General features: G+C 37.2%; 4 protein-coding genes across 9 annotated transcripts; 1 reads left to right on the top strand and 3 right to left on the bottom strand.

Annotated features, from left to right (window-relative positions):
* Nucleotides 1-24,949: 24,949 nt before the first annotated feature.
* On the top strand, nt 24,950-35,451 carry LOC107758944 (transmembrane E3 ubiquitin-protein ligase FLY1). 4 transcript variants are annotated; one of them, XM_075223272.1, is made up of 15 exons: nt 24,950-25,416; nt 28,081-28,153; nt 29,358-29,485; nt 30,448-30,557; nt 31,122-31,182; nt 31,754-31,820; nt 31,901-31,978; nt 32,085-32,242; nt 32,324-32,383; nt 32,494-32,587; nt 32,904-33,071; nt 34,007-34,335; nt 34,556-34,684; nt 34,775-34,939; nt 35,188-35,451. In XM_075223272.1, the coding sequence occupies exons 1-14, from the start codon at nt 25,291-25,293 to the stop codon at nt 34,874-34,876; spliced, it is 1,683 nt and encodes a 560-aa protein (XP_075079373.1). In that variant the 5' UTR covers nt 24,950-25,290; the 3' UTR covers nt 34,877-34,939; nt 35,188-35,451. The 4 variants fall into 4 exon arrangements, with proteins under 4 accessions (XP_075079373.1, XP_016432278.1, XP_016432277.1 ...); XM_016576792.2 differs by having other exon boundaries at nt 24,972-25,416; nt 34,556-34,672; XM_016576791.2 differs by having other exon boundaries at nt 25,001-25,416; nt 28,078-28,153; nt 34,556-34,672.
* Nucleotides 35,452-51,166: 15,715 nt separating this feature from the next.
* LOC107758946 (leucine-rich repeat extensin-like protein 4) lies at nt 51,167-52,829 on the bottom strand. The gene has a single exon (XM_016576793.2). It carries the CDS (start codon nt 52,610-52,612, stop codon nt 51,455-51,457), a length of 1,158 nt encoding a protein of 385 aa, XP_016432279.1. The 5' UTR covers nt 52,613-52,829; the 3' UTR covers nt 51,167-51,454.
* An 800-nt stretch (nt 52,830-53,629) lies between these two features.
* On the bottom strand, nt 53,630-57,443 carry LOC107758943 (ADP,ATP carrier protein 1, mitochondrial-like). Of its 3 annotated transcripts, none has more exons than XM_075223268.1 (4): nt 57,130-57,443; nt 55,794-56,298; nt 54,638-55,009; nt 53,630-54,204 (listed from the first exon to the last, which is right to left on the bottom strand). In XM_075223268.1, the coding sequence occupies exons 2-4, from the start codon at nt 56,274-56,276 to the stop codon at nt 53,905-53,907; spliced, it is 1,155 nt and encodes a 384-aa protein (XP_075079369.1). In that variant the 5' UTR covers nt 56,277-56,298; nt 57,130-57,443; the 3' UTR covers nt 53,630-53,904. The 3 variants fall into 3 exon arrangements, with proteins under 3 accessions (XP_075079369.1, XP_075079370.1, XP_075079371.1); XM_075223269.1 differs by having other exon boundaries at nt 57,125-57,291; XM_075223270.1 differs by having other exon boundaries at nt 57,035-57,135.
* Nucleotides 57,444-58,105: 662 nt separating this feature from the next.
* On the bottom strand, nt 58,106-65,926 carry LOC107758942 (mitotic checkpoint serine/threonine-protein kinase BUB1-like). Its single transcript, XM_016576788.2, has 14 exons — nt 65,759-65,926; nt 65,531-65,681; nt 64,756-64,913; nt 64,550-64,640; nt 62,922-63,026; nt 62,752-62,839; nt 61,819-61,922; nt 61,655-61,726; nt 61,095-61,184; nt 60,839-60,996; nt 59,333-59,393; nt 59,127-59,261; nt 58,913-59,034; nt 58,106-58,681 (listed from the first exon to the last, which is right to left on the bottom strand). Exons 1-14 carry the CDS (start codon nt 65,836-65,838, stop codon nt 58,492-58,494), a joined length of 1,605 nt encoding a protein of 534 aa, XP_016432274.2. The 5' UTR covers nt 65,839-65,926; the 3' UTR covers nt 58,106-58,491.
* Between the last annotated feature and the right edge of the window lie 6,163 nt (nt 65,927-72,089).

The raw sequence follows: 72,089 nt of genomic DNA, 5'->3' as shown, positions 1-72,089 counted from the left end.
CGATAGTTGAGACTTGAATTTTGTTCGTGGCATCGAGGTAAGTGTTTGGTCTAAACTTAGCTTGAAGGATTAGGAGTTGTGTCATAATTGTTATGTGTTATTTGTTGAGTACGACGTATAGGCATGGTGACAAGTATCTATACGTTGGTGTCAAAAATGCCCGTGAGTCTTATACTATGATTAATGTGACTTCGTTTGTATTGTCCATGCCTTACGTGATAATTTCTATTTTTGAGCAAAGCTTGTGGAAGTAATAGTGGTATTTGAATATTGAAGAGCGTTGGCTCAAGTTGTATAATGAATTGTGGAAGTATAATTGGCAATTGAACCTTACAGAGTATTGGCTTAAGTTGTGAGGTAAATATGACAAAGAGAAGAGGATTATTATATTGTCTTCCTTGCCGGGATGTTGTTGTTTTTAATGTTATCTCCCTTGTCGGGATGTTGATGCTTTTGATATTGTTCCCTTACCGGGATTTGATTGTTGAACTATTATTCCCTTGCCGAAAATTTATTGTGATTTTATTTATTTCCTTGCCCTTATTGCTTGTGATTATTGTTTGGATGAGGAAGAGTGTTAAAGCACGAAGGGTGATACCGTGCATTGTTTTGGTGAGAGATTGTTAAAGCACGAAGGGTGATGCTGTGTATGATTTTGTGAGGAAGAGTGTAAAAGCACGAAGGGTGATGCTATGCCGCACGATGTACAATTCCGTGTCGATTATATTAATTTTATTGTGAGGACGAGAGTAAAAACATGAAGGGTGATGTCGTGCACTTGTTTGATTTCTGATTCCTGTTGAAAATTGAGTTTGGTGTTCCTTGTATTTACCTGTTGTCCTTCTGTTATCATTTGATACTTCCCCGCAGCATGTTTTCCCCTCCCACCCTTAACTATACATTCCTGTTTTTATTTTTTGTTGTATATGATTAAACTGCATAAGTTATTTGGTAGTCTGATCCTAGCCTCATCACAAGGTTAGGCTAGGTATTTACCAGTACATTGGGTCGGTTGTGCTGATACTACACTCTGTACTGTGTGCCAATCCCGGTACTGGAGCATACGGATCGTAGCTTTGGGTTGCTGCCTTCAGTCCAGTCAGAGATTCTGAGGTAGTCCGCAGGCCTTGGCGTCTTCTCCTATCCTTTTATTTTGTTTCCTTTGTATATTTCAGAGACAGTATTGTAATAAACCTTTTGGACCTTTATTTGTATTAATTCTGGACAGTTTGTGAAGTTGTGACACCAGTCTTGAGTAGTTAATGTATGGATTGATATTGGCATCTTTATTAATATGATACGTTTTAGTCTTCCGCTTTTAATTTTCGTTGTTTATATAATGTTGGCTCTTAATTGTTAAAGGATTAAAAAAAATGGGAAAAGGTAGATAATTCAAACGGTTGGCTTGCCTAGCTTTCACTAGTAGGCACCGTCACGACTCCCGAGGGTGGGAAATCCGGGTCATAACAAGTTGGTATCAGAGCTCTAGGTTACATAGGTCTCACAATTCATAGACAAGCTTGGTAGAGTCTGAGGTATCGGTACAGAGACACCTGTATTTATCCCTAGAGGCTACAGAGTTAGGAAAAAGCTTCACATCTATTCTTTCCTGTCGTGCGGTTTGGTTTCTCAATGCTAATCAAATTTCTACTTTGTTCTTTCGCAGATGGAGAGAACATGTGCTTCCTCATCCACTGATCAGCAGCTCGAGCCCCCAGCAGCAGCTCCCACGAGGGGTAGAGGGCAAGGCCGAGGCCGTGCTAGAGGCTAAGGCAAAGGCATAGCTCAGCCCAGAGCAGCACCAGCGGCGGAGCCTCAGGTTGAGTTTAATGATGATGTTCCGGCCCAGGTAGTTCTGGTGGGCCCAGCTCAGGTCCTAGAGGGGTTCATTACTACCCCAGTACTCCAGGATGCTCTGGTCCATCTAGTGGGCCTTATGGAGAGTGTCACCCGGGCATGTTTACATCCTGTAGCACCAGCTGTCTCTCAGGCTGGAGGAGGAGCCCATACTCCTACTACTCGCACTCCGGAGTAGATGGCTCCCCAGTTTCAGACTCCAGCAGCTCAGCCAGTTGGAGCAGTTCAACCGGGTGTGGTAGCGCAGACCGGTTATGAAGCAGCTATGTTTGTTGATGCCTTGTGGAGATTGGACAGGTTTACCAAGCTCTTCACTACCACTTTCAGCAGTGCATCTTCTGAGGATCCCCAGGATTATTTAGACAACTATCATGAGGTTCTCAGGAATATGGGGATAATGGAGACCAATGGGGTAGACTTTGCTACTTTTCGCTTGTCTGAATCCGCCAAGACTTGGTGGAGAGATTATTGTTTAGCTAGACCAGTCGGGTCACCAGCTTTGACTTGGAAGTAGTTTTCTCAGCTATTTCTGGAGAAGTTTCTCCCTATCACTCAGAGAGAAATCTATCGGAGGCAGTTTGAGCGTCTCCAGCAGGGTTCCATGACTGTTACTCAGTATGACACTAGGTTTATTGATTTGGCCCGTCATGCTATTATTATACTTCCCACCTATAGAGAGAGAGAGAGAGAGTGAGGAGGTTCATTGATGGACTTATCCAGCCTATTTGACTTCAGATGGCTAAGGAGACGGGGAGTGATATTTCTTTTCAGGAGCCGGCCAATATGGCCAGGAGAGTTGAGATGGTTCTATCGCAGAGAGGTGGTCAAGGGTCTAATAAGAGGCCTCGTCGTTCAGGCAAATTCAGCGGTGCCTCGTCAAGAGGCAGGGATACGTATGGTAGAGGCCATCCTCCTAGGCCTTTTCAGTCAACACTTCAGGTTTCTTACGGTGCTTCAGGTGGCCGTGGTTCTCACATGCAGTATTTTGATCAGCAGTCCTACAGTGCACCACCAGCTCCTATCAGTGCATCGCCACTCTAGAGTTTTCGAGGTGGCCATTCAGGTCGTTAGGGTTAGCAATCTCAGCAGCCGAGGGCTTGTTATACTTGTGGCGATATGGGGCATATTGCTAGATTTTGCCCTCGGGCATCGAGCAGTTCTCAGCATCAGGGTTCTCGTGCCATGGTTCAGGCACCGAGTGTTCCACAGCCCGCTCAGCCATCTAGAGGTGGAGGTATAGGTATTAGAGAGTAAAGAAAATTCCCTATGGGTCCTTTGTCTACATGAGGTCCTGTGGCTGTGTACCTGGATCACCTGGCTCGAGATCTTGTGGCTGGCCTGAAGCACCTCCCTTGGGGTCCTCCAACTGAATCTCCACATCATCAACCTGGAGCATCACTCTCCTCCTCCTAGGCTCTCCCTCAGTCTCCTTCTCCTAAACCTGCTCTGCCTGAGCTACTGGCACTGGATCCTCCAATAATAGCTCCAATGATAAGTCGCCAGCTGACTTCATCTTCTCCACCTCTCCCCTTAATTGCTTTACCGACTCCTTTGAGGCCCGAGTCTTTTTCAGCTTCTTTGTCTGCTTGCTCAGCTCCTTAATTATTTTTCTTTGAACTGCAAGGGCATCCATGATAAGCTTTTGGTTGTCCAGGAGCTTCTTCTGGTTGTCCAGAAGCTCCTTGAGAGACTCCTCTACTGAAGCTTGCACCTGGGGCTGTGCGGGAACTGACTGGGCTGCCACTGAACTGGATAGTATGGACAGCTTACAATTTGCTGCCTGCATCCAGTTATTGATGCTGGAGAGTGTTTAGTTGAACCTATGAGAAGTCAACAGGTATGCTGATGAGGAGGGCACTGAGGAAGGCATGAAGTAAATGGTCCGGGGGCAGGATCCGGTATGGCAGTGGGAGGTTGTGAAGTATTGACTACCACTGTTGGCTCTTCAGACTGGCCAGTAGAAGTAGTAGCTTTACCCTTGGATTTGGGGTTGCCGGGACCCTGAAGGTTGTACCATGAGAAGGGCTTCTTGGGCTTCACCTTGATATCGTAATCTTTTTTCTCTACCTCCTGATCTTCCAAGTACATGGTGAGGAAGTTCGGAAAGGGGTAAGATTTATCACCCTCGTTGACCACTCCGATGATCACTCTAGACATGATATTCCTGATATTAATCGGGAATTCCGCCATGATAGCCGCCACTACAATCGCCCGGGAAACCGGCATGTCACTGTCGTGAGTAGTGGGGTATAGTCTGATGCACACAAATGTCTCCCAACCTTTTGCCTCGAAGTTCAGGGTGTTCCTGTAGATAGGAACCCCCACTACCAGCCAAGCTGGAGTAGTATCTGGGAGAGCCAGTAGTGATGCCAACCATGGGCGGGCTGCCTCATCCATAGCCACTTTCTCTAAGTACAGCGACTCATCTTCATCATTGAATCCGAGATAATCATTCAGAGTCTTCCCACCAAACCTGGCTTTCAGGTTCCGCACCTTTGTAACAAATGTGCCCTTTTTGATGTGGGAGGCATTGGCGTATAAGTCCTTGATTAGGTGCTCATTAGCATCCGGCACCTTGCTAGTGAATTATTCCCACCCCACTCTTTCATTTAAGTGTTTCTTCACATTGGAGTTGTGGGGAAGAAGATCTCGCTCTATGAACTGACGCTCATGTATAAAAAACTTTTGAGGCCACCACTCTCTGAATTTGTGATATGCCAGCTCACTGAAAAACCTTTGTTGCCACACCTCCGGGTTTCTTGTCCTTTCTATACCTCCGGTCTGGGTATCACACCCTCTCCCATCATTCGGTACCTCAGCATCTACATCTATGGGATCCTGTCCAAGTGACGAAGTTGTAGGTGAGGCTGAAGCTGAGGACTCACTACTCTCGATTGAGCCATCAGACGACTCAGAAGAAACATGAGTAGTAGGAAATGCTGGGGGTGTAGGCACGTCTATCAATCTAAATCTCCCCGGAAACTCTGGTACATGTGTGGGCACCGAGTCACCCTCTGAGGCCTCTCGGGCGGGGACATAGTCACTTCCCTCTTAGTAGTATGTAACTTTGTTTGCAGCTCTAATGTTTTTCCTCATTTGCCCAATTGATTTCTGTATTGCTGGGGTTAATTTAATTTGTCCTCGTCCCCCACCCTAGGAGGACTCTGCTTTCCCCTTTTGTTTCTCACCGCCACCTCTAGGTTTAACCATTGTCTGCAAACATAAACAATGGAAAATTGTTAGTACTGGTGCTATAATAAGCAGTGAAGAAAAGCAAAAGAACATTTGATAGTGCTTGAAAAAGTTGCAAACTGCCAGCGGAAAAAGGAATGCGGCCGCGGCATGAGCACCGCTGACCGCGGAAAATACAGCGCGCTCGTGGAGGTATGGGGATCAGACTACCCACCCTCTGATTCTATGGTACCGCTGAGTGCGAAAAATTGGGCGCGGCCGCGGAGGTTGCACCGCTGTCCGCGGAAAATCAACCATGGTCGCGGACCCATATTATTTGCTTCTCTGAACATGAGTACCTCTGACTATGAGAAATGAAGCGCAGTTGCGGAGGTTGGGTCGATGTCAGCGTAATTTGCCACCACTGACCGCGGTCATCAATATTTCCACACTCAGATTTAACTCATAAGCGCTGACCGTAGAAAAATATCTACGGCCGCAAAATTCAAAAACAGCCTGAGTAATCCAATGGTTTCTATTTATCATGCATTTAGCGGATAATACCTACATTGTTAACCCCACTAGGTATTAATTAATCCATCCTAACTATTTAAGCCTAATTTAATTAACACTAATGAACCTTAGGTCAAAATTAAAAGAAAAAAAAGAAGAAGAAGTAAAAACTGACAATTAAAACAACAAGTAGAAATTAAAGAATGATAAAGGAGTAAAATTACCAGTTGTGTAATGAGTGAAGAAAGTGGACTTTAATTTTGAGTTCGTGCAGACTAGGGCTCAGATGAACAATGAAAATTTTTTCTTTGAGAGAGAAAAGATCGAAAAGGGTAAAAATCCTCATGATCTCTTATTTATAAAAAACACTCGGGGACCAACAACACTTACCTGGCGCGGCCGCGGAAAATCACCGCGGTCTGCGCTGTTGACGAACAGAAGAGCAGCATGTTTGAAACCTCTGCTGAGAGCGAAAAATGGAATGCGGCCGCGGAAAGGCACCGTTGACCGTGAGAAATGCATCGCGAACGCGGATGAAACTTCAGAGAAGTCTCATTTTGGACTTTTCAATCTCGCGTCCGCCATTAAATTACGCCTCTGCGATATGGCCACCGCTGACCGCGAAAAATGGAGCGCTGTTAGTGGGCCAACTTCAGACTGTTGCAAAAATTTTCCAGCTTAGTCCTGCACTGCATCAAACATTCCTACACACATCTCACAATCAGTTAGTTCAAAACAAATCCTACACTAAGAAGAAAATCAAAAAGAAGAAAAACACATGGGTTTCCTCCCAAGAAGCGTCTAGTTTAACATCGTGGCACGATACAGGTTACCATAAATCATTTGAGATAGATCATTGCCACCACGTGACTGTTATCAAACTTGCCAAGATAGTGCTTCACTTTGTGCCCATTAACTCTGAATATTTCACCATTTTTGGTTTTCAAATCAAGAGCACCAAACGGAGTTACAAGCACCACCTCAAATGGTCCACTCCATTTTGACTTGAGCTTTCCCGGGAACAATCATAACCGGGAGTTGAATAATAGAACCAAGTCACCTTCCTTGAATTCCTTGCTACGGGCATTAATATAAGGACGAGCTGAAATAGGCATGAAACCGGAACTCATCAAGCTCATTGAGTTGCTCTACCCGGAGATTTGCTTCAACATCCCATTCAAGATTTAACTTTCTCAAAGCCCACATGACCTTGTGCTCTAACTCAACCGGGAGATGGAAAGATTTCCCAAATACTAACCGGTACGTAGACATACCAATCGGAGTCTTGTAAGCAGTCCTGTAAGCCCACAAAGCATCATCCAGTTTCTTTGACCAGTCAGTCCTATTTGCATTGACAGTCTTTGACAATATGCTCTTAATCTCTTTGTTGGAGACCTCAACTTGCCCACTAGACTAAGGATGGTAAGGGGTTGAAACCTTGTGATTGACACCATACTTTGCAAGCAAAGTGTCAAATGCCTTATTGCAGAAATGAGAACCCCCATCACTGATGATTGCTCTAGGAGTGCCAAACCGAGTAAAGATATTCTTCTTGAGAAAAGCCACCACACTCCGGGCCTCGTTGTTGGGTAAATCCACGGCCTCAACCCATTTGGAAACATAATCAACGGCCACTAGAATGTATGTGTTGCCACATGAACTCACAAAGGTTCCCATGAAGTCAATTCCCCACACGTCAAATATGTCAACATCAAGAATAGTGGTGAGAGGCATCTCATCCTTCTTTGAAATTCCACCTGCTCTCTGACACTCATCACATCTATTCACAAGCTCACCCACATCCTTGTATAATGTAGGCCAATAAAAACTACAACTAAGCACCTTTGAAGTTGTCCTCGTCCCACCATGATGATCACCGTAGGGAGAAAAATGGCAAGCATCAAGAATACTCATTTGCTCCTCTTGCGGAACACATCTCCGGATCACACTATCATTGCAAATTTTGAACAAATAAGGCTCATCCCAGTAGTAATCCAATCTATCCCATTTAAGCTTCTTCCTTTGGTTAGAAGAGAGCTCACACAGAACAATACCGATCACAAGAAAGTCGGCAACATTTGCGAACCAAGGCATGATATTCACAGATACAGAGAGGAGTTGCTCATCAGGGAATGAATCATTAATTTCGAGGCCATCACGGGGCCTCCCCTCCTCCTCCAAGCGGGACAAGTGGTCTGCCACTAGGTTTTCACTCCCTTTTCGATCCATAATCTCCAGGTCAAACTCTTGAAGCAATAGAACCCATCTCATTAACCGAGCCTTAGAATCCTTTTTTATCATCAAGTAGCAGAGTGTTGCATGGTCAATATGAACTATCACCTTGACACCTATGAGATAAGGCCTAAACTTCTCCATTGCAAACACAATTTCTAGTAACTCTTTTTCCGTCACCGTGTAACTAACCTGAGCATCATTCATTGTTTTACTTGCATAATACACCGGGTGAAACATCTTGTTGACTCTTTGACCCAAGACCGCTCCTACCGCGATATCACTTGCATCACACATGAGCTCAAAAGGTAAGCTCCAATTGGGTGCGGTAATAATGGGAATGGTTGTCAATTTGTACTTCAGAAGTTCAAAAGCTTTCATGCATTCCTCATTAAATACGAACTTTGCATCCTTTTCCAATAATTTGCACAAAGGATTTACTACCTTAGAAAAGTCTTTGATGAATCTTCGGTAGAACCCCGCATGCCCAAGAAAACTCCTAACCCCCTTAACTGAAGTAGGAGGAGGAAGCTTTGAAATCACTTCAATTTTCTCCTTGTCCACCTCTATTCCGTTCTTTGAGATCTTATGGCTGAGGACAATGCCCTCCTCAACCATAAAGTGGCATTTCTCCCAGTTAAGCACTAGATTTGTCTCCTCACACAGGGCTAACACTTTGTCAAGATTCTTCAAACACTCATCAAAGGAGTCACCCACAACACTGAAATCATCCATGAACACTTCCAAGAAGTCCTCCACCATGTCGGTAAATATAGTCATCATACACAGTTGAAAGGAAGCCGGTGCATTACACAAACCAAATGGCATCCTAAAAAATGCAAAGGTGCCATATGGACATGTGAAGGTGGTTTTCTCCCGATCTTTTGAAGCAATCAAAATATTGTTGTAACCTGAGTACCCATCCAAAAAGTAGTAGAAGGCATGCCCAACAAGTCTATCCAGCATCTGGTCAAGAAATGGCAATGAAAAATGATATTTGCGGGTCACTTTATTCAGCTTACGATAGTCCATGCACACCCTCCATCCAGTGACAGTCCTGGTGGGAATCAGCTCATTTTATTCATTGGTGACCACAGTCATAGCACCCTTCTTCGGCACACATTGCACCGGAGAAGTCCAAGAACTATCCGAGATGGGGAACATAACCCCTACATCTAACCACTTGATCACCTTCTTTTTGACAACCTCTTGCATAGCCTCATTCAACCTCCTTTGATGTTCCACGGAGGGCTTGGCATCATCTTCAAGTATAATCTTGTGCATGTAAAAGGCAGGGCTTATTCCCTAAATATCAGCTAAAGTCCATCCAATTGCCTTCTTTCTTCTTTGGAGCACCTCCAGTGTAGCATCTACCTGCACGTTAGTAAGACAAGAAGAAAGAATAACAGGTAAAGTTGAACTATGGCCCAAGAATTCATACCTGAGGTATGAAGGCAAAGGCTTTAACTCCAAAATGAGAGGTTCCTCAATTGAGGGCTTTGTTGGCGGAGTCTTTCTGTTCTCAAGATCCAAAGAATGCTTACGGGGCTCATAAGAATAAGAACTCATTCCTTGCTAAGCATTGGCACACCCCATCCTACCTTCATCCTCATTCACATCAAGATTCAACAATACTGCTTCTAAAGGATCCTCCACATTGATAATGGCACTAGTATCATCAACTATCACCTCCGTGGCAAGATCTACAAAAGAGCACACTTTAGTACTATTCGTCTGCCTCATTGATTTGCACACATGAACGACAACTTTTTCGTTACCCACCCGGAAGGTGAGCTCCCCTACTTTCACATCAACCAATGCCTTCCCAGTTGCTAGGAAAGGTCATCCCAATATTATAGGCACCTCATAGTTGACTTTGTAGTCAAGAATCATAAAATCAGCAGGCAAAATAAACTTGTCCACCCGGACAAAAACATCATCAATAATACCAAGCGGCCTCTTCATTGTTCTATCCGCCATTTGCAATCTCATTGAAGTAGGTCTCGGTTGACCAATACCCAAAGTTTTGAACATGGAGTAAGGCATCAAATTGATGCTTGCTCCCAAATCACACAATGCCTTTGCAAAATCCGCTCCCACTAGTACATGGGATGGTAAAAGCATCGAGATCTTCAAGCTTTGGAGCCATCGAGTGCACAATTGCACTTACTTGATGAGTCATTTTGATGGTGTCACAATCCATAAATCTCTTTTTAGTCACGAAGTCTTTCATAAACTTGGCGTAACCCAGCATTTGCTTAAGAGCTTCCACCAAAGAAACATTGATCAACAAGCTTTTCATCATCTCAATAAACTTCTTAAATTGGTTTTCATTCTTTTGCTTCGCAAGTCTTTGAGGGTAAGATGGAGGGGGCCTTGGCAAAGGAGCCTTAGCCTTGGGCACTACCGTTTCCGGCATGTCTATCACGTATTCCCTAGACGGGTTCATGTCATTTTGAGTCTCTACCTCATTATCATGAATATCAATTCTCACTTCCGCATTTAAATTCTCTACACTCACTTGCTCATCAACTATAGGAACATCATCATATTGTACTTTAACCTCATCACTCACTACTTCCTTTTGCTTGGAGGTATTCACTTCACCACCTCTACCGCTTCTTGTGATCATCGTCATTGCATGACCGGTATTGTTCCCACCCTTCGGGTTTACTACCGTATCACTAGTTAAAGCCCCCTTAGGGCGAGTATTCAAAGATTAAGAAATTTGGCCAAGTTGAACCTCCAAGTTTCGAATTGAAGTATTATGGGATGCCAACTGAGCATCAGAGTCGACATTCTTTTTTATCATTTGTTCAAACATCATCTTGATCCTTCTTATCTCATTGTTTAACGAGCTAGGACCTTGGGACAGAAATAAAGGCGGGTTGTTTGATTGTTGATACATTGGAGGTCTTTGAAAGCCTTGCCTCTGATTCCCTTGATTGCCATTATTCCAACCCCTTTGGTTGTTGTTTCATCTTCAATTGTTGTTGTTGTCGATGCCCTGGTTGTTCTGGTTGCCCCAATTTTGATTGTTGTTCCCCTAGTTGCTATTTTCCTGTTGGTTTTGATTCCCCTAGTTTCCTTGGGATCTCTACTGTTGTTGTTTGTTAGGAGCATTACTCTTTGTCCTTGGTAATTGTTCACGTACTAGACTTATTCACTTTGCTCATCATACCCATCATCTTGGTTGAAACTACTGCTACCTTGCTCATATTGATCCAGATTTCCTTGACTTTGTTGACCTCTTTGTCGCCTCTTGTTGACCAACATGTTTACACCTTTCATAGCATTTACTTGTCTCAGCACTTGAACTTGTTGCAATTGAGCTTTAGCCAACTGGTTCATTATTGTAGTTAACTCTGCTATTGCCTGGCCATGGTCATGGAGCTCTTTAAGCAGGTAAATGATAGTGGGATTACCCTATGGCACATTAGCTCGACTTTGCCAAGCTGAGGAAGTATCAGTCATCTCATCAAGAATATCACAAGCCTCAGCATAAGGCAGCTTCATAAAATTACCCCCTGCTAACTGGTTTACCACACATTCATTGGTTGTGTTTATATCCCAATAAAATATATGTTGAATCATTGCTTCAGTCGTATCATTGTTGGGGCATTCCATGATCATAGTTCTATATCTATCCCAGATTTCATGAAGGGGCTCATTTGGTTCCTGTTTAAATGCTAAAATTTCATCACTCAATGCAACCATATGTCCCAGTGAGAAAAACTTGGATATAAAATTATCGGTCAACTCATCCCACATAGTGATGGAATGATTGGGGAGTCTTTCGAGCCAGTCCAAAGCTTTCCCTCTAAGTGAGAAAGGGAACAATCTCAATCTCAATGCATCCTCCGACACATTAGTTTGTTTGCTTCCCCAGCAGGTATCCACAAAGTCCTTTAGATGTTTATATGCATTCTGATGGGGAGCACATGTGAAGTACCCTCACTGCTCCAATAAGTCAACATCACATTTTTAATTTGAAAATTGCCCGCCCGGATCCGGGGTAGGACAATTGCACTTGCGTATCCTTCATTTGGAAGCATCCGAGGAGTGACTCTTGGAGGAACTGGGGGAGGATCTGGAATGTTTCATTGGTCTGGCGGCCTCTTCTTCGTCCTTGAGGTACTAGAGGCACCTCATCTTCGCCATTATCATCTACCTCTTCCTCCGGGAGAACATTTCCAAGAGGATCATTCTTTGCCATGTTGTACCTGAATCAATTGACTCACACAAATTAGTAAAACAGAATGAAAGAAAAACAAGACACAAAACTAGTCAGATAGATAGCCAAAACCATTTAGCTCCCCGGCAACGGCACCAAAAAGTGGTCGGGTCCAACCCTATACCACTATAGAATGGCAAGAGTGGTCAATGCAGCTTTTACCCAAAAGGTCGGGATCGAATATAGAGAGCTAATATTGGTTTGGAATTGGGTTTCTATCTAATCTAATTAGATGCGATGTTCTTAATTGCACTTCCAATCATGCTTTGTTTTGGTTGCTATTCTACTTTTACTACTAATGAAGAATGAAATTAAACTAAGTATGATATTTTTGTAAGGGTTTTCTTAAACGATAAAAAGGCACCAGAGAAGTGACTTACACCTAGGTGGGTATCTAACAGGGTCTAAAACTTAGGGCAAACTTGTTATAATTGGGATAATGATATAACCATTGCACATAATTATTCACTCTATACCTCTCGGTAGTTTGAATGGCTTTGCCCTAATTGGCTTTCTCAAGCCCAATTGGGTGTTTAAACAATGCGAGCAAAATTGGTTTAAGTCGGGTATTACTATCTCTAGGATTAACCCTTTAATTGGGGCTATCAATCTCTTGAATGTACCCCAATTCCTTGTTAGCTTGACTTTCCTAGGCTCAGTCTCTCTTTCTCAAGAAGAGCTTAAGTCAAAAAGGCACAAATCAGTGTTTGTAACCACCAATTCAACAATTAAAGCATGAATCAGGCTAAATATCATTGACCCATAAATATTTAAGCCCTAAAATTGAAGACCCATTAAATACCCACACTAGGGTTGGGCCACAACTCTAGCTAATGAGTTTAGTTACTCATAATCAAAGAAGAAATTAAAGATGGAGATGAAATATAAGCCATAAAAAGTAATTACAAGAGTAAAATCTATGATTAATTGCTAAAGATGTTTTAAAATTACTCTAAAAAGCAAAAAGAGGCTGTTCACATGCTCTACTAAACAACAGATGACCTTTATCTAAAAAAGAACTATTTATTCACAACTAAATTTTTCGGACAAAATTGCCCATATGGAGATTCCGCTGACAGCGAAAAATGGATCGCATCAGCGCTTAGACTTCCGCGTCCGCGCAAAAGCAAGCGCGGACCGCAATTCTTCTCTTGTTGGTTGGTTCTGAACTTGAGGCCACTGGGAGTGGAAAAACTATTGCCTCAACGCTCCTCCAACCGCGGTCGCGAAATATGAGCGCGGACCGCGGTTTTCAATTTGAGCTCCACACTTATGTTCTCTGATTCTTCATTCCGTTGAGGGTGACATTTGGACAGCGGCCGCGTTAGAGACACCGCTGCCACGCAATTTCACCGCGAGCAACGGTAATTTGTTAAGCCCAAAATACGACTCTCTGAACCTTGCCACCGCTGAGAGCGTAATCAAGACCGCCTTAGCGGTGGACCCTCCACGTCTGTTTCTTCGCTGTCAGTGCTCTTTGACTCAGCTTTGAACTTGTGCAGGTTTCACTCCTTTTTGAGTTGGTTATGACTTACTTGTCTCTTTTTTTTCAAACAAGCACAATAAGTTAGCTTTGGGGAATACTTGTACACACTTTTAATCCAAAACCTAAGCAAAAAGGAGCATAAAATAGGCTAGAATCCCTAGTTATCATCTATCTTTGATCGAATTGTTCTAGCATGTTATTCTAATGACAAATCATTTCATAATGAGTCTGATTTTTAGCTTGTTTTATACAACTTTTGATATTAAGAGTTGACTAAGCTTAAAGCATGACATTAAAATCAACTAAGCTTGTATGATTCTGGAATTACTCAGAGGTTCTGTGATTCAACAATAATAGGTTTATGCCTTGTGATTGTGAATTAAGAATCAGCTTGAGAAGGAAAGGTATACTTGAACAAGTTATAGAGCAAGTATCTCATTGAGGGAATTTGAAGAAATGGAATGGAAAGTTTGAGCTCTGATTTCAATATTAGTGTAAGGGAGTTGGCTATTAGTGTAAAATGTTCATACTGTATCGAATAATCCTAGATTAGTTTGAATATGTAAATTGAATTTAAATGCAATTTTGCATTCTTTTCGCGTCGAGTTTCATGGCAATTGTATTAAAAATTTACCATATGGTATCTGATTTTGTTAGCTGTGTTATTAAGTGGCCAAAGTGAATTTGGGCAAGATTGATAAAGTGGCCCAGTTGAGGTTGTTTAAACAAGCTTGGACACTCTATGTCATTGGGCCTTAGAGTTAACCCATTGAAATTTGCTTGAATGAATTGGGGGCATTTGCATCTATACCCGCTTTTTGTGTCACATTTTAACTTGTGCCTAATTTGCAAAAAAATGCAAGTGTACCCGCTTTTTCGCATAACTTCAGCACACGGGGATGAAATAACAAAGGCAATCACGCAAAACTTCAGCATTCTAGTAGCCGGGCCTGAAGCTCAGCTGTAGAGCTGAAGTTTTTGTGTTATAAGTGGGAAACTTCAGCTCTAGAGCTGAAGTTTTTATGTTGTAACTGGGAAACTTCAGTTCTAGAGCTGAAGTTATTTAGTTCTCTTTTCTTTCCAGTGCTTGTGTGTTCCAGTCTTTTTCTTTCTTCTTCAGCTTCTGCTTATTTGTCTTTCGTTTTGTTATTTTAAACTCCATCTAAAAAAAATTACAGGCTAAAAGCGGACGTAGTAAAATCTTTGAGTGCAAAACATGCAAAAAACATTTTGATTCGTTTCAAGCACTGGGTGGACACAGAGCAAGTCATAAAAATACAGCTATTAAACTCATGTTGATGACTACTTTTCCTAACGAGTTACCTACTGTTAAACCTAAGAAACATGAATGTTCGTTTTGTGGTGAAGAGTTTGTTGTCGGCCAAGCTTTAGGTGGACATATGAGAAAACATCGCGACGAGTTGAATAAATTAAATCAATAGTAGCAATACCAGTATTAGAAGGAGGGGGAAAGGGGAAGGAGGAGGAGAAAGGGGCTGAAGTTATTTAAAAAGTGGGTACAAGTTAAAAGTTTAAAAAAAAATAGGTATAGGTTAAATGGGGGCGACCAAATAGGGCGCCCCGTGCAATTTTTACAATGAATTGATTGACAGTCCAACATTATATTCTGTTACTTGTGTGAAAGTATGAATCACTCGGACCCATCTAGACTTATCGAAATTTTTGGGAATAAATATTTTATACCGTGTTGCTTCATCTCATTAGCCTAATTAAAACATTGCCCAAAATATGTAGTCTCTAACGTGATAATGAACCAGTATATGGGAACAAGTGCGAGCAATTGTTTGAATCAAATGTGCTACTCCCTCTGTTCTAATTTATGTGAACCCTTTTGACTGGGCACGAAATTTAAGAAAAAATGAAGACTTTTGGAATTTGTGGTCCTAAACACTCAAAAAGGGGCCCAAAGTATTTGTGTGTCTATAAAAGCTTCTCATTAAGGATAGAATTGTAAGTTTAAGCTAAATTGTTACCAAATTTAGAAAGGGATCATTCTTTTTGGAACAGACCAAAAAGAAAATAGGTTCACATAAACTGAAAAGAGGGAGTAATTCTTTGACTATTCATAATGATCAGTTCTTTATTTAACAACTATTAATTTCCATAAACTCTTGGCCTTACAATAACCTCAAATTAGCTTTAGAAAAATAATCATGAACATCGTAGTTTGCTTTAGGCGCATTCAATATTAAATCATCGTGACTATGAGTGTGGTTCTCGTGGCATAATCATGATACATAATTCCCAACTCGAGTGTGCGTTTCACGTGACTCGACTCTAACTTCAAACAATAATAAAAATCGATATGTTATAGATGCAGGTGCATTTCACGTGGCGATTCGCAATGTGTACAAAAATAAACGAGTGCGCGATATTGCGGCTTGTTCAAACAAATCCCATAAATACTAAAAGCGATCAAAAGTAAAAATGCACAATAGGTTCAAATATGTATTAAATTAGATAATTAGGCCAATTATTAATAGTTGAACGACCGTGCTAAAATCACAAAACTCGGGAATGCCTCACACCTTCTCCCGGATTAACAGAATTCCTTATCCGGTCTTCTGATTTCGCGGACTTTAGAACAGAGTCAAAATTTTCTTGATTTGGGATTTAAAATAAACCGGTAACTTGAGACACCAAAATAATATCTCAAGTGGTGACTCTAAACTAAATAAATAATCTCATTTCGAATAATGTCACTTTAATTGAAAAAAACTCCCTATCCCTCGGGAAAAAGGAGGTGTGACAAAATTGTTTCACGTTGAAGCTAAAACTTCATGCCAATGTAGCATAAAATGGTTTCATGTTGAAGCTAAAACTTCATGCTAATATAGCATGAAGTTATTTCACATTGAAGCTAAAACTTCATGCTAATGCAAGTTGAAGTTATTTATCCTGCAATCTACAGTTTTGTCATGAGTTTTATCCGAAACTTCAGTCTAAACATGCTGAAGTTATTTAGTAGTTCATTTGCTAAAACTCCAGACTAAACATGCTGAAGTTAATTAGTTCATTTGCTAAAACTTCGGACTAAATGTGCTTAAGTTTTTTAGTTCATTCGCTAAAACTTCAGACTAAATGTGCTTAAGTTTTTTAGTTCATTTGCTAAAACTTCAAACTAAATATGCTTAAGTTTTTTAGTTCATTTGCTAAAACTTCAGAGTAAACATGCTTAAGTTTTTTAGTTCATTTTCTAAAACTTCAGACTAAACATGTTTGCAGCATGTCATTTTCTAATGAGTTCTTGCTAATGCATGCTGAAGTTATTTAGTTCATTTGCTAAAACTTCAGACAAAACATACTGAAGTTACTTAGTTCATTTGCTAAAAATTCAGACTAAACATGCTTAAATTTTTTAGTTCATTTGCTAAAATTTCAGATTAAACATGCTTAAATTTTTGTTTTACAGTATGTAATTTTCTAAAGAGTTTTTGCAAATGCATGCTGAAGTTATTTAGTTTATTTGTTAAAACTTTATACCAGGTTTTGCTGAAGTTTTGTAACGCAGTCTACAGTTTTGTCCTGCGTTTTATCCGAAACTTCAGTCTAAACAAGCTGAAGCTTTTTAGTTCATTTGCTAAAACTTCAACTTAAATATGCTTAAGTTTTTGTTCTCTAGTTTGTCAATAGTCTTTTATTAAAGAAGGGCAAAATCATCTTTTTAAAATGATTTTAACAAAAAAATGAATACGGATGCAAACGGAAAAGCAAAACGGGTATAAATTAAAAAGAGGCGACCAAGTAAGGCGCCCCATGCAAAATTTTACGTATATTTTTGGTACTATATCCTGAAAAATACACAAACTAAACTTCTAGAGTCAAAAGTATATTTTGGTAAAATGTCCTAAAATATATACTCCCTCTGTTTTATTTTATTTGTTTGTTTAATAAGGAATATTTTTTAAAAGTGCTTTTCAAAAAAATATTTTTGGTAAGAAACAATTAATATTTAGCCAAACTTTTAAAAAGTGTTCTAAGTTTATTTTTTCAAAAGTATTTTTTTAAAAAGTGCTTTTGGAAAAATTTCATTTTTTTTTGGGTTTCAAAAACGGTTCCTACTTCTATTCAAAAATACTTTTTTTTTCCTTCTAAAGCTGGGCCAAACACCTTATCTTTAGGGAGAAACACTTTTAGTCAAAATAATAATAATAATAATAATAATAATAATAATAATTTATTTTAGGCAAAAAAAAAGAAGTTTTAAATTTTAATCAAACAATCTATTATTCTGCTCTGCACGTTCTGCTCCCACAGAAAGGTTCTCATATTATACTGCCTTTTTATAAATAGATAAAAAAATCAGAACACGGGGGAAAATGTAAGAAGGAAAAATAAAAAAATAATTTATGACCATCGACGTGGGTAGTAGTTTGAGGCATCCAAATAAAATGGCCTAAATATACAACTAGGTTCTTTTTTTTTTTTTTTGGTTCAAACAACTAGGTTCATTCGAAAGGTAGAGCTGTCAACTTGTCCAGAAGTACAAAAAGAGATATAGAGACAGACTTCAATCATATTCCTTATATTATATGACAGCTCAATTATAATTCATCTAAAGTCAACGTTATCTATTGTCAATGGAAAATTAAATTTAACTACACCAATGTTTACGTCGTACTAATATTAATAGGTGTTTGGGTAATATTTGATTTACGTAGGGAAAATTTTTAAAAAAAATGGCAGCCGATGCACCGAGTATTCTGTATTCATGAGCGGTACCAGGAGAGGACCGCATCCCAAAGAGTGCTATGTGGACAGCCTACTCGAATAAAAGTATTAGTGGCTATTTTTACGAGTCAAACCTATAACTATATGTCACATGGAGACAACTTTACAAGTTTAAAAATATAGGTGTTGAAAAGATAATATATATTTAAGTAAAAAGAGAGTATTTCCAAGTTTAAGTTGTATTTTACATGAACTTTATTTGAACAAAAAGAAAATTTATCTTTTTGGGGATAAAATTCATCATTTATTTGAAATAGTTTTAAATTTTTTCAATATTTCACCGGTATTTACATATATTGGAATTAACTAGTACTAAATATATGGCTAACTGAAATTATATAATCTACAACAATATAAGGAGTAGATAAATTTTGAGCCTGTTTGGACATAAGAAATTTTTTCTTTTTTTCCAAAAAAAATTTCACTATTTTCCGAAATCAGTATTTGTTCATAAAATTTTCAATTTTCATTTGAATATGCATTTTGAAAATTTTCGAAAATTTGAAAAACTCTAAAAAACTATTTTTTTAAAATTTCACAAAACACTCATAAAACTTCAAAAACAACCCAAAATTATATTCACGTACAAACACAATTTTAAATTTCAAATGTCATGTTCACTTAATTTTCGCCATATTTTGAAATTTTACCATTCTTATGTCCAAACACCCACTTAGTTACACAGTTTGTTGAATAGGCATGTCACTTACACCTCTTTCCTGACTAGACTTCCATTTTGCCTAGAAACTAGAAAGTAAGACAAACACTATTTTCAAATAGTATTTCTTTTGTTCCATTTCACGTGTTATCTATTTTTCTTTAATCTATTCTCAAAAAATGTAGTAACTTTTTTATATTTTAAAAAATAACAATTCTTAATAAATAAATTTATAATCACACAAATATTTATAATTTATTTAAAATTTTAATTTCAAAAGTAATTTTTCTCTAAAAATTTCATATCAAATCAAATATTGTCACATAAATTGAGTTTGAAGCAAAACCTGTTAGCTAATGGAGAAAAACACTCACTCCACCTCTTCATCACTCTCATCAATATATTCTGTGTATCTTGTATCTGTATAGCTGTTTAGAACCTACTTAACAAACAGAATATTATAATTAACTAGTATTAGTACCCGCGCGGATGCGCGGACACTAATCATGTCAAATATTTAAGTTATTTGGATTGTATGCAAATAATCTTAAAATTTACACTTTCTCAGTAAATATAGATAATCATTGGATATTAACTACATGAAAAAATTAACCATTTCTTCTATTTTTCTTTTTTGATATCATTCTTGCCGGTGTCATTGGATTCTAAAAATAGTCAGGAACCAAAATAATAACTCGTATTTATGGCAAAACAATCAAATGTTGAGACAATAAATGAATCTTTGGATAAGACTTAACTCTTTACTACTACTTGAACTCTTATTTGGTGTGTTGATATCTCTTAAAAAATATTTCTTCCTTAAAATTTCAGTTTCTAAAATATTATTTTTCAATAATAATTATTTTTATAATAATGTAATTGAAAATATTATTCTTAATTCAAAACTCATTTAGTTGACTATCTAAAAATATAAAAAATTCTTTAGCTAGTGAATGTTTTTACTCCATTTTGATATTTGACATTAACCATGTTAAATATCTGAGTTATTTGAATTATATGTAAATAACCTTAACATTTAAACCTTTAAAATAATTATAGATAATCGTCAGATATTAATTAAGAAACACTACATGAGAAAAGACTAATATTTTCTCAATTCTCGTAATGATAATTTTATTTTTGCACTATTCTCATAGGAGTAATTCGAACCTAAAAATAGTCACAAAGTGAAATAATAACTCATATTTATGGCAAAACACAAAGGTTGACACGATATAAACGGTTCTTTGATTACGACGTGACTCTTATACTACGACTTGAACTCTTATTGGCATGATTTTATCTTTCAAAAAATATTTCTATTTTGAAATTTCAATTGCTAAAACTTTATATATATTATAATAATTATTATCTTTTTAATGATGCAAGTGAAGATATTATTCTTAATTTAAAATTCACTTTAATCGACTATCTAAAAATTTAAATGATTCTTTGGCCGGATTTATTTCAGTATGACTTCACTTTAAGTTTATCGATATCTCTAGCCCCATAATTTAAAATTTTTAATACCCTATATATACAAAAAATTTGTTCTTTGAATCATTAAATGTTAAATTAGTTGATTATTATTATAAAACATTACATATATTGTCTTAAAATTGTCAAGTAGTTTATTTTTCGACACCATACTTGGCTTAACCTCAATGCAAACTACTTAAATTGCATTCCAATTCAAATTCGAATATCATATAAGTTTGCTAGTAATAGTAATTTTTTAAAAACGACAAATAATGTAAATTAAAAAAAATATTAGATATCCTTATCTTATAATCTATGTATTTGAGTTGAAAAAAATATATATTTGAAATTGATGAGATTAACTTTCAAATTTTTTATACTCAATAAAGATGAAACATAAGAAGAAATCATCTTTTATTTCTCGTGTTTAGATCTTTCCAACATTTTTTTCAATATTTATTTTCTTTTATCTTATTTTCATGTCATTATTTTTTTTCTTACAAAAAATTAATTTATTTCACTATAAAAGGATGAGTTTTAATAAAAATTGTCTACATATGAACTTTAATTATATTTTTAGTCTTTGGTTGAAATTATTTCATATTTTTCTTTTGGCTTTATCTAATCAGCCTAAATAGGTGCTCACCCAACCACTTAAATTAAAAAATTGAATGATGTGTAATTTATATATAATCCAATATAATATGTGTATAATCGTGTGTTGTCGGTATATCATCTTATTATATTAGCTATAAAAAGTAAACAATAAATATGGCCGATATTATGTAAATATTCCATAAGATTTCAGTTTTTTGAGTTTATCTATGATATAACTTCTATTATAATAATTTTAAAACTCTCTACTAATGTTCAAAAATATCTTATCTCATTGAATTAAAAAAAGTAAAGAGATTTTTTGAAATAATTTGTTTACATTTTAAAAAAAATATTTCACGTCATACCAATTTTTTCTTGACTACAGCTAAATGAAGGGGTTCCAGCTTATACCCTTCAATTCCTTGAATGTGCTAAATTGATTTTGTTATTTGTTTGATATCCATTTTATGCAAATTTACTCTTCAAACAAATATTCTTCAAGAAGAAAAAGAAACAACTTTTTTTTTTAAATATTTACTGATTTTGTGATTTTGTTTACGATTTTGTATGTTTACTTTATTATATATGTAAGTAAACTTTTATTTGATTTTGTAAACTCTTTTTTGTTATTTAGATAAACATAGATGTGTACCCTATATATTATATTTATTTTAAAAGAATTTTGTTTTATTCAAATCTAGCTACAATATTTCAAAGAACTATACTTGTAGGATTTTAAAAGTTCCTAACATGATTGCATATGATCATTAACCGAATTAAGTATGATAACATGATAAAAAAGATAAATTTTATTTTTAATTTAAATTCGAATTTTAAAACTTAATCTATAAATTCAAAATTATCTTTTAATTCAAATTCCGTATATATATATAATATTATATTATATTATATTATATTTGTATTTAACTAAAATAGTCAGATATAAAATAAAGTTGTCATATATTATTGACATTTATTAGTTTGTCACTTGGCTTAACCATAATGTCAATTATATATATGGTAACTTCCTTGCTTTAATATATACTAGTATTAGTACTCGCGCGGATGCGCGGACACTAATCATGTCAAATATTTAAGTTATTTGGATTGTATGTAAATAATCTTAAAATTTACACTTTCTTAGTAAATATAGATAATCATTGGATATTAACTACATGAAAAAATTAACCATTTTTTCTATTTTTCTTTTTTGATACCATTCTTGCCGGTGTCATTGGATCCTAAAAATAGTCAAGAAGCAAAATAATAACTCATATTTATGGCAAAACAATCAAATATTGAGACATTGAATGACTCTTTGGATAAGATTTAACTCTTTTACTACTACTTGAACTCTTATTTATTGTGTTGATATCTCTTGAAAAATATTTCTTTCTTAAAATTTCAGTTTCTAAAACATTATTTTTCAATAATAATTATTTTTATAATAATGTAATTAAAAATATTATTCTTAATTGAAAACTCATTTTAGTTGGCTATCTAAAAATATAAAAAATTCTTTAGCTAGTGAATTTGTTTTACTCCATTTTGATATTTGACATTAACCATGTTAAATATCTGAGTTATTTGAATTATATGTAAATAACCTTAACATTTAAACCTTCTAAATAATTATAGATAATCGTATATATTATTAAGAAACACTACATGAAAAAAAAACTAATATTTTCTCAATTCTCGTAGTGATAATTTTATTTTTGCACTACTCTCATAGGTGTCATTGGAACCTAAAATAGCTAAAAAGTAAAATAATAACTTATATTTATGACAAAGCACAAAAGTTGACACGATATAAACGATTCTTTGCGACTCTTATACTACGACTTGAACTCTTATTTGGTATGATTTTATCTTTCAAAAAATATTTCTATTTTGAAATCTCAATTTCTAAAATTATATATATATTATAACAATGATTATCTTTATACTGATGCAAGTTTAATCGGCTATCTAAAAATTTAAATGATTCTTTGGCCGGATTTATTTCAGTATGACTCCACTTTAAATTTATCGATATATCTAGCCCCATAATTTGAATTCTTAATACCCTATATATACAAAAAAAAAAAAAAAACTTTGAATCATTAAATGTTAATTAGTTGATTATTATTATAAAATATTACATATATTGTCTTAAAATTGTCAAGTAGTTTATTTTTCGACACCATACTTGGCTTAAACTCAATGCAAACTACTCAAATTGCATTCCTATTCAAATTCGAATATTATATTAGTTTGTTAGTAATAATGATTTTTAAAAAACGACACATAATGTAAATTAAAAAAAATATTATAAGATATCCTTATCCTATAATCCATGTATTTGAGTTGAAAAAAGAATATTTGAAATCGGTGAGATTAACTTTCAAATTTTTTATACTCAACAAAGATGAAACATAAGAAGAAATCATCTTTTATTTCTCGTTTTTAGATCTTTCCAACATTTTTTTCAATATTTATTTTCTTTTATCTTATTTTTATGTCATTATTTTTTTTCTTACAAAAAATTAATTTATTTCACTATAAAAGGATGACTTTTAATAAAAATTGTCTATATATGAACTTTCTTTATATTTTTAGTCTTTGGTTGAAATTATTTCATATTTTTCTTTTGTCTTTATCTAATCAACCTAAATAGGTGCTAACCCGACGATTTAAATTAAAAAATTGAATGATGTGTAATTTATATAATCCATATATAATATGTGTATAATCGTGTGTTGTCAGTTTATCATCTATATATATTAGCTATAAAAAGTAAATAATAAATATGACCGGATATTATGTAAATATTCCATAAGATTTCGATTTTTTGAGTTTATCCATGATATAACTTCTATTATAATAATTTTAAAACTCTTTACTAATGTTCAAAAATATCTTATCTTTTTATTATCTTTGAATTAAAAAAAGTAAAGAGTTTTTTCGAAATAATTTGTTTACATTTTTAAAAAAAATATTTCACGTCATACCAATTTTTTTTATATATACTCTTTGTTACATTTAAAAGTCGCTATAGAAACTATCAACTAGAAACCAATTTCTCTCTTGTTGAGTTTGAAAAAAAAAACCTTTTACATAATCTAATGATTCAAAACTAATATTCTTCAACGGAAAAAAAAATATTATACCCTTGTAATATTGGCTAGACTACAGCTAAATGAAGAGGTTTCAGCTTATACCCTTCAATTTCTTGAATGTGCTAAATAGAAATTAATGATACCAATTGTATAGCTAAAGTTTTGTTATTTGTTTGATGCCCATTTATGCAAATTAACTCTTCAAACAAATATTCTTCAAGAAAAAAGAAGATACAACCTTTTTTTAATATTGACTGATTTTGTGATGTTTCTTTCTCCAACATGTATGTTTACTTGATTATATATGTAAGTAAACTTTTATTTGGTTTTCTAAATTATTTTTTGTTAGTTAGATAAACATAGATGTGTACCCTATATATTACATTTATTTTAAAAGAATTTCATTTTATTCAAATCTAGCTACAGTGTTTCAAAGAACTATACTTATAGGATTTTAAATGTGAAAGAGTTTTATAATTATATGGAGTAGTTTTTTTTTTTTGCTAGAGGCGAAGTAGTATTTAAAAATTAGAAAAATAACAAAAGTTCCTAACATGATTGCATATGATCATTAACCGAATTAAGTATGATAACATGATAAAAAAAGATAAATTTTATTTTTAATTTAAATTCTAATTTTAAAAATTTATCTATAAATTCAAAATTATATTTTAATTCAAATTCCGTATATATCATATCATATCATATCATATCATCTATCATCTACTATACTAAAAGTAGGAACACCTCCAAGTCAAAAGTTGATTTACAATTTTACCCATTAAAAACTAATTGACCATTTTGCCCTTCAATCAAACATTACTTTAAAATATTTTTGTTTAAAAATGTAAATACACAATCAAATAATTAAGAAATTTAATTGAGAAAAACAGTACTATGTTGGGGTATTCTATTTTCTTGTTCGTGAATTGACCAGTGACGGTCCTTTTTGTTGTAACCAAAATAATCAACAAACAAATGATTCTATTTAGGTTGTAGATTAGCAGTTGAGCTCTCCTTTTCTTCTGAAAAATTGCTCGGTATCTTTGTGCTTGTTGTTGGGTCGTTAGTTTTCTTGATTTTTTTGACTTCACTTGAAGCAATCCACCTCTTCTTAAATTTCTCTTGTTTCAAACTGTAATGGGCTTCATTTCTTCATCTGGGTTTATCAAGAATTGCTTAAAGGACAATAATTGGAACTGATCTTGAAATGGGTGCCACAAAAAATTTGATCTTTTTAAGAATTCTGTTCTATTTATGGCTCTTCTTTGGAGGGTTTTGCTCAGTAAAGGGACTCAGGCCTCTTAGAGAAAGGTCTCATTCGTGGAGTGATGAGGTTAGTAGCTGGTACTTGTTTTGTATTTGTTGTTCTTTGTTCCCTCTTAGGATAATTTAAAAAAAAATGGAAACTTTACTCAATTAAGTGCTGCATAATTTATGAAGTCAAAAGCTCGGTGTTTGCTTAAATGGAAGAACTTTTAACCCTATGATTGTACTATGAAGTCCTTAAGTTATATGATTGTTCCTCTTTATCATGTATGTTTTTGACTTCTCTTGACTGATATTTATATAGTTATGGAAATTGATGTTCTCAGCTCTGTTGGAGAAAAGAAAAAAGAAGAAAGTGATTTTAGCTTTCCCGTGTGCTGCCTGAAACGAGAGCATTCTTGTGATGTTTGATATATTTGACTTGTGCAATTCGGGAATTTCAATTGAATTTGAGAAAAAGTTTTAATTTTTGTTGTTTGTGGTGGGTTTATGATAAATGTGATCTGGTCACATGTTTAGAACCTAGCTTAGCTTGAAGTCAAAGGGGTTCCTGGTGAGCTGATTGATAGGAAAGAGAGAATAGAGACTCCGGTCAGGTTTTACAGGCATGCAGTGTTTGTTTTAGTTTGCATAATATCATAATGGTCATCATATACCTGGGATGTAACTGATATAATGTGGTTTAAGCTCAAAGTTTCAATTTATTGAGGTAACTAATGAAAGTAAAGGATATTTACAGTTGATCTACTTTGATCCAAGCTCAGCAGGCATCATGGGTCATGGCACTTCTGCAGCCAAGATACGGATCAAAATTGATGAAAAAATTAACGATAAAGAAATGACGGGAAAATTAAAAAGGAAAAAGATGGCGATGCTACATCTTGTCATATTAATAGAAGGTCATTTCGGTGTATTGGAGGACAAGAGGGGTTGCTTTGATGGTAAGCAACCTCCGCTTCCAACCAAGAGATTGTGAGTTCGGGTCTCCCCAAGAGCAAGGTGGGAAGTTCTTGGAGGGAAGGATGCCGGGGGTCTATTTGGAAACAACCTCTCTATCCCAGGGTGGGGATAAGGTCTGCGTACACACTACCCTCCCCAGACCCCACTAAGTGGGATTATACTGGGTTGTTGTTGTATTTCGGTGTATTGGAGGTCAAAATAAATATTATCATGGGTTATCTATCTTTTGTATGATCATTTGGAGCTAATTTTACTCTTTTTTTCAGACTAATTTTACCAGACTTTTGGACTTATAAGTTATAGGGTGACACCATTTCCAGAAATCCGTGATCTATAGGTGGAAATTAGACTCTTGAATCTGTATCACTGTATTAGACCTAGGAGTCATATAGCAATAGGAGTTGGACTCGAACATTCTTGGCGAATCACATAATAATAAGAGGTGAAATGAGAAAGGACAAAATATCTCCTGTACTTTAGTTTAGTTGAGAAACATCTGATAATAGCACCGATGCATATATCTGGTGGTTGTTAATTTTCGAAGAATATAACAGTAGTCACTTCTTTAGTGCATGTCACAAGAATATAACATGTCTAGCTGCAGCCAAGGTGCCTCAAAAATTGGCTTGTGAGAGGAACTCAATCTGGAAGACTTGCAACATGTGAGTCTTGCTAATGTAAGCCATATCCCTCAGGTTAATATTTGAAGAATTTCACAAGGGGTTTATTTTGAAGCCGTAGTGATTTTCCAGCATTGAATACCATGAATTTTTGCCAAGGTTCTTTTTTAAGCAATATCTAGCAGATTCTGAGTTTAGTGGGCAGAGTTACCCAGTACTTGTGATAGTGGGAGGTAGCAGGTAGCCAGTGGAATAGTTGACATTGGCCCGGACACCACCTTCATAAGAAAAGGCTCTCCTAGAAGCAGCAATTGCTTGTTGGAGATCTTCCTAGGACTCTTACCATTTACTTGTCAAATATCCAAAAATACTGTTACTATTTACTTTCAACTTTAAAGCTCTCGCAAAAACTAATTTGTCCAACCCCTGTTGAAACCAAGTAATCGACATGGTATCCATGTTAAGACTATGACAAGATTCGAGGAGACAAAAGTTATGCGAGCTAAACAATAAACAATCTGCTCTTAGTATATATTTAAGAGTGAATCACCCCTACTAGATAAAAGAAAGGAATGTCTTGGCCTCTCACTGAAGGATGGAATGACCTGATCTATCTTGTTAATGAGTTATAAAGTAAGTAACTCTTGGTAATTAGGATGTCAAATAGAGTGGAAAAGTACAAATTGACATTATTAGCTGGCTATATTTAGCTTCCTTTACGATACAGGGTCAACTTGAAAATTCTATTCTCAATATAGGATCATTGGAGCTCATTTACAAATTACGCTTATTGAATCCTGGAGAGGATGTCTACTCATGCATAGGTAACATGAGGGTTCATGGCATTACTACTAAAACTGACTAGGACCGTAGTGCTTCAAGGTTTCTATTCAACGACAAAGATTGTATAACACAGGATATGTATAGGTGCACGTCACGAGTTCAAAACCTGGATGCTGAACCAAATCTAGTTTTAAATGAGGAAGGGTAAAGGGGTGGGCCTATTGTCCATTGAGTTTTGAAGCTGAAAGAATGGATTTCTCGGTCACCAAAATAATAAACAAAGAGAAAGACAGTGACTATGGCCATAGTATGGCTGCTTGTTTTTCCTGCCTAGTCTTTAATCAAATTCTTTTTGTTTTTGGTAGCAGTGGCTATTTGCAAAGAAGAATGACAATGAGTTGGGGCCATTTTCTGCTTGGAATATAACAGGAACATACAGAGGTTTGTAAACTGTAAACTTGCTTTCTGGCGCATGCTCATGTTGCATTTCTTGGGAGAATATTCTCCCTATGCTCTTCCTTTACGTATTCTGATGAGTAGTGTCTTGTGAAGATAGTGAAAGTACCTAATTTGTCTTGTCAAACAGACTAGGCTAAGACAGTGTTATAAATAGCGCTCGCCTCAGCACTAATAGCGTGAGGCGAGGCGATGCGAGCAGCCTGCGCTATTTTGCCTCTGTTGCGTTGCGATTGTAAAAGGCGAGCGCCTCTGCTTGTGTAGCGAGAGGCGCTGTGTAGCGAGAGGTGAGCTGTGGCGTCGCTTTTTGAAAAAAAGAACGAAAAAGGCACAGATTAGGGCTTAAAACATTAGGGCTTGCAGTGATTTCACGTTTCTTTCTTCTTCAACCTTCAAACAACAGAGCACCCAAGTCCACCCAGCCCAGGTAAGCTTCTCTTCTTCTTTCTCCTCTCTTTCTTTCTTCTTTTTCCTTCTTCTTCTCTTCTTCTTTCTATTTTTTTGCTCTGTTTTTTGCCGAGCAACAGTGCAGAACAGAGAGTCTGTCTGTTGCACTGTTTTTTTTTTCATTTTTCTTTTCTTCTGATCTTCTCTTCATCTTTCTAATTTTTTGCTCTGTTTGTTGTCGAGCAACAGTGCAGCAAAAAAAGGACAGAGAGTCTTTTTATTCTCTGTTTTTTTTTCGTTCTTCTTCTTTCTTCTTCTGGTCTTCTCTTCTTCTTTTTTTGTTGCTCTGTTTTTTATTGAGCAGCAGTACTGCACCCTGTTTTTGTAGAGGCAGAGGCAGAGAACTTCTTCAAAACTTCAAACCTGAAATTTCCTCCTTTTTCAGTTATAGAGTAAAATTAATGCATATTGTGAATTGATATATTTATTAATATATCATTGTTATTGAGTTTTTAGTTATATATATAATATTTTATTTTTTTGTATAAATTGTCGCTTCACATCAAAAAGGCGAGCGCTTCGCTGCGCGCCTCTCGCCTCAGTGAAGCGGGTCCTCGTCGCTATTTGTCGTCGCACGTTATCCAAAACACTGGGCTAAGAAGTTAAAAGTGATGCTATCAATCGAGCAGAACTCATTTCAAAGAAAATGAAGGAAGATAATCTTTCTTCCTTCAATAAATGAAATTCCCTTGCTACTATCATCTTGAATCTAAAATATTTTCTTCTGAAATTTGAGCTTCAGGATCTTGGAGGTTCCTACATTCAAAGAATAGCTCTTCTCGATTTCCTGATTTTCAGAAGTCCAATGGAAACTCTGTCCTGGAATTGATTAGTGCCCCAACAAAAATAACTGGTGTACATTATGTTCAGGTAGTCCTGCCATCATAAATACCAGTCTCTTTACAAAATATTGTGTTAACTCGGTGTCATTTTTCACAAAATTACTTGTCTCCTGAATCAAAAAGAAAGAAAAATGAAAAAAATGTTTGTATCTCTGTAGTTGCAAATCAGATGATGGTTACTGGACTATAACGTGTCGCTAAAAGGGAATAAATAGTTACTTGACTGAATTGGATGAAGTACAACACCTTCATTTGTCTTTTTATCTCAGAAAAGAAAGTCTTGTACAAGGAATTGCATGACATGATTGTTTATGTTGCATATTTTCTTGTCTGACAAAGAATGGGGCGTCCAAGCATAATGTGTCATTGATGCTGTAAGCCTGTAGCTTTGGAGTGTCTACTCCTTGTTAGTCTGGGCTTTGGAAATAACTGAAAATTCCCTTTATAGAAGATTGCTCGTTGTCATGATTCTCCTAGAGCCTATGTCATTTACTCCAAATCCAGTATTGTACTTCCGTTAGATATTAGATTTCAGCACAACATATTATTTATTAACATCCCTACTAAAATTACAAGCAGTGCATCTTCCGTTTTTATAATGCTACTGTTCATGGTCTTTAGTTGTGGTGGTTTTATGATGATATTTTTCTGACGTTGTTCGGTTGCCCTAGCATTCTGGTACTGTGTACCCTTCGAACATGCTGTTTTCTGAAGTCTAAAAAATAGTTTTGTTTGGCACTTGCGAATTTGTAAACCATGGAATTAGCTTATGTTGTAAGCTCGACAATCAGAACCTGATAGTGAATAGTCTGATGTGCTTATGTCTGGTTGCTATTTTTTGGGATGTATTATGTTTCCTTTGTTGAGCCTTCAAGAATCTCTGTTATAGTACTTGAAAAGTCATGTAACCTTAGCTGAATATACTTTTTTTGATGACATTACTTATTTCAATGACATTATCTTCCTATAATTTATTGTTGCCGACAACAGGGTGTCATAATTTTCCATGATGTTTTTGACAATGAACATGGGGGTGCTCAAATTAGAGTAGAAGGTGTATATGTATGGCCATTCAGACAACTTCGGATGGTAGCTTACAGGTACTAATTTTGTTACTTGGCCGAAAGGAAATTCTCTAAGTATGTTCAACCACCTATCTTGCTCCATGGAACAAATTGATGTAGGAAGGTCCTTATATTTATAGTAGAAAATTGAATGTGCACTTAACTAATATAATTAATTTAAAACTATGGTCACTTTCTTATTGAAAGATAACAATATTGAAAATGTCTTTATGAAGCTCATGACAGTTTATCTCACATAGGACAATAGATGATTACGACTTGGATTTGTAACGGTTGAGTTTGGTTATATTAGGTTATGGATACGCATGCAAGTAAAAGGTCCTCTTATTAGGTTTTAAGCATGGTGAAGGATTTAGGCCTCAAGTAGGCTTTATGAAGCATTGTCAAGAAAGATGTTAGACATTGCATATCTTAAGAATATTGTTGTAAAGAGAAGTAAAGTAAAAGGAATATAATTTTCTTTTTTAACTGTTTCTTAACAAAGTAACCTTAATTGCTTCAGTCTTCTCAATTCGCATAACAAGCCCGGAGATACTATTTGGAATGCTTCATTAACTGACATTTATGCATCTTTTGCAGTGGCAAAGGGGGTGAGCTTGGGCAGGAAGACGATTATCTGTTATCAAATCCATATCATTTGGTATTAATCATGACCATATTTTATGTCTTTGAGATGAATTTTTGAATAGTAGCTTTGATAGACAAACTTATGACGTCTGCACTTGTGAGTTTTACCCATGCTAATCAAGTGTTTTACTTCAAATTTCTCCGTTATCATTATGTATTTTCCTTTATATTTGAAGCTTGTAAGTTGTAATGCTTTGGCACCTGACAGTTTGAAGGTTTGCAGCCATGAATGACATGCTTTACTTGTATATAATATTGAGGCAATGGGATGCAAATTCAAAAATTTTATGGTGTTTACTTGTTTAGGAAACCGTTTCTCATATATCTATTTAAACAAATGAAACAACTCGTGTTATGAAAATTTTCCTTCTTAAAGTGGTGGTTCATAGAGGGAGCTTCTTGTATTATTCACATGTCCCCTCCCAGATAGGTTACCTTTACCCCTCTATATGTTGTTTTTTTTAGCTCAGGAACTATAAAAAAATTGATTTACATCCCATCCAAGTGAATTCTAAACTAATATTGAGTGTCTTAAAAATTTATGAAATGACAATTTCTTTCTTTATCTTACCTTTCCTGGACAGCTTGGACTTTTCTCATCTCAGGTCTTCCAGGAGTCTCCACGAGATAAGATTTGGAAGAGGAAACATTGTAATAATGCTTACTCAGCCTTGATCCAATTGAACCTTTTAAATTCCTATCTATAACTATGTATATCTCTGTTTGTGCAGCACCTATTTATGAAATGGAGAAACATTGTAATGTTGAAATTGCAGCACAAGTTTCTCGTGTGTCATCTTCCACTACTGGTATTTGATTTATCCTAAATAACTTTCTTTTTACCCAATTTCTCCCTGTAGTTTGAGCAAGTACCAGGAAGCAAGTGATTTATCTCGAGTTACTTGTCATTTCCAGATGTAGATCATGATCATTATCATCTAGAAGGATTGATGGAAAGCCCTTCAGTGGATGACGATGGAGACTGTTTCTCACCCATGCTATTAAATGCTACTTCTGTCAATATAGAGGTTTACTACAACAAAGCAGTTAACTATACGTTGATGGTCACCTTTGTATCCTACAAGAGTTGTCATTTCATTGAATTATTTTTTCTATGAACTTTGTGTGGATTCCTTAACTTATGGAAATCCTAGGTCTCTTTTCTTCAAGTGCTCCTCCTCATTCGGCAAATGGAATATAGCAACACTCAATCAGTAAGACTACCACTTTCTGTTACATCCAATGATACAAGTCTTCACTTTTTTTTGGGTTGCTATTTCAGTGTGTTAAATCAAATGAATGATGTCTGATGTTCCTTTTGTAGGGAGCTTCCAAAGTTTCAATTCTGATGATCGGACAACAGGGAATAATTGATTCTTATCTTTGTCTTTTACATCTGACTGCAGGCATACTTGTTGGTAAGTTAGATATCTAGGTCACTGTAATCAGCACGTTTAGCTGGTTTTATTATCTTAAAATTGTAGAGTGGTGGTAACAATGACGTAACCCTCTTAAGATAAACACTTCCTAGTTAGTAACTTGTTAACAAGTCATTACTATGTCATGCTTTTGCCTTCCTGTTACCTACTCTTAGAAGTTTGTATGGCTACTTCAAGTGAATTTTACGTTCCTAATGTGTTCATTACTTCTTTTAGACTCTTGTTGAAGATTTTCTATGAGAAACTCATGTTGTTTCTAGCTGCTGCACTCTGCTAATCTTTCGCTCTTTTACAGAATCCCTGTTCAATGCTTTTGCAACTGCTGCATTTTTCAAGTTTGTTGTGTTCTCAATATTTGAGATGAGATATCTTCTCGCTATATGGAAGGCAAATAGACCTATGAGTAGTGGAGAGGGCTGGGAAGCAATGAGGCGCGAGCTATCAATTCTGTACAGCCGTTTCTGTAAGTATCCCTTGCTGAAATGTGGACATGTGCGTATATAATAAACTGAGTCACCAACTATATATGCCTGTATCTTTAATTTGTCAAGCTGCAAGGTATGAATTCTACTGTAAGGGAAATTAGATGTTGAAGAGTAAATAACACATTTGGGTTTATCTGGGAAATCTTTCTTTGACATAATCCTACCTGCTTTCGTATAGCTCAATTCGTGAAATATTCCTGGTTCTATTCCATTTCTCTACCTAGTGAAGGAGGATGTAACCTCTGATTTGCAATAATTTATCCAATACACACTAGGCTTCAAAATTTGGTGACTTGTGATCTGGCATAACGGTTTTAAGAAAATGAAATCAGTGTCTAGGGTGAAAATATAAGCAATGAATGAACTTCACTGTTCAACATGGTTCATGGGTTGCTTCAGATAGGTGCCATGGGCCTAAAGAATTGAAATTTTGTCCCAAAAAAAAAACGCAATTCTCTCTTAGGGCAGAAGCTTTATGTCATTTTGTCATCCAAAAATCTCAAGAGAAAGAAGTCATGCAAATTTGGTAGAGAAACACTAAAGCAATTTCATTAAGCCTTTTCTCCACCCCCGCCCCCTGTCTCTCAGCTTGATCTGCTTCAACTGTCATGGACAACACACTCATTTCTCTATCTTTACAACAACAACAAAAAATCCAGTGATTTCCTACAAGTGGGGTTTGGGGAGGGTAAGATGTACTTAGCCTTACCCCTACCCTGGAAGGGCGGAGAGGCTGTTTCCGATAGACCCATGGCTGGAGAACGAATGAAAAAAGTAATGGCAACAAGTAGGAACAACAACAAGATAAAAATAAGACCGAAGCGAAGAAAATAGATAAACTCTAGGTAGTAATAGCAATCTATAATAAAATGATATCATTTCTCTATCTTTATTTTCCAAAATTGTTTTGCAGATGGGATCCTTTTAGGTGGCATTTTGGTCATGTACGAGTTCCATAAGTTTCTGCGGCCTCTTCTTCTCCTTTTACACTCTTTTTGGATACCTCAAGTTGTAACTAATGTTATTCGTGACTTGAGAAAACCATTGCATCCTCATTACATCTTGGGAATGACTATAACTCGGTTAGCAATCCCACTATATGTCTTTGGTTGTCCTCACAATTTTATGCGGATAGAGCCCGACAAAAATTGGTGCATCTGCTTGGGAATTTTCATGGCATTCCAAGCATCAATTCTTCTTTTGCAGCACTATCTTGGATCTCGGTGGTTCATTCCTCGTCAGGTATTATGCTGCTCTACCTGTTGATTTTCGATGAAACGATTATGCTATTAGAAGTAAGAAAACAACTGAGAAGAATAAGTTTTGCAATGACCGATCTGTTTTGATAAAGTATACAAAAGTAGATGCTCTAGACAAAAAAATGATTCTTAGGATAAAGCATCAATCATCTATTGAGTTTTGCAGTGACCTATCTTACGTAAGCTTTGTTGAGGTCTTGCAGATTTTACCGGAGAAGTATAGCTATTATAGAAGGTTTAACCAGGATGCAGTTCGTGTCTCTGACTGTGTCATTTGCATGACTGCTATTGATCTTACTCAACGTGCAAATCATTGGATGGTAATGCAACTTGTATGGAACTTTTCTCGCTATAATGTAGGATTCCTGTCAAAATGTGGTAAAGAAAATCCATATGGTTATAATGCGCCAATTGATTTGCAGGTGACGCCTTGTGATCATTTCTTTCATTCCGGTTGTTTACAAAGATGGATGGACATAAAGATGGAGTGCCCAACATGCCGACGTCCTCTTCCTCCCGCCTGAATGGATTTATTTTTGAATTCCTATTGATATGGAGCGACTGACACCACCAACCTGTCAATTGAGGTAAATGGCTGTGCATGAATATGTTTTAACGGTAACATTCTTTCCTCTAGAACTTTTGCGGGCAATATTACCATACAAAACGTGCGGGAATTCAGTGTGGCAATGAGCTGTGAATTTTTTTAAAATAAGTCGGCTGACTAAACGCATGATGTTGTGATTATTTCCCTCGACTGATAGAAAAGTTCATTCTTCTCCCTGTGATTCCGAAAGAAATGTGTAATGTGACGAGATTTTGTACTTTCTCTCAGGTTGGTGGAGGATTGGATCGGAGCATTCTTGAGAAGTTTTCAGTAGGTTTTAAAAATTTAACACAGATTCTCCAGATTGCCTTGTGCAGTTCTTGTAATGTATATTATGGTCAATGTAGTTCTTGTTCAAGGTGATAACATTTCTAGATTCTTTTCCTGTATTCCATTACTTCAGTTTTTGTTTGAGATATAGGTTGAGAAAACAAGTTGTAAATTCCAAGTTGGGAAATGTAGCCTTATGATCAGCACCTTTCAATAGGTGAATTACATGTAGATAGTAATCATGATTTTTATAGGAACAAGATGTGTATAGTCTGCAGATTTTGTTGTACTCAATACTATGGTTCCTCGTACAGAATTGGTTTAATTGTCCAATAAGAGATGGAATTGGAACCATTGTTAGAAAAAAGAATTAGCAGGGGTATGTGCGAAGTCTTCAATGAATACCGGAGAATTGGCCGAGTATTACTTCACCTCCTCTTAGTTTGAGCTATTTCTTAGTGATTGTTCATCTTCTACTGCCCGAGGCCTCCAGAAACAAGGCGTTCTTTTGCATTGCACTTCTTCATGTCTTGGTTCACTGTCGTTCTAAATATCCAGATCTATGGATCTCATCTCCCCAGCATCAAAGCGAGACTCCATTCAAATCTGCCACTCCTTGGGCGAGGCCTTCTGTTCTATGAACACCCACCACTAAATGATTTTGATGACCCAAAAAGGTCATCACTTGTTTAAAAACGAAATTCTGTATTCTGAGGCCTTGAAAACCTTATTTAGGGTCACCTCGATTTGCGTGCGCAGTCCGGGCGTGTAGCCAGAAAGCCTAAATATGAAAATCTGTGAAAAATGATAATATCTAGACCTAAATATTAATCTGAAGACAAGTGAGGCTTGCTCAGTTGGTAAAAGCACCTCCACCTACGATCGTTAGGTCCTGGGTTCGAGTCACCATGGAGGGGAAGTGTGGAAACACTATAGATCCTCCTAACTTGGGAGGGGAAAAATAAAAAAAAATGAGCTAATTTGACTTCGGTCAACATTTTGGGTACACGGACCCGGACCCGTAATTCGACTGTCCAAGAGGTTCCGTAGGAAAATATGGGACTTGGGAGTATGGCCGGAATCGAATTCCGAGGTCCTAAGCCCGAGAAATGAATTTTTAAAGGAAATTGTTTTCTGGAATTGTTTAAAGAAATTTGAAATGAAATTTGTTTAGAACATGATGGTATCGGGCCCGTATTTTGGTTCCGGCGCCCGGTACAGGTCTTATATATGATTTAAGACATTCCTGTAAAATTTGGTGAAAAACGGACGTCGTTTGACGTGATTCGGACCTAAATTGCTAAAGTTGATGTTTTAAGAAGTTTGAGAAAATTCTATGATTTTGAGGTTTAATTCGTTGTTATTGATATTAATTTGGTGATATGAGTACACGAACAAGTCCGTAAGGTGTTTATGAGGTTGTGTGTATATTTGGTTTGGAGCCCCGAGGGCTCGGGGTGAGTTTTGGATAGGCCACGGGTTGCATTTTGAACAAGAAATTGCAGAAAAATTTTACTGGTATGAACAGGCTTGCAGGCTTCGCAAATGCGAGCTTGCAAATGCCTGCCTTGGCTCGCAAATGCAAAGGTTTGCCTATTGGCCAGGGATCGCAAATGCGACAATAGTTTCGCAAATGCGAAAGTTTGGGATTTTTGAAGGTTTCGCATTTCCCAGCTTATCAGAGGTCGGGGTTCGCAATTCTCATACCTTCATCCTGCAACTTTTATACTTAACCGATTTTAAAACCCATTTTTCATATTCCCTCAAACATAAACACACTTAGGCGATTTTTCAAGGATTCTTTCTTCTCCAAATTAATTGTAAGTCGTTTTAAACTAGTTTTCTTCAATCATTAACATCTTTTATCATGATTTCAACTTAAAATCAAAGATTTTCATGGGGGAAATTGAGTGTTTTGGGTAGAACCTAAGTTTTTCAAAATTGGGGATTTGGACCTCGATTTGAGGTCCGATTTCAAAATAAATCATATATTTGAGTTCGTGGGGGAATGGGTAATCAGATTTTGGTTCAAACGGTTTTGACCATGTGGGCCCGGGGGCGATTTTTGACATTTTGGGTAAAACTTTGGAAAACTCACTTTCATGCATTGGGGTTGATTCATTTAGCGTTTATTGATGTAATTAAGTAATTTATGGATAGATATGAGCGAATTGGCAGTGGAATCAAGGGGTAAAGCTATAATTGAACTTTGAGTTGTGTTCGAGGCATCGAGGTAAGTATTTGGTCTAATCCTAACTTGAGGGATTATGAGTTGTGTCCTATTTGCTAATTGCTTCTTGTTGAGTACGACGTATAGACATGGTGACAGGTATCTATACGTTGGTGTCGAGCATGACCATGAGTCTTAAATTGATATTTGTTATATTCCTAAATGATTCTACGGATGCTTTAATTGATGATTCTCGATATTAGGCAAGGATTTAGTTTAATTTCGTGGAATTTATTTATGACCGAGTATTGGTATTAATTGAGCTGAGTAGAAGTTGAGTTAAGATTGGTTATAGCTGATTCTACCTTGCCGGGATGTTTGTTTTGATATTGTTGTTCCCTTGCCGGGAAGTTATTATGCTATTTTGTTTCCTTGCCGGGAAGTTATTATATTGCTCTTGTTCCCTTGCCGGGATCCCTTGTGATTATTGTTGGCTTGAAATGAGAGCAGGTAGTACGCCTACCACAAGATTTAATGAAATGGGAGCGGGTGGTACGCCTACCACGAGATTTAATGAAATGGGAGCGGGTGGTACGCCTACCACGAGATTTAATGAAATGGGAGCGGGTGGTACGCCTACCACGAGATTTAATGAAATGGGAGCGGGTGGTACGCCTACCACAAGATTTAATGAAATGGGAAGTGGGTGGTACGCCTACCACGAGATTTAATGAAATGGGAGCGGGTGATACGCCTACCACGAGATTTAATGAAATGGGAGCGGGTGATACGCCTACCACGAGATTTACTGAAATGGGAGCGGGTGGTACGCCTACCACGAGATACGAGAAATGGGATCGGGTTGCACACCTGCAACGAGATGTGAACCGAAAATGAAGTCTGCCATTGTTTTCTTTATTCTTGTTAGAAGTAACTTTTGGCTTCTTTATAATTCTCTTGATATTTTATTTTTATCTGTTATTTCCCCGAAACATGTTTCCCCCTTCCCAGCTTTTATTGCATGTTTCCCCTTTCCCAACTTTGATTGCTTATTACCTATTTACCTTTCCGCCATATAGTATATAACTGCACAGGTTTATCTGGAGTCTGGCCCTAGCCTCGTCACTACCTCGCCGGAGTTAGGCCAGACACTTACCAGCACATGGGGTCGGTTGTGCTGATACTACACTCTGCACTCTGTGCAGATACCGAAGTAGCACTTGGTCAGCAACAGTAGGGGAGTCAGCCTTCAGTCCACCAAGACTCCAAGGTAGCCCTGCAGGCGTCCGCAGGCCCGACGTCTCTTCTATCAGTTTTTATGTTCTGTTATCATTTGTACTCGAGACAGACCATGTTATTTTCTTTCAAACACTTATTTGTAGTAATGATAGATAGTCCGTGAATGTTGTGACACCAGTTTCTGGGTAGAGGTATATGTGAAGTTTCTTATTATTTTGGTTCATTTTATCTAAGTCTTCCACTTAATCTCATATTCCGCTGTTTAAATGTTATTATATCGAAATTGTTAATGAAAATAAAATGGGTACAAAGGTAAATTGTGCAATTGATTGGCTTGCCTAACTTGTACTAGTAGGCACCATCACGACTCACGAGGGTGGGAATCCGGGTCGTGACAAGTTGGTATCGGAGCTCTAGGTTACATATCTCACAATTCACGGACAAGCTCAGTAGAGTCTGAGGGATCGGTACAGAGACGTCTGTATTTATCCCCAAGAGGCTGCGAAGTTAGGAAAAACTTCACATTTGTTCTTTTTTGTCGTGCGGTTCTGTTTCTCAATGTTAATTGAACTTCTACTATGTTCTTTCGCAGATGGCTAGAACACGCGCTTCCTCATCCACCGCTTAGCAGCCCGAGCCCCCAGCAGCAGTTCCCACGAGGGGCAGGGGTGAGGCCGAGGCCGTGCTAGAGGCCGAGGTAAGGGCAGAGCTCAGCCCCGAGCAGCAGCACCAGTAGCGGAGCCTCAAGTTGATTTTGATGAGGAGGTTCCGGACCCAGCAGTTCTGGTGGGCCCAGCTCAGGTCCTAGAGGGGTTTATTGCTACCCTAGTTCTTCAGGACGCTCTGGTCCGATTAGTGGGCCTCATGGAGAGTGTCACCCGAGCAGGCTTGCTTCCTGTAGCACCAGCCATCTCTCAGGCTAGATGAGGGACTCAGACTTCTGCTACTCGCACTCCGGAGCAGGTAGCTCCCCAGATTCAGACTCCAGCGGTTCATCCAGTTGGAGCAGTTCAGCTAGGTGTGGTAGCTCAGACCGGCGATGGAGCATCTATATATGCCGATGCTTTGTGGAGGCTGGATAGGTTTACCAAGCTCTTCACTTCTACTTTCAGCGGTGCTTCTACTAAGGATCCCCAGGATTATTTGGACAGCTGCTATGAGGTTCTCAGGAATATGGGTATTGTTGAGACCAATGAGGTTGATTTTGCTACATTTCGCTTGTTTGGATCCGCCAAGACCTGGTGGAGGGATTTCTGTTTGGCTAGACTAACCGGATCGCCATCTTTGACTTGGGAGCAGTTTACACAACTATTTCTGGAGAAGTTTCTCCCCATTACTCAAAGAGAGGCCTATCGGAGGCAGTTCGAGCGCCTCCAGCAGGGTTCCATGATGGTTACCCAGTATGAGACTAGATTCATCGACTTGGCTCGCCATGCTCTTGTCATACTTCCTACCGTGAGAGAGAGAGAGGGTGATGAGGTTTATTGATGGCCTTATTCAGCCGATTCGTCTTCAGATGGCTAGGGAGACTGGGAGTGAGATATCTTTCCAGGAGGCGGCCAATGTGGCCAGGAGAGTGGAAATAGTTCTGTCACAGGGAGGTGGTCATGGGTCGGACAAGAGGCCCCGTCATTCAAGCAGATTCAGCGGTGCCTCGTCTGGAGGCAGAGATTCATATGGTAGAGGCCATCCTCCTAGGCCCTTTCAGTCAGCTCTTCAGGTTTCTCACGGTGCTTCAGGTAGCCGTGGTCCTCAGATGCAGTATTCTGATCAGCAGACCTACAGTGCACCACCAGTACCTATCAGTGCACCACCGCTTCAGAGTTTCTAGGGTCGTCAGCCCCAGCAGCCGAGGGTTTGTTTTACTTGTGGTGACATGAGGCACATTGCTAGGTATTGCCCTCGCGCGCCAGGTAGTTCTCAACATCAGAGTTCCCGTGCTATGGTTCAGGCACCAGGTGCCCCACAAGCCGCCCAGCCGTCTAGATGTGGGGGGTAGAGGTGCTAGAGGTGGAGGTAGAGGTGGAGCTCAGACCGCTAGAGGTGGAGGCCAGCTAGCAGTAGGTCGTCCCAGATATATGGTTCAGGGTGGTGGGGCCCAGCCCCGATATTATGCTCTCCCAGCCAGGCCCGAGGTTGAGGCTTCAGATGCAGTTATTACAGGTACGGTTCTGGTTTGTGATAAAGATGCTTCATTGTTATTTGATCTAGTGTTTACATATTCGTACGTGTCATCTTATTTTGCACCGTATCTGGTCATGCCTAGGGATTCACTGAGTATTCTTGTTTATGTATCTACACCGATGGGTGATTCTATTGTGGTTGATCGAGTCCATCGTTCGTATATTGTGGTAATTGGAGGTCTTGAGACTCGTGTAAATTTGTTGCTTCTAGACATGGTTGACTTCGATGTTATATTGGGGATGGACTGGTTATCACCTTACCACACTATCTTGGACTGTCATGCCAAGACAATGACCTTAGCTTTACCAGGTATGCCCCATTTAGAGTGGAGAGGGACTCCTGGTCATTCTACCCGTAGTGTTATCTCTTATGTGAAGGCTCGGCGTATGGTCGAGAAGGGGTGTTTGGCCTACTTAGCATATGTTCGTGATTCGAGCGCTGAGGTTCCTTCTATTGATTCTGTGCCCGTTGTTCATGAGTTTTCTGATGTTTTCCCTTCAAACCTGCCGGGTATGCCGCCCGAAAAGGATATTGATTTTTGCATTGATTTGGCTCCGGGCACTCAGCCCATTTCTATTCCGCCGTATCGTATGGCCCCGCCTGAGTTGAAGGAACAGTTGCAAGACTTGCTTGGTAAGGGTTTCATTAGAACTAGTGTTTCGCCTTGGGGTGCGCCGGTATTGTTTGTTAAGAAAAAAGATGGTTCGATGAGAATGTGTATTGATTACCGGCAGTTGAACAAGGTTACAATCAAGAATAAGTATTCATTGCCGAGGATTGATGATTTGTTTGACCAGCTTCAGGGTGCCAAGGTGTTTTCAAAGATTGATTTGAGATCTGGCTACCATCAGTTGAGGATTAGGGCATCCGATGTCCCTAAGACAGCTTTCCGCACTCGGTACAGGCATTATGAGTTCCTGGTTAGGTCATTCGGATTGACAAATGCCCCAGCAGCTTTTATGGATTTGATGAACCGAGTGTTCAGGCCTTATTTGGACTCGTTCATGATAGTCTTCATTGATGATATTTTGATATATTCCCGCAGCCGGGAGGAGCACGAGCATCATCTCAGAGTGGTTCTTCAGACTCTAAGGGATAGCCAATTATATGCTAAGTTTTCGAAGTGTGAGTTCTGGTTGAGTTCAGTTGCATTCCTGGGTCATGTTGTATCAACAGAGGGTATTCAGGTTGATCCAAAGAAGATTGAGGCAGTCAAGAACTGGTCTAGACCAGCTGTTATACCCGATTTTAACAAGGGTCAAACTAGAGTATAACATATTGGTAATTCTGAAGGTTTAATTAATTAAAGAGAGTCACTACCTAATTATTTTAAAGGTGAATTAGGACACCTATTACAGCTAAGTAATGCTTAAAATTAACCCTGTTTTTATGGCCTGCTTAACCTTAAAAATTCTAGGTAAGGGTTCTAGTTAATCCTATAGGAAAGGTTGTTAAAGCAGCCTATATGATCCATTAAAAAACGGTTGACCGGCCAAATTTAGGTTAATTAATTAGAAAAAAATAAAGTGTTTGAGACGTAATAAAATAATTCACTTTGAAAGCATTACTAAGTAAGTGCCTAAATAAAATTTCTACAATAAGCAAAAACGGCCTTTAGAATTAAACTTTAAAACAAACAGTTTTGTTTAACTCCAAATGCGATAAAGTTCTAAATCAAATAACTATAAAAGAGCTGGCCAAATTCCAATTCTTGAAGACTCACGTTTTTATGAAAAGCAATTCAAGTTTTCAAACTTATTAAGACATGATAAGGAGAAATCAATTTCCTTCCTTAGGTTTCATATATAAAAAATACTACCCCCAAATCGGAAATTGATTTCTCCTTATCATGTCTTAATAAGTTTGAAAACTTGAACTTAGATTTCATATAAAAAATACTACCCCAAATCGCTAAGTGCATTGTATCCTTTTAAGTCCTTATTAAAAATTGTAATTTTAAATGATAAAATTAATCATCAATCATAGGTTCAAACAAAACAAATCACGTAAATTAACAACATCAGACAAAGTAAGTAAAAACCGCCATAAGCGACCCAAGCAATTCGCTTGTTTTTTTGACTATCCGATGCATCTATGGGATATGTTATGCCATCCTCCACGTGGTGGTAGTAGCGTTGAGTCTCTATGCGACTCCACCGCGAGAATCTCGAATTAAGACTCGATTTTTGCTCCAAAGCGTACATGCAAAGAAAAAAAAAAAGGATAAAGATTAGCAGACAACTCGTTATTTGACAAGAATTTCACATGTTAAATCATTGAATAAATGAGAGCACCGATTTCAGTTTGTTCCCACAGGTTTGCAACAGAGGAGTTGTAGCTGAATGCTTTAGACTAAGCTTGCAATTATTAAAGTATCAATCATTCCAAATACATAAAGCATGCATGTGGGTACCATCTTAACATGACATGATGTCTCTTAAAAGATTCAACTCTAACATAGACTTTGCCCCTTTTAAATAATATTTAAATTTTAAATAATATTTAAATGACTTCTATAAAAATGATTCTTTGCATTCAATTTAGACCAAGACAGATACATTAACAAAAAATCCAAAAGATTTCATTAACAGCCAATTTAACTACTATGAATTACTCCATTCTAACATGAAATGTTTTATGGCAAATTCAATAGAAAACGCGGCCTCATTTAGTATTACAACTACGAATCAAAAAATGCCATAACTTATTTTAATTATTTTAAAACTCACATGTAGTTTAATGAAGACGATTGCCTTTTAAATTAAACATAAATTATTTAAACCTATTGACATGATCTCCAAATTTTAAGCAAATTTGATGTCCATCTAAAGTCCTATTTTCTACTATTAGAAAGCAACTAAAGAAAAGACATTAATATTTCAACAAGAACTCAAGTTATAATTCATGAAAGCAGAACTTTCATTTTTTATTTAAAAAAATATAAGCTAAATGGGCAAATAACCCCAATGAGCATGCTCCTACAAACAGCCTCTCTGCCCCTCGGGTAGGAGTAAGGTCTGCGTGCATACTATTCTCACCTGTGGGATTCAATTGGGTTGTTGTTGTTGAGCATGCTACCTATAGTGTCAATATTACATCTATATATAAAAGTAGACATATAACTGGATCTTATTTCAAAAAGATGTGTCCTAAATCTGAAGGACAGAGTCCTGCATCATTCAAAGGAAAACTAAACAATGATTTCTAGATTTTGGACTCAATACCAATATAGTGTTTATGTATAAAGCAGCAATAGGCATATTCATATCGATATATTAGATGGCCATAATATATAAAAAAAAAATACGATCTCTACTAATATATCACTACTATAAGATAGCAGCTAGTCTTGTTTTTCTTTAACAAAGAAGAGAGCAACTTTAAAGAAATAATTTTTAATATATAAGAAAATATCCCATGATAATACTTTGCTAGTCAGGTTCTTCCTTTAGTAACACTTAGATTAAACAGATGTGGTGAACAACTAAAGCACATATTTAACACTGAAACTACTCTTCGGAAAAGAGGAAATAAAACAAACTCAAATTTTCATTCTAAACACAACTAAATATAATAATAATAATAATAAAGAAAAGAAATGAGCTGACCTGCTTCGGAGCAGTGAACCGGGGTCTTTTACCTACAATCGAAATCCGACCACGAGCTCGTCACCTCGAACGTGGACAAAAGAATAAATGAAAAAGCAGCAGCTCTGTTTTGATTAAAAACCCACTGAAATCAAAAAGTACCAAAGGTGGAACAGAAAAAGATTTTATGAAAATTTTCTTAAATAGTGAAAGCAAGCAAAGAGTAGTGGGTTTGAGGGTTAGAGGCAACGGCTGAAGCTTAAACTTAGGGGTGATAGAGGGGCGGCTCCACCTTCTCCCTAATGGCTGCAATCTTGGTAGTTCTTTTGGTGGGATTTCTACCTCTAACGTTTGAAATTAAGAGCATGGAGTTTTGAACGGTAAAATAGTCGTTCATCATTTAATGAGCGAGATTTGAGCAGATTTGTTTCAGATTTGCCTGTGCTTTGAGCAGATTTGTTTCAAATTAATACCCAAAAATGGCTGGGATGTTGTGCAGTAAGAAAAAGAAAAACTGGAGAAACTCCATGAGAGCAAAGAGAGAGAAAAGGTCTGCCAATTTAGACTTTAAATGAAAGTTTGAAATCCAAAAGAGAGATATTTTGGTGGAAGAATCTAGAAAAGAATTGAGACATTGGGCTAATATTTTTTGGGTTGATTTAAGGATTTACTTGGGCTGGGGCATAAGCTTGGCTAAACTGGGCCTGTTCTTGATGGGCTCCTTTGGGCGGGTAGAATTTGGGCTTACTTTTAGCCTCCTTTCTTCTTGGGTATTTCTTTAGGCTCCTAAATTGATAATTTTATACATGAATAATATTAAGTAGATAGTTTGAGGTAGTAACAATACTAATTGCAACAATAGTATTAAATAATAATAATTATAATAATAATAATAATAATAATAACCACAATAATAATATCAAAAGTAATATAGTAGTAGTAATAATAATAGTGGTAAAATTATGGTAATAATAATAATAATAATAATAATAATAATAATAATAATAATAATAATAATAATAGTAAAAGTAGTAATTATAAGAATAATATCAATACCAACACTAATACTAATGATAGTCGTAATAACAATAGTAATTAAAAAATAGTAGCAAAAATAGGGTATTCAATTTATTAGTAACTTAGAAGCTCAAGGAAATTAATTGGAAGAAAGGAGGGTCAAAATTGGATGTCAACACCAGCATCAGCTATAGAGATTCGGTGTTTATTGGGATTGGCAGGCTACTATCGTCGGTTCATGGAGGGGTTCTCATCTATCGCAGCCCCGATGACCAGGTTGACCCAGAAGGGTGCCCAGTTCTGATGGTCGGACGAGTGTGAGGCGAGCTTTCAGAATCTCAAGACAGCTCTAACTACGGCACCGGTGTTGGTTTTGCCCACAGGTTCAGGGCCTTATATAATTTATTGTGATGCATCTCGTATTGGGCTTGGTGTAGTGTTGATGCAGGATGGCAAGGTCATTGCCTATGCTTCGCGGCAGTTGAAAATTCATGAGAAGAACTATCCAGTTCATGATTTAGAGTTGGCAGTCATTGTTCACGCATTGAAGATTTGGAGGCATTATCTGTATGGCGTGGCATGTGAGGTGTTCACGGATCACAAGAGTTTTCAGTATTTGTTCAAGCAAAAGGAGTTGAATTTGAGGCAGAGGAGGTGGTTGGAGTTGTTGAAGGATTATGATATCACTATCTTATATCATCCGGGAAAGGCCAATGTGGTGGCCCATGCTTTGAGTAGAAAGTCAGCAAGTATGGGAAGTCTCGCTTATATTCCGGTCGGTGAGAGACCATTTGCTTTGGATGTTCAGGCTTTGGCCAATCGGTTTGTGAGGTTGGATATCTTTGAGCCTAATCGAGTATTAACTTGCACGGTCGCTCGTTTTTCCTTATTGGAGCGTATCCGTGATCGACAGTATGATAATCCCCATTTGTGTGTCCTTAGAGACACGATGCAGCGCGGAGGTGCCAAGCATGTTACCTTAGATGATGATGGAGTTTTGAGATTGTAGGGTCGAGTTCGTGTGCCTAATGTGGATGGGCTCCGAGAGTTTATTTTAGAGGAGGCCCATAGCTCCCGGTACTCTATTCATCCGGGCGCCGCGAAGATGTATCAAGATTTGCGGCATCATTATTGGTGGCGGAGAATGAAGAAGGATATCATTGCATATGTGGCTCGGTGCTTGAATTGTTAGCAGGTTAAGTACGAGCATCAGAGGCCTGCTGGTTTATTTCAGAGGATTGAGCTTCCCAAGTGGAAATGGGAGCGGATCACTATGGATTTCGTTGTTGGACTCCCGCAGACTCGGAGAAAGTTCGACGCAGTATGGGTCATTGTTGATAGGATGACCAAGTCAACGCATTTCATTCCTGTGACAGTCTCATATTCATCCGAGAGGTTAGCTGAGATCTATATCTAGGAGATTGTTCGTCTTCATAGTGTGCCTGTGGCTATCATTTCGGACCGAGGTACGCAGTTTACCTCGCATTTCTGGAGAGCATTTCAGTGAGAGTTGGGCACTCAGGTTAGTTGAGTACAATATTTCATCCTCAAACGGACGGGCAGTCCGAGCGAACTATTCAGATTCTTGACGATATGCTCCAAGCTTATGTTATTGACTTTGGAGGCTCGTGGGATCAGATTTTGCCTTTAGCAGAGTTTGCCTACAATAACAGCTACCAGTCGAGTATCCAGATGGATCCTTATGAGGCTTTATATGGTAGGCGGTGTCGGTCTCCAGTTGGATAGTTTGAGCCGGGAGAGGCTCAGTTGTTGGGTACGGATCTGGTTTAGGAGGCCTTGAACAAGGTCAGAATTATTCAGGATAGGCTTCGTACAGCTCAGTCCAGGCAAAAGAGTTATGCAGACCGCAAGGTTCGAGATGTGGCTTTTATGGTCGGTGAACGGGTATTGCTCCGAGTGTCACCTACGAAGGGCGTGTTGAGATTTGGGAAGAAGGGCAAGCTTAGCCCTAGGTTCATTGGCCCGTTTAAGATTCTTGATAGAGTGGGAGGGGTCGCTTATAGACTTACATTGCCGCCGAGCTTATCAGTCGTGCATCCAGTGTTTCATGTGTCCATGCTTCGGAAATATCATGGCGATCCATCCCACGTGTTACATTTCAGCACTGTCCAGTTGGACAAGGACTTATCTTATGAGGAGGAGCCAGTGGCTATTTTAGACCAGCAGGTTCGTCAGTTGAGGTCGAAGAGTTTTTCTTCTGTTCGTGTTCAGTGGAGAGGTCAGCCTCCTGAGGCATCGACCTGGGAGTCTGACTCCAATATGTGGAGCCATTATCCTTATCTTTTCCCTGATTCAAGTACTTTCTTCTTCTGTCCGTTCGAGGACGAACAATTGTTTTAGAGGTGGAGAATATGATGAAATTGTTTAAAAATGAAATTCTGTGTTCTGAGGCCTTGAAAACCTCATTTAGCATCACCTCGATTTGTGTACGCAGTCCAAGCGTGTAGTCGGAAAGCCTAAATATGAAAATCTGTGAAAAATGATAAGTTTTGATTATAAAATGAGCTAATTTGACTTCGGTCAATATTTTGGGTACACAGACCCAGACCCACGATTCAACGGTCCAGGAGGGTCCGTAGGAAAATTTGGGACTTGGGCGTATGCCCAGAATCGAATTTCGAGGTCCCAAGCCCGAGAAATAAATTTTTAAAGGAAATTATTTTCTGGAATTGTTTAAAGAAATTTGAAATGAAATTTGATTAGAACATGATGGTATCGGGCCCGTATTTTGGTTCCGGCGCCCGTTACAGGTCCTATATATTATTTAAGACATTCCTGTAAAATTTTGTGAAAAAACGGACGCCGTTTGACGTGATTCGGACCTAAATGGCTAAAGTTGATGTTTTAAGAAATTTGAGAAAATTCTATGATTTTGAGGTTTAATTCGTTGTTATTGATGTTAATTTGATTATATGAGTACACGAACAAGTTCGTAGGATGTTTATGAGGTTGTGTGTATATTTGGTTTGGAGCCCCGAGGGCTCGGGCGAGTTTTGGATAGGCCACGGGTTGCATTTTGAACTTAGAAATTGCAGAAAATTTTTGCTGGTATGGACAGACCTGCAAGCTTCGCATTTGCGAAGCCTAGCTCGCAAATGCGAAGGCTGGATCGCAAATGCGAAACCAGCCCAGGCCTGCCTTGGCTCGAAATGAGAGATTTTCTTCGCAAATGCGAAGGTTTTCCTATTGGCCAGGGATCACAAATGCGATGTTTTCTTCGCAAATGCGAAGGTCGCAAATGCGACAATAGTTTCGCAAATGCGAAAGTTTGGGATTTCTGAAGGGTTCGCAAATGTGAACCCTGTTTTGCATTTCCCAGCTTATCAGAGGTCGGGGTTCGCAATTGCGAACCCCTGTTTGCAATTCCCATACCTACAACCTGCAACTTTTATACTTAACCGATTTTAAAACCCATTTTTCATATTCCCTCAAACGTAAACACACTTAGGCAATTTTTCAAGGATTCTTTCTTCTCCAAATCAATTGTAAGTCGTTTTTAACTAGTTTTTTTCAATCATTAACATCTTTTAACATGATTTCAACTTAATATCAAAGATTTTCATGGGGAAATTGGGTGTTTTGGGTAGAACCTAGGTTTTTCAAAAATTGAGAATTTGGACCTCGATTTGAGGTCCGATTTCAAAACAAATCATATATTTGGGTTCGTGGGGGAATGGGTAATCGGGTTTTGGTCCTAACCTCGGATTTTGACCATGTGGCCCGGGACGATTTTTGACTTTTTGGGTAAAACTTTGGAAAACTCACTTTCATGCATTGGGGTTGATTCATTTAGCGTTTATTGATGTAATTAAGTAATTTGTGGCTAGATACGAGCAAATTGGCGGTGGAATCATGAAGTAAAGCTATAATTGAACTTTGAGTTGTGTTCGAGGCATCGAGGTAAGTGTTTGGTCTAACCCTAGCTTGAGGGATTAGGAGTTGTGTCATATTTGTTAATTGCTTCTTATTGAGTACGACATATAGGCATAGTGACGAGTATCTATACGTTGGTGTCGAGCATGACCGTGAGCCTTAAATTGATATTTGTTGTGTTCCTAAATGATTCTACGGATGCTTTAATTGATGATTCTCGATAATGGGAAAGGATTTAGTTTATTTTCGTGGAATTTATTTATGACTGAGTATCGGTATTAATTGAGTTGAGTAGAAGTTGAGTTAAGATTGGTTATAGCTGATTCTCCCTTGCCGGGATGTTTGTTTCGATATTGTTGTTCCCTTGCCGGGAAGTTATTATGCTATTTTGTTCCCTTGCTGGGAAGTTATTATATTGCTCTTGTTCCCTTGTCGTGATCCCTTGTGATTATTGTTGTCTTGAAATGGGAGCGGGTGGTACGCCTACCACAAGATTTAATGAAACGGAAGTGGGTGGTACGCCTACCATGAGATTTAATGAAATAGGAGCGGGTGGTACGCCTACTACGAGATTTAATGAAATGGGAGCGGGTGATACGCCTGCCACGAGATTTAATAAAATGGGAGCGGATGGTACGCCTACCACGAGATACGAGAAATGGGATTGGGCTGCACGCCTGCAACAAGATGTGAACCGAAAATGAAGTATGCCGTTGTTTTCTTTATTCTTGTTAGAAGTAACTTTTGGCTTCTTTATAATTCCCTTGATATTTTGTTTTTATCTGTTATTTCCCCGAAGCATGTTTCCCCCTTCCCAGCTTTTATTGCTTGTATTAGTTTATTTCCGTCGTATATATATATATATATAATTGCACAGGTTTATCTGGAGTCTGGTCCTAGCCTCGTCACTACCTCGCCGGGGTTAGGCCAGGCACTTACCAGCACATGGGGTCGGTTGTGCTGATACTACACTCTGCACTCTGTGCAGATACCGGAGCAACACTTGGTCAGCAACAGTATGGGAGCCAGCCTTCAGTCATCCGAGGTAGCCTTGCAGGCGTCCGCAGGCCCGTCGTCTCTTCTATCAGCTTTTATGTTCTGTTATCATTTGTACTCGAGACAGATCATGTTCTTTTCTTTCAAACACTTATTTGTAGTAATCATAGATAGTCCGTGAATGTTGCGACACCAGTTTCTGGGTAGAGGCATATGTGGAGTTTCTTATTATTTTGGTTCATTTTATCTAAGTCTTCCGCTTAATCTCATATTCCGTTGTTTAAATGTTATTATATCGAAATTGTTAATGAATATAAAATGGGTAAAAAGGTAAATTATGTAATTGATTGGCTTGCCTAGCTCGTATTAGTAGGCATCATCACGACTCCCGAAGGTGGAATCCGGGTCGTGACAATGATTCACTTTTAAGTTCTCTCCTCCGACTTGGGAGAACAGGTCGGGAGAACACAGGGTCAAGCCAAGCCCTGACCCGCCTAAATGGAATTCATATCTGCTTTGTCTAGTCAAGAAGGGAGGGGAACTGGACTCTGACAGTCTTACATCAAGCTCAGCGGCCAACTTAAAATGACCTTAGAAGTCTAAAATTCTACTCTACCATACCTATAGTAACCAATACATAATAAAATGAGGTTTAATTATACACATCAATAGCTCAAAGAGCTTTTACACGATAGTTTAGTCGGTTGTAGATGGTTGCTTATCCACTTCTTCATGTTACAAATCCATATTAATAATAAAGAGTTAAACACTCACTATGCAACTAATCACACATAAAAATAAAACCAAAATGAAATACTATAGTACAAGAAAATATGGAATTTCTGAACAATTCACAAAATATAGGTGCCACTTGATTATGATAAAGATTTTCAAGTCTGAGAATCATCATTCTTTGGGACAATACAAATAAGTAGTATCACAGTTAAACTACCAACATATAGGAAACTTCATCACACACCATATTTACAGATTTACTATTGATATTATTCCTTAAATTAGACCATAACACTTCTTTTCCTTTTTATCACATTAGCTACTAAATTTGAAAATAAAATAAAAGAAAACTCGAAATCTAGTATTAAGTCACATTATCAGCAGAACCAACTCAATACCAAAATCAAGTGCCACAATGAAGTGCAAAAGAGTCTATGGGATGCTCAGCCACAGGGTCACATTCCTTCTTGCTTCTCTGAAGAGGCTTTTCTGGCAAACAGTTCCGACGATCATCGTACACTATACCCTTTGATGTCAAGTTGCTGCAAATTCCTTGCTCCTCACAAAAATAATTATAAGAGAATGTGAAATTTGACAGCTTAGGCAAGACACAGATTCCTTCTGGCACAATTCCATTCATCATATTATGTGCTAAATTTAGTAGCTCTAAATGAGCTAATCCAGCAATACTATAAGGTATTGGCCCTACTAACTTATTGTTGCTCACATCTAGAACTTTTAACTTGTACAAGAATCCAACTTCAGGAGGCAAACACCCTGATAAGCTAGTATTAATAAGGAGCAATTCTTCCAAAGTGTTTGCAAAGTTGGCTATGCTAGGTGGTAAGCATCCTCCAAAATAATTATTGGCAAAAACAACAACAGAAGCTGTGCTTGATCCTAGATTTGAAGGGATCATGGAAGTTAAACGATTATTGTTAACAAAAATAGCATCGAGATCCTTACTAAAGAGTTGAGAAGGCAAGGGCCCTTCAAATTCATTGAAGCGAAGATCAAGATATTTTAAGGAAGGAAGAGAGAGCACGAGATTTGGGAAAGGTCCTACGAATCTGTTGTTGCTGAGATCAAGCTCATGTAAGAGAGTAAGATTGGATAAATAGAGTGGAAGGATTCCACAGAAGCGATTGCTGTTTAGGTGCAGCAATGCTAAGTCATTGAGAAGGCCGAGTTCTTCAGGTAGGAAACCAGCTATATCAGCATGGTTCAGATCAATACCAGCAACAACTTGGATTTTAGTGTCATTTGGGAATGGCGTGCAATAAATGCCAGTGTAGTTGCAGACTGAAGGGCCAATCCAATTGGTGGTCATGTTGTTTGGATCAGAGTAGATAACGCGTTTCCAAGCTTGGAGAGCAATGTAGGCTTTTTGCAGCCTGGTGTTTGTTATGGACTTAATGGAGGAGGAATGGCTGTTTTGGTGGTGGTGAAGGGAAGTTTTATGACCATGTTTGGCTGCTAAGTTGTTGAACATATTGGAGGTGAGACTTAGAAGAAAGAGAACAAAGGCAGTAGTGGTAATGGGAAAGGAAAATGAAGCCATTTTTTGTTAAGGACTGGCAATGCAAAGCAATTAACAGCCTCTCTTGGTTTTTGTAAGGTGTGATATTCTTTCTTTTTCAAATGTTTTTAAGTCCTCTGGTTAATGATGTAGTCACTGCCTTCTGTTAGGATTACTGCATTTGACAACAACCGAAATAACAGCAACCTAACAACTGTCGGAAATAGCTGCCAACATAATTGTGTTTTTATGATGTACCATGTTTTCACACCCTAATCAGATGGTTTATACGAAATTTCTTGGATTCTAGATCCTAAAAACTCTACAAAAAGACATGAAAATTCATTGTGTCGAATGATCATGCTATTTGTAGACAAAGTAGAGTTAGAAGATGTGAATGATATAGACTTCCCTCCTTACAGGTAGCTTTCTCAGTTGTTTGAAGTGGGATTAGATAGGAACACAGTAGAGTTAAGGGCAGACAGGATCTTAACTTGAATTTGAAGCGATGGACTTTATGTTTCTAACAAGGTTTTTAGATGAAAAATTTTGTGCTGGGTCAGCCCTGAGCTAGAGGAGCTTTTGTCAAAGCATGACCGGGACAACGATGATTACATTGTCTTGTTGAATGATAGGTATAAGCATATCGCATCACTCCTAGGACAGCCAAGATCTTATGGCTCAATTCTCATAAAAGTTTTCGACGAAAACAAAAAGATTCCAACACCAGAAAGAGAGAAAATAGAGAAACAACAATGTTCTCCTATCATGTCAAAACTTGCTAAAGAGATGAAGCTTCATTTGCATGCCAACTACAATCAAACTCTGGCAAATCGTCTGCGTTTTCCTTGCTTCGCCCTTGTGGTCTCCGTCGTAATTTTAATGAATTCAACAAGATTAACGAAACTAATTTCAGTATGCACTGTCGTTTTACTAGCACGTTTCCATATCTAATCTAGGCTAAGTATGCACTTGAGGTGGCGATCGAGTCTTATGACTACAGACCTTACTCCTACCTTGTGAGGATAGAGAGACCCTTATGACTACAGCTAATAGCAGTAAAATATCCCAATACCTCCCTTCTCTTGGCAAATCTGTTGACAATATGAGCTCTTGCTATGAAGTAGCAGAAAGTAAAACTGTACATCAATTTCTGCATAACAGACAACTATAAACATACAGGAGTTTCAAGAGTTTCATAGCAACAAGGAAAACAACTTCAAGGAAATTACAGCTCCTGCATAAACTTTCAAGAGATTCCAAACCAACGTGACATTGTTTGAGAAAATTATTTGAACACACTGAGACAACCAAGGAATCATCAGCATACTAAATCAACCACCGCCACCAGATCCATATTTCTTTCCAAACATAATGAGCTGCAGCTTATCGTACCCGGCTAGAACACCTGCACCAGCAACAGCACGTAGAATATTTGCTCCAGCACCTTTGAAAAGTGATTTAGTGCCTTCATTCTTAACAATCTGAGTAAATGCATCCATTGAGCCCTTGTACTTGACTGCTTCTCCAGAAGTCATCATCATTCTTCTACGCACCGTATCAATTGGATAAGAAGCCAAACCAGCACCAATAGTGATACCCCACCCCAACAAGAAACTTGCGAAAAAGCTATCCTATAAACACGAAAAAATTGCAGTAGTGTTAATACCAGCCACTTTGTAGAAACAGAAACTACAGGTAATAGCAATGAGATGGAAAATCCATCCTTCAGTTCTAAATGTTGGTGGTATGACCCAACAGATGAGGACTGATCACACATGATTCATACACATGCAGTCAAATGGTTAATTCATGAATAACCCGAGTCGAATCACCAAAATTTCACAGATATGTATCCATATCTCAAACGATAACTTTTACATATAGGTAATATATCAACGACAAAATGGAGTGAATTTTTTTTTTTTTTTTTGGGCGGCGGGGGGGGGGGGGGGTGTTAGGGACCAGCGAGTGCATCAAAAGGACAAAAGAATCCAGCATATGGATAAGAGTGCTTAAAAGATGACTTTATAAATTAAAGAGGACGCTGAAACAGATTTCTGATACCTGCAAGTCACCAACTAGAACAACTGGTTTAAGTGAATCATACATCCCAAAGTACAGACCACGGTAAACAATGATTCCCACGCATGAGATGGTGAATCCACGATAAAGCCCACCAATACCATCTGACTTAAGAGTTTTCCTGTAAACATCAACCAGACCATTAAACTGCCTTTCACCACCCTTTTTCGCAGCCTTATTATCATTAGCAAGACGTGTTCTTGCATAATCCAAGGAATACACAAACAAAAGGGAAGAGGCACCAGCAGCACCACCAGATGCCAAGTTTCCTGCAAACCACTTCCAATAGCCATCCCTGTCTTTTTTGAAATTAAAAAGTCTCTTAAAGTAATCTTTAAAAGCGAAATTCAAGGCCTGCAAAAGACAAATTCAGGAATTAATAATTCTGAAGGACAAAAGATGCTGCAGTAGTGGCCACAAATTTACTACTCAAATGTATCAGTGCTACTTTCAAGTCCTCTTCTTTTTTCCTTATTTGGCAATGCACATCACTAGAGAGATTTATGAAGTTTAACAATATTACAATAAAGCAAAATGTACCTATTCAAAAAGTTCAGCAATCAATTATCCCTAAGGATATAAGCTGATGTACTGAAGGCCACGAAATTGTTTAAACTACTCAAATGTACCGATGATACTCCCAAATCCTCCTCTTTATAGCTCTTTTGACAATGCACATCACTTCACTAGAGAGATTCATAAAGTTTCACAAACATTATAACAAATAAATCAAAGTATTTTATTAATGATGGAAAAATGTATTCAAATCCAGGACTCATCCTGGAGGACACAAAATGATGTACCAGCGACCATAAAAATGGTTAAGAGACGCAAATGCACAGACACTACGGTCAAGATAACGCACATCCTTAGAGAGATCATGACGTCTCAAAGTCATTACAACAATAACAGTAAAAGCTTCAAGGTAATGAGGGCAAAACTAATTCAAATGTTCTATATTCTGTTGTAGTAATACCTTTGTAACTGTCTCGTAGGTAAGTAACAACAATCTTTGGACTAAAAGCGATCAAAAAGCGGAAGAGTGCCTCAGCTAAGTGTGATGAAAAAGTTTAAGTAGCTAGCAGAATTATAGACAGAATGAATAGGGATCAACCAACAGAAAGTTAGGACCGCCAACCTGAGTCGGGAAGTATCTGATGACGTTTGCAGTATTGCCTCTCCAAAGAGCAATGACGCCTTCATCCTTAATAGTTCTGCCAAAGCAGTCCGCAATGCCTTTGTAAGGTTCAGAAAGTCTACCAGCTTTTATCATCTCATCCTGATTCTGAATCAAAAGCTTGACTCTCTCTATCGGAGCTGCAGCTGTTTTAGACACTGCAGCAGAAACCCCTCCCATGAGAAAATCCACTATAAAATAGTTAGCCTTCTTCTCTTCAGATGGGGCCTGTATGAGAATAGGATTATGCAATAACGGGAATTCCAGGATATTGGCATGGCAACTCGTCATGAAAGCACCCCGTAGAACTTCATTGACATACCCACCAACCATGTTGTATGAACCAGCATGCTTAGAATGTGTGTGGGGAGATATTAGAGAAAAGAGGTGTGAATGCCCATGTATTTTCTGAATTACAGATGGGCGCGGTGACCCATCCCCCATGTTTGTAAGTCAATACTATGACCTGCACGGAAAGCAACAATAACTGAAGCATTTCCCTAAAGTACAAGCAAGTGGAGAACGGAAGCTTCCAATAAGGATCAAGCACAATAATTGAGCAACAATGTCTAAATTTCAGTTCAAGTAGCAAAAATAGTTCAAAAATTGGAACACAGAAATTTAATGACTAAGCAGTCAAACCCTACCGATAAAAGCACATCTGCACAAACATGAGACAAAGTAGGAAATCTAAGCAAACGCAATAGAATACTTACCAAACAATTCAATACGAGCAACGTTAGAAACAACTATTTGACAATTACTCTTTATTTACAGGAATCAACAAATAAATTAGGTAATGAAAGAAAAATGTTTTGGATCAGAAAAGTAAAGCACTATTCCAAGACAAGGAGACACTAAACATGTAAATTATATATAATTACTAATACATTTATCAATATTATCAAAAGAGAGTAATATTTTTCAAAGTTCAAACTCAAATCAGAAGTATAAGACATCAATACTAGGCACAGAAAAAGGAAATAAGCAATGATCTCAACTATTCTCGACCAAACTATTATTCAGTAATAAGCAACCAATTATACAACAGAACCAGTAAACATGGAGTATATCAATATGAAAATGAAACTAAAACTCAAATAAACGATTTATAACACAATTATTAGCTAAGATGAACTTCACAATCAGTGATCTAATGATCCAATAAAGATGAAATGAAGTTGACAAGTAAACAAAATTACCCCCTAACTAAAAATAAACAAGTGATCACAGTCCAAATAGCAATATTACACACAGTATGGGCGTTTCTATGTGAAGAGAGAGTGAAGCACCTAACCTGAGAAGGTCGAGAAGTCTTGTTCCCGCCTCTGAGGAAGGCACAAAGTAATATTTTCCAAAGAAGCAGAGTGTCTTACCAAATCGGGAGCTTCGAGTTTCTAGAAGCTACGGAAGACTAGGGTTTTTACAATTATTGACTCATCTGACCCCGTTTTTCCGCGAAAATTATCCTCACTGTCATTTTCGCGCTTCATTCAACAGTCCTCCGTGACTCTTTATTCCTTGGGAACTTAAAAGTTATGTTAACTAATTATCGTGGCGCTTGGATTGAAGGCTTGTCTCAAGTCTATTTCCACAAAATGGAAACAGGATAACTATTAATGCTACTACTTTTTCCCTATTTTATATAATCATATTTGACTAGACAAAGGACAACTCGGTGCACTAAGCTGCAGGGCCGAACCACAAGGGTCTATTGTACGCAGTGTTACCCTGCATTTCTGCAAAAAACTATTTCTACGGCTCGAACCCGTGACCTCCCGGTTACATAGCAACAACTTTACTACGCAAGACTCAAAACACACAAAATTTAAAATATTAGTAGTAATTAGATTTATATATTATATTAATGATTGTGAAAGAAGATAATAGCATGCTAGTTAAAAGATTAATTTGATAGTACTATAACATATACATCCCCAAAAGGGAAAACGTTTTATAAATTGAATTGGAGAAAGTACTTCTGTGAGTTGTCCCAAAAGTATGAATTGATATTTGATAAAGAATACTACTCCATAGTCGTGATCAGAGGCGAATCTAGGATCTAAATTTTATGGGTTTAATTTTAAAGATTTTTAATATTGAACCCATTATATATTTAAAGTTATGGGTTCAAATCTATTATTTTTACAATTTTAATGAATTTTTACAGATAATTTCCACTCCGCGTTGAAAGTTATGGGTTCAATTGAACCCGTAACTCTCACACTGCATCCGCCTCTGGTCGTGATAGAACAACGAAGTAGAAAACATAATAACAAATGTCACAATATTTGACATTGTGACGAATATAGTTACAATACTTGATCTGTATAAGTTGTTTCCCACTCAAATATTTGAGAGAAGTGCAAGTGGCAAAGGAATTCAAATGTTCAGAACACCGACTATATGCTGTATCTTTTTTGGATACGAATTACACATACAAGCCTATCTTTCCTGACAAATAATTTAGGAAAGGACCCAAAGAGTGAAGAAAAAAGCAGCAGCACCTACAATTCTACAGATACATGCATGTCATTATGCTCTATAGGGAAATTCCCATACTTTCTTGATATATGAACATGAATGTATATAGTTTCGTACATCAAAGAGGATTTGATACATTGAACTGCTTTCGGACTCATTCTTCTACACACCGTCCCTATGACGAACATAAGGAAGCTTTCTGCTTTATCAGCAACTGCCTAAGCTTTTTGATGAGCTGAGGATTTGAGCACATATAATCCTGGAATGACACCCTCAGGCTCTTCAACATGTTCTTGTGATCTTCAGCACGGTCTATGTTTAGTAACTTGGTGAATAGGTTCTTCCAGAGTTCAACTTTCCAGTACCTGAAAGATAACCAAGCAGAATGGAGATTAAGGAACATATCACATATACCAATAATAAAACAACTGGAACTCTGCCGTTTGGTGCAGACCATAACGACTTGATACTATATGCTAAACCATTGGAAAGATCCAAATTTAAAAAAGATGCAAGTGTTAATAAGATCATTTGCATCTTAAAGAGAATGTGGACACAAAATATGCCAGCAAATAAGACGAGGATCAAAGACATACCGCTTAAAAGGCGACTTGGGTTGATAACTATAGCCACCACCGGGAGAAGGTCTTCTCTCAATTTCCATATATGAATTGAAAAGCATCATGTGTACAATAACGCAGAGGCCATATGCATCCACCTGGTATCCATTAGATGCCAAAATTTATTTTCCACTTGACACCAGTCTAATTATCAGAATTATTAAGTTGTTAAACTTTGGAAGGCTCTTACCTGAAACTTCCATGGCTTTTTTTCTTGCATTTCGATGCAGCGGAAGCCAGAAGTTCTACTGTCTCCTATAAACTCTGTCTGCTCAGGGAAGAGGCTCAGGTCTATGCCCCTTCCCCAGTCGACAAGGCAAACTCCCTGGAAGATAAAAACCGTGATAGTTTGCTAATGTTCATAAACATTACTAACACCCAAGGCCAAGAAATTACCTGATCCCTCCATTGACCAGTACGCTGACGAAAAGTTTCTACATCATCGGTCAGATCGTCCCTGAAAAATTTACATCAGCAAATACCCGTAGATTACTCTTTTTCACAGTCTAACAGTTCAAATTTATTTTTTGGTCCTAAAATTGGGTCCAATTTCCTAGAACAGAAAGTATATATTTCCATATTTAACAAAGTGCTACTATGCCTTAATCCTAAATAATTGGAAGTCGAATGCATAAATGATCAATATATTCTGCACTATTTTAGTATAATAAATTTCAATCTCACTTTAAAATTCATTCTTAGTCAAATTAGGACACTTAAATTGGGTCGGATGAAATTTTCATCCGAGGTCCTCAGAAAGTTTCCAGGGAGCTCATTGATATATGTCAAGAATTTTTCCCCTTTAACTTTAATATGGAAGAATATTCCCCCACCACAATATAATTTACATGCTTTCCTTTTTGATACCTATGTTGCTCAAATTCTCCAAAAAAAGCCACCATGTAGGATTCTCAAAAAATTATAGAGGATCTCACACAAGTGCGACAGCATCTCTGGAGGAGCCAAGCAACATAGTTTGGTACAGCCCAAAACCAAACTTGTTTCAATAAATACATAGTCCTTGTCCAATAACTGAAACTAATATGAACAAATACACTTTTTGGCCCATGATATGCGATATTGTTTAACTGAATATGGAGTTTTACGTGTTAATTTGACTTTTTCCTTTTAATTTTACTAGTTTGAAAACACTTGCAATAATTGTTGAAATTGTTAGTTTTATAAAACATTTATCATGTCAAAATTCAAATTTGAATAGTTAAATAAATTTTAGTCTCTGAGCTCTGTGAAAGATATAAAATAATATTATTAGGATATTATTCAAAATGTCCTAAAATGAAAATAGTGTCGTATAAAGTAATACGTAAAAGTACTACACTGTTTCAAACTTAATGATGCCATCTAAAACTTTTTCAGAAATATTATATACATTTTCTACAAAAGTAAATTTTTAATTTCAAATATTTATTCTTGATCACTGCATAGGTCCAATTAAGTCAGCCTTAATCAGGATAGAGGGAATAATGTTCAAGAAAAGCTTTAACCTGTTGTTATTAAATTATAAAGAAAGGTTAGAACTCAATTGGAAGAAAGCATTTGTCGAATTAATAGCTTTGACTGCATAGCAACAACTCCTTATAATTTTCATAACATGAAACGAAAGAGAAATAAGGCTAAAATATAGAGAAATTTTAAAGCAACCTACAAGTACAGATTCTGCAACATCAAGTGGTCATGTCCAAATGAAATTCAAAAAGTATTAGTCTTTGCCAATTACCTTTTTTAAAAGCTAAAGAGAACCAAAAAGAGAGACAAAACCGTAGAAGTTGTACAATGCAGAAACTCTATTGCTAACTGTACCCTTTTGACCAACATGTAAGATTCTGCTTAGGAGTAAATGCATTTCAAGTTTGTATTAAGTGACATAAAGGCTTTAGATACCTCGCATAACGAATCAGAAGATTATCGGGTTTGAAGTCGCCATGAATAATTTGGGCATGATGCAAAGTTTCTAAAATGCAGAGCATCTCAATGGTGTAATAAATACACAATACTTCTTCCATGGACCCACCAATCACAGCATTGGAGTTAATTGCATCCTGCAAGTTACTCAAGTTGCTAGAAAGCATAAACATTCATCATATCATTCAGATTTTGGGAACAAAGAAATAGCAGTTGAAGATCAACAGGCACCAACCTGAAGTGTGCCATTAGCTAGGAAGTCAGAAACGAGTACGCTGTAGTCAGAATAAAGATGTAACCTGTGGGCATAGCCAAAGCTCAATCTCTGGTGAATAAGAACGAAATAAATCAGCACCATTCTCTAAGCCAGCAAACACCAAAATGTAGTGGGTAAATTCACATCTGATCACTGAATTTTACTCATTAAAATCACGAAGTCATAAAACCGCTTTTGTCACATTTGAGTAATTGAACATTTACCCAAAATAACATAACAGTAAAGTCACAAAACTATCTACCCACCATAACAGTAAAGTCAAGAACTATCTGTTGTCACATTAAGGCAACTGAACTTAATCCACCATAACAGTAAAGTTACTTTGATGGGTAGGTTTTGCTGATAATCGGTAAAGTTCAGTGACTTTACTGTTAAAGTTGGTAATCAGACAAAAAAATAATTTTGTGCCTTTACTGTTAGAGTAGAAAAAGTTTAGTTACTTTAATATGTCAAACATAGTTTTATGATTTTATAAAGTTCAACAAATAGTCTAATGACTTAATCCCCATACTGCATACTTCTCTTTCTGGAATCCGCACATCCAGTTGACGGTAAACATAGAATTCCAAAGGGAAAGCTGGCTTTTGAATCTGCAGATATCAATAACATGAAAAAGACAGTGAGCAGACTTCCAGTGTCAGGTTTTATCATGAAGGGAAGGAAGGATAAACTACTATTTCACCTTAAGTGCGACAACCTCATCCGGATTACCATCGAGACACGCTTTGAATACCTGAGCAAATCCTCCCTTACCTGCACAGCCCTTGATCTGATAGCTGTATCCACCTGTATAATCATGATTCCATGATCAACAAACATTTAGATGAGAGCACAACAAGTTCATGCACCTGGACACGAGTGCCTAAGGATTTTCTCTATGAGAATATTAATTTCTAAGATTTATGGTAGAAAGTGCAATTGGAATCACCCAAGATAAGGTATGAGAAGAGGAAATGCATTTACAGGAAATTCCTATGTCCATTGTTGGGATTTAGGCCTCTGCCACCTCCCACAACTAGAATTGCATCATCTACCAAACCACAGCACATTTGTAAGCCTAACGAATGAATGAGCTACCTTTTGTGATAAGTTTGTCTTTTCTAGGAGGCAACACACCTCTGGCTCTCTTTTTATTTACTAGGAGATACTGGAAAGCATCTCACTGAAAAGATCATAATAATGATCATAACCTTACTCACACCAAAATTTGTGAAGGAAGAAACGACAGAAGAAAAATATGGAGAAATGTCCAGCACATCCAGTACAAAGTTATGATTTGTCTGATTTAGGTGGCGCTTGTTTGAAAGTTTGAAATATCCTGGAGCATTTAAAGAAAACAATCCATGCAGAATGTGAACAAGCTGCTATTAGGGCGTATGGGGAAGGCAAACCAAGGCATAAAACACTAGTGTATGCATGGGATGAACGCCCCACGTATCTAGGTATTAGTCCCATGACACATTAGTCCCCCATGGTCACTTCAGGACGTTTAGCAGCTGCCTCACCACAAGGTGAATCTAATTTGAGTGTCAACTTACCTTGGTCTGAATCTTTACAATGGTCAATGAAGATCCAATACTCTGCAGCTATTATAGACAAAAAGACAATAAGTTACCTATGTCAATAGTTTTATTCCTGGCAGATTTCTGCAAAGTTGACAATGACACCTTTCCTGGATAAGCCTTTTTGCTTGGGTGGTATCCCTGATGAAAGTACATGTGTAGTGTCATGAATTGCTGCTAACATATAAAACTAGTTTCATAAAATGCTTCTGATCTATCTCACATCATATTTTAATATCTCAGGATTCTTCTTCTGCAACAGATTTTTAATCGTCGAGACCAACCATGGATTGATACAAGCTCCACCATTCTCTGACACAATGTCCATCTACATGATAGTGTGAAAGGAAATCAATAATATAATCCTCACTAACAGCTAAACACGTTGATAAAAAAGTAAGAAAGAACATGACAGACAACACAAACACTAGCTCCATAAGTATACAAAAACAAGAGAAATCGGAAGGGATCATAGAAAGTATGATAGATCCAGATTTTCACTGTTTTAAAGAAAGAGTGAAATAAGCAACAAAGTAGCCTAGAGGCAAGATGGAAATTAGTTATGCAGGATAATAGAATCAACAAACTGGACAAATGAACATGAAGACTTACCTGAGGAATGAAGCATAGTGACTATTCTACAAGTTTACCACTTAATATTCAATTTGAGGGTTTCAAGACAGCTTATCTTGGATGTTAAAACCTTGACAGGTCTAAAGAGGGTTTAACTTTTGGTTAAAAAAATGACTAAACACGACTAATAACACATGCTCTGGCACTTAAATTAGGATGCGTAGTACGACTGTAATAGGTTGTCTGATAGCATGTATAGAAATGCTTAGTCAAATAAACTTATCATTTAAGAGAGCGACAATCATAAAATGGATGCTAAATGTTCCTCGCCTCAGAACTCAACATGCTTGACTTGCTTTTCCAGCACTTGTTGCCTCTCTAATAATGATTTTATTCTAACATATGTTAACATTGCAGATTAGAAAGTAAGCACATACATAAAATAATCAGAAAGCACATTACATGGTTAATAATAAACAGACTTTGACCATCAAATTTATTCCGAAAAAATAACTCAATTAATCTTTAGCAGTAACGTTCCAACAAGATGACCTTATATCTAAATTCTTTGAAAATAACTTTAGGGTGTCCAATCACACAATCATAAACCTGAGTTTTCAATTTATCAAATGGTCCAGAAGCTGCCTTCTTAATCAGATGGCTTAGTGCCGATGCACTTTATTGAGACTACATGATATTGACAGGTCAACAAAGAAAGTTATCCCCTATGTTATTCTAGCTCAAAGCTATGACATGTTACTTGTATCACATTCATAGATCATTTGATCTATTATATTAGCTATCAAGTAAATGGAACACGCCATGACCAGACAGATCAACTTGCCAGAAATATTCAGATTTATCATCATTTTTAGCAGATTGAAAAATACGAGATTCGCGTCAGTCGTCACTGCCTAAGTTCCATATGTGCAGTATGGATTGAACAAGAACTTTAAAAGCAGAAAAACGCTGATCAGCAAGTAGATGTCAGCGATTTGGCCCTTAATCTGCGCAACAATGAAGTCCAAGCATGAAGCTAGAAAATATCCTCTAGTCATTTGTAGGCCAAGATGGATGACAGAATGTGTAGACAATGTAGCCTTTTCTGTTTTATCCAGATATATACCATTTCATCTCATTAAAGTTTAGCAGTTCCCTGCTGGTCAAAGTTTAATTATTGAATCCAGCATTGCTACTTCCAAAGACCTGACGCTATGCTAATAACATTGTTATACTTGCCCCAGTTGGTGCAGATTACGAAAGCAGAACAGAAAATACCTTCTGTAATGAACCAGCTGTTACTTTCTCAGACATTCTCTCTAGAAACAACACTTGCGCCTTCTTCAACCTACCAAGTGGCTCAGCATTCCTGAAAACATAGTCCTAAGTTCATGAACATAATGTCATAAAATACAACTGGAGGCATGTGCTTAAAGAACTATGAGCCTATAAAATAGCATCTGTCCTCTGAGAAAGAGATCAACCTTGAAATTCCCAAATGGTAAATGTGAAATGCATTTATTAACATCCCTTTTGCCTCTAGGAACAACGCATATGCCTCGTAGAGCATAGAATTGAACAAGCAAATCTTATTCTGCTCAATTTCTCTATATACACTTTCGTGGTCCAAGCTGCTATCCATCTGAAATACAAGCAACCGATATATCAGATAATGCAATAACGCCCACACACTGGAGTAGATCAACCTTTTTAGCATAGGCGGAGCTAACTTGTAACCTATGGGTTTACGTGAACCTAATAGCTTTTGTCCAGACCTTATATATATATTAAGAAGTCTACTAAATATCTATAAATACTTGGCTGTGAACCAGTCATTATTGTATATTAACTTGAGGTCATCGTAGGAACCCATAAACTTTAAATCATGGATCCGCCTCTGCTTTTTAGCAGCAAATGCAGGCGCACGCATTATGTGTGTGTGGGTGGGTGCGCGTTTATACCAAGCGCATCCATTATAACAAAGTAGTGTATATCTTGCACCTATTAAGGAGTGAAGCCAATTGAATCCCCTTAATTGGAAAATTATACTATGTAAATAGAGCAAAAGTGATTTTTTGTTTTTTTGGCTTATAAGTAAGTTGATGAATTCCCATGTTTGAATTCCTGGCTCCGCCACCTTCACCTATTAACTTAAATTCCCAAATCCACCTCTTCCCAGACATTTCTTATCATTTATATATGGTAATAAACTTGTAGATATCAAACAGTAAGAACAAAAAGGGGATGATGATTTATTACATATAGAAACCAAATCTTGAGGAATCTGGCGTCGTTTTGGTACCGAGGGTTGTTCTTGAAAGTACTGATGCAGTTCGAGCAAAGCTCATGCAGATCTCTACCATCGTTCGAGTCAGTCAAAGTTCGCTCTTTCAACAATTTCTCAATTGACCTACAAATTAGGGCATAGAATAAACAATTTGAACATGTGATGTGAGTTGCAAATGCATATTTCGGAGAAAAAGTTACCGGAGCCAAGGCAATAGAGAGTCGTCGACGGAGGAGGAGGAACTGGTTGTGTTGTTTGGGTTTTTGGAAATGACTGCCATCCTCTTCTGGTCGGTCGCACTCGATACTGTAGCGTCGTCGGAAAATGAAAAAACGACACTAGTATGAAACGGGCGCGAAAACAGATACTTGAATTTTGTTGCCACGTGACTATTTTCTTTTTTGGATTAATTTTTTCTATATTTTCTTAAGTAGTTGATTTACAAATAACAAAACATAGAATACTTAAAAATTAAAATATCTTTCACCCAAATAAAACCCCTTTTGTCCCATATATGACGCTCTTTCATTTTTCTTCTTATCTTCTTCATTCTGTAGCAATATCATGCAATTGATCGCTCAGTCTTTTTCTGTAAGAACTTCATTAGTCTTCTTCTTCACTCATTTGTAACTATGATCAAAAGTTTAAGATTTTGTTTTTATACTTTGTTATTTGCAACTGTGATTTTCCTCCAATTTGAAAAACTGTCCCGACCCAAAACCACGTGACCGACACCCTTGCACACTATTTGATCCGAGCGAATCAAACCAAATGATACACCCAAATTATATGCATAAAAATCAATTTAACTGCAGAAGCTCTTTGAAAATCATATATATTTTCAAGTTAAATGATGAGACCTTTTTCCAATTCAAAATCACACACGACGCCTTTCATAATAATAATGAGACCAAATACAACAAATACTTTTTTTATATATGTCGTGTACCAACCCGTTACTATAACTCATCAAAACTATCTATGAAGCCTCTATACCAAGAGAAGAACTCAATATAAGAGCCAATGCCCGACTAACATAAAATAAAAGGACAACATGATAGCTACCACGAAATATGAGTGGTGCCTCACCATATACTTTGGGAAGAGAGTCATCCTAGTCATTTGTGCATGCCACGTATCATACCTCTCATCCTGAAACACGTAAAGTATGTGGAGCCCTGAATAGGGCCCCTGAGAGGTTGAATACACCTCCATGCTACTCAATAAGTGTCATAGACTCTCTTTAACTCAAATTTCTGGGACAAGATTTTACAAAAACTATGCAATCAATAATTCAATATTTGATATAAAGTGATAAACAATTATATAAATCTGTTGTTTATCATTTCAAATGAAAAGACAAGTGGAATATAAACCATGATATAAATTCTTAGAACATTTATATCAATCCAAGATTTTTAATAAAAGCCATCCAAAACCATTTGTCACGCCCCAAACCCGAAGAGGCGTGGTCGGCAGTCGGTGCCATACTCGGCCCAAGCGTACTACTCTATAACTGTAAACTCTGGAGGGGTAACCCTCAACTTAGGCCGATGAAGCCATATTCTGAATCATCTGAAAATAATGTCTACAACCAACAATACTAAACTAAATATCCACAAAGGGCTGGTAAAGCCGCAATGACGATATAAAATACAGGACTCATTTACAAGCCTATAGGGATAACTGAACTGTATCATGGTCGGAACAGGTAGGGGTGTCAATGGTTCGGTTCGGTCGGTTATTTTATAAAATTTGTACCATACCAATTTTTCGGTTATTCTATTATGTATAACCAAAATTAGACTTTTCGAAACCGTCCCAATCATGTCGGTTTCTCTTCGGTATCGATACGGTTCGGTTCGGTTAATTTTCGTTTTTTTTAATATCATGTAAAATTCACCAGTAGAAGTAGAATTGCAATAACATACGTTCTTTTATAGGACTTAGCAAAACTCTCTAGACATTTTAACTGTTTAAAAGGTGATGAATTAAATAAAATGGCTAGAGTATAGATCCATCAACTATTCTACAACAGCGTAAAAGAAATCAAACAAAGGCAAAGAAAATATTAATCACATGAGTTGAAAGATCTACCAAGCTGGGACTCAAGAATAAAGTCTATAGAAGATTAAATATTCAAAAAGATAAATCTAAATTATATGAAAGGAAACATATTTAATACATTGTAGTTTGCTACTTATAATCGCTAGAATACTTTGTGTCTTGCTAATAAAGATACTTGAAATAACTTAGTTTAAGTAGAAGTAGCATAATAGGTTTTAGGAATTAGTATTTTGAGTTTAATTACTTGTTGGCTTGTAATAGTTTTCATAATTCCAATGCTCAAAGAAAATTTAATGCATTATTATTTTTAAACTTACTAAATAAATATATTTTCTACATGTAAAATTTATTCTGTATGGTTCGGTATTTTTTTGGTTTTTTTTATAAAATAAAAAACCTACCCTAATTATCGGTGCGGTTATATATTTATATAAAAACCTACGGTTTCTTAAAAAGAAACCTAAAAATTGGTTCGGTGCGGTACGATTCGGTCGGTTTAGTCGGTTTTTGAATATCCATTGACACCCCTAGGAACAGGGCCTCGACATACCCATCAAACCCGTATATATAAAATAGACTCCAAGATATAGACTTGGTAACTCCGAGAAAGTGGAGCTTACCAACCAAGCTGATGTTTGACTTTGTCTATTGGGAAAGTCTATCTAGTTATCTATCAGGACCTGCAGGCATGAAATGCAGCGTCCCCAGCAAAAGGGACATCAGTACGAAATAATGTACCGAGTATGTAAGGCAACAGAATAACTAAAAGCTGAAATTGAACTGTTAATATAATAACTGAAAGTATCTGGGAGTCCAATATAATTTGAAGATATACTTACCTGCCGATATTGACTCATCTCTCTCAATATAGTAAGTAAAATAGTTGACCGGCCCTATAAGGCTCGGTATGTGCAACTGCTATGCCGTAGTAGGCTCGCTCATAGGCGCTCGACCATACTAGGCTCTGTATCTCGGTCATTCTGGGCTCACTCATAGACACTCAGCCACAGTAGGCTCGGTATATAACTTATCATATGATCAGAGATTGCCCAATAGGGGCCTGCCCATTGATTATAGCTCAGTGGCGATAAAAATACTTTTATATATATATATATATATATATATATATATAATCCTGACTGAAAGAAGACAATACTTATCTGAATATAAAGTCCTAATAAAGGAGAATATTGTAGCTTATGAGACTGGGATAATGTATATAAATTTAGGAATACAAACTTCTCTTTATGCCTCGTTATCAAATGCATGTAGTTATGGGATCATGCCAAAATGAAGGAAATGTTTAGCCTTTACATACCTTAATTCCGTTGAATCCTTAATACCTTCCAAGCAATTCTTCAAACAACTCAACTCAATCTACCACAACATAAGGAGATTCAAAATCAGTATTGAGTAAAGGCTAAGTCCGCAACTTAAACTAATAGCTCGTTTACGTAAATTTGGGCAGCATCTCCTCTGTAACAAGGTCCTCCTCCAATACCATACACACAAAAAACAAGAAAACAAAAATAACAACATATATGCATCATTTTCCAACCTTATATCTATCACAATATACCAAAATTGCTCACACACCCCAATCACTTCATATATAAAACGACAACCAAAGTAGTATCAAACAACCTAAAAATATAATGACGAATGACCAGCCCAACATTCCATCAATATGTGGTGTTTTTCCACACCTTTCTCTTCCAAAACTCCATAAAACATCAGCACAAGAGGCCAACACAGTAGACTACAAAACAGTCCACTAAAAGTGAAATAAATCGAACTCGCAGCTTTCGATCACCGTCCCGTGAGTTCTAACTATTAGGAAATGAATTTATCAACCGTCCTTGACATTTAAAATCTTAAATAAAGAAAGTATGTGTTTTCTTAACTATGAAGTACCTTCCAAAACTCAAATTACAAAGAAAAAGAGAGGCGATATAGCGATACTTACTCATAGGGATCGTTCTAATATTATTGCTTCTTGATTTCGTACCCGGGATGTTAATATTCTTTGAAACCCTTGTAGAGAGTTTAAGAGTAAGTTTATGGGGGCTCTCTGGTCGTGTTTTATGAAAAAGAATGAAGAGAAAGACGATTTAAAACCTATATATATATATATATATATCAACTTTTGAAAATCAAAGAAGTGCTAGCTTGGCACCCTAGCATTGGCCCTTCTTTTGATATTTATATCTTTTTATCCGGATGTCATATAAATGAACGGTTAAGAGCGTTAGAAACTACATTCCAGACCTTAAATTTGGTATATAATATGTCCCAAAAATACCTCATATAATACACAAAATTTATTGCTCAAAAAGCTTTAGTGACACACCTACTTGTCACCTATGCAGTTTGTGCATTCTCGCAAAACCACAAATATCTCTCTACTCCGATGTCGTACTGATGAACGGTTTAATGTGTTAGAAACTAGACCCATAGATTTTCAATTTGATATATGGATCATCCCGTAATTTTAAGTACATAGGTAGAAAAGCTCAGCTACATTTGACCTAATTTTCAGCATATTTATGAATGTAACTTGTATGACCTTTGCAAACTTTGTTACACAACTCGTTTGACTTCAAAATATAACACACGATTATGATATGACTAAAATAACTCATAGCATAACCTCCTTATCATGTTAATTATCCTAGTCTCAACCCAAAAGTATGTTTTATAACATTCCCAACTGGTCGACTTTTGACGAGACTTATTTTCTTCAATTCGTTTAGCTTCTAAGCCTTCCAACCCTCTTGATACTTGTTATTCATGATCTTAAATATTTGTAACCTCTATAGTAACATGATTAACTTACTTTATGTACTTTCAAAGATGATCTCATTTCTAAGTTTACATTAGTTGACTTATGACGTACTCTCACGTACGAAAATATGGGACGTAACATCATTCCCCCCTTTGGAATATTCGTTCTCGAATGTTGACTGATGCGCTTATCAGTCTCATAACTTATAGCTTTTATGAATACCTTAATACTGTCCTTGCCCTCTAGGCCACTGTTCTACGAATAATCCAAAGGCCAGGGCATTCCCCCCCCTTCAGGCCTCTTTCTCACACCATGACCTATGGTCTGAATTCTTCCAATCTCGTAATTGTTGCGATCTTCTGTCATGCAGCATGTACAATTTTGTCCTTGTATGTGCCCCTATGCGACTCTTCTGCCCTTTTTCCTCTAGCTTTTAGCCAATCTCTTGGCCTCGCTTTGGGAACATATACAAAACGATAACAAGTTGTTCCTCCCGGTATCTATAGGTGTATTGAAGTTCTTCGCTCGGTACTTTGTCAAACTTACGACTGTTACTATATTTTGTTTCGTAGCATTGTATATCCATCCTTATGGCTTTACTACATCTAGGTAGGTTATACTTGTCACGACCCAAACCGATGGGCTGTGACGGGCACCCGATGCCTTTTATTTAATCGAGTACCAACATAACATATCTTTCTTATTGTACTTTTATTGGCAAATGGACCAAACGGTCGTCATGGGATAACCAGAATAAACATAGGGGAATACTCAATATAGGACGACCCAACCTGATATAAAAACTTATACATGTGATATACTGGTCTATAAGGACAACATTATTATTTGTAAACTCAAAATATAGGCTAGCAAGGCCATACAAGCATTCGTATACATGGCATCTGTCTACAAGCCTCTAAGAGTGCACACTTAACATAAAGATTGGGACAGGGCCCCGCCATACCAAACAATACGCGTCTAAATTATACTGACAAAACAAGCAACTTCGGAGCATATGGAGTGCACCAACATCTTCCACTGAGCTGATAGCCTACTTGGAGGACTTTCGACCTGTCTATCGGGACCTACGGGCATGAAACGCAGCGTCCCCAGGCAAAAGGGACGTCAGTACAAATAATGTACTGAGTATGTAAGACACATAAATAAGTACATAAAAGACATGGAAGAAATATAGAGTAAATGACTCAACCTGTAAGCCTGGATAACTCTGTAAATTATGAAATACTTATAGTGCCATGCATATGCATATGAATGTCATATCGTGTATAGGTACATGTGTTCATAACATCGTCAAGCCTCTGAGGGCATCCCATCATATCATCTCGGCTATTGTGGGCAAAATCCTCAACGTATACCAGCTGATCAAGTGGTGGTGTATATATATATATATAACGTTGTCTGATCATGGGTCAATGTACATGTATAAATGAATGCAATGCATGAGAAATACCCTAATAAAATCTCTCGGAACGTCATAAGACTATTATATCTCTGATTAATATCATGAAACAAACTTTATTAACTTACGTATTTTTTGAGACCCATGAACAAACCAAAGAATAATAAGACTTATGAAAATTTAAGAACATAGGCATCTCTAATACTTCTATGAATAGAGTCATTTATGAAAGTTGAGTATTTTCTCGTTTCGTTCATAT

This window comes from Nicotiana tabacum, chromosome 10, assembly GCF_000715075.1.
Source record: "Nicotiana tabacum cultivar K326 chromosome 10, ASM71507v2, whole genome shotgun sequence".
Classification (NCBI taxonomy): domain Eukaryota; kingdom Viridiplantae; phylum Streptophyta; class Magnoliopsida; order Solanales; family Solanaceae; genus Nicotiana; species Nicotiana tabacum.
Note: the sequence above shows the minus strand (reverse complement) of the source record. Positions and strands in the feature narration are given on the sequence as shown.

Coding starts and splice junctions, on each gene's coding strand:
- LOC107758944 (XM_075223271.1), top strand. CDS start 25,291: ATGGGTGCCACAAAAAATTTGATCTTTTTAAGAATTCTGTTCTATTTA. Junction 32,588..32,903: donor GACTGCAGGCATACTTGTTG/GTAAGTTAGATA, acceptor GCTCTTTTACAG/AATCCCTGTTCAATGCTTTT. Junction 34,685..34,774: donor ATTGGATGGTAATGCAACTT/GTATGGAACTTT, acceptor ATTGATTTGCAG/GTGACGCCTTGTGATCATTT.
- LOC107758946 (XM_016576793.2), bottom strand. CDS start 52,612: ATGGCTTCATTTTCCTTTCCCATTACCACTACTGCCTTTGTTCTCTTT.
- LOC107758943 (XM_075223268.1), bottom strand. CDS start 56,276: ATGGGGGATGGGTCACCGCGCCCATCTGTAATTCAGAAAATACATGGG. Junction 55,010..55,793: donor TCAGATACTTCCCGACTCAG/GTTGGCGGTCCT, acceptor TGTCTTTTGCAG/GCCTTGAATTTCGCTTTTAA. Junction 54,205..54,637: donor TTCTAGTTGGTGACTTGCAG/GTATCAGAAATC, acceptor TCGTGTTTATAG/GATAGCTTTTTCGCAAGTTT.
- LOC107758942 (XM_016576788.2), bottom strand. CDS start 65,838: ATGGCAGTCATTTCCAAAAACCCAAACAACACAACCAGTTCCTCCTCC. Junction 62,840..62,921: donor CTGAGATATTAAAATATGAT/GTGAGATAGATC, acceptor TACTTTCATCAG/GGATACCACCCAAGCAAAAA. Junction 61,727..61,818: donor ATGAGGTTGTCGCACTTAAG/GTGAAATAGTAG, acceptor TGATATCTGCAG/ATTCAAAAGCCAGCTTTCCC.